Below are 72,089 nucleotides of genomic sequence, written 5' to 3'. Positions count from 1 at the left end.
TGGCCGCCGGACAGTCCCATACACTACAATATGTCATATCTCCTGTTGTGAAAGGAGTAGAGATGTATTTCTGGTGTCTACTCATATGTTTTCATGGTCAGGGAATCCATTTCTGCATTGTATAATGAGATTATTTGCACATTTGTTTGCAAAATACATTTTTGCACATTATTTTTTCCAAAAAACGTATCAAAAATTCATAATGGCACCCAAACCTGTAGAACTGGTCTTATACTTTCCATAAAGTTGATGTGGCAATGACATAATGGTCCATGTTCATGGCATAGGGGATTCAGATGAATAGTGTGACTTTTTTCATGTTCATTGAGATGTTAATTTCCAATACCTTTGCATTAGATTGGCGGAATAGCTGTGACTCTGACAGAATTGTTATTTTGTATATTTACCACACTAAAATCATATAAATATTGAAAAACACCAAGTCAACATATTTAAACATTGATTTTATGCACTGAAAAACTAATTTAGTTGACATTTGGTCTCTATCCTGATATAAATCTCTTTGGGTTGGTTTGGACCCGAATACCACAAATGCCACTCTTGATGATATTTTTTAATATTAGAGAAAAACTAATTAAATAAATTTGGGGATTGTTGTACTCTCATATCAGCTGTAATACATGGACAACATAATCACTAATTGTATCACTTTGGGAGGTATTAATAGTGAATTTATGCAGATTTTGATAGTTTTGGTCATAAAAAACGATTTGCAGAAGTAAGGGATAACGGCCGACGAGGTGACAGGTTATACGAAATTAATGGCGAGGCGGCGGCTCCGAAGTTTGGCGACGCGCGCAGCGCGGAGACAAAGTTGCCTCCGCCAAGCCATTAATTTCTATAACCGGTCGACCTCGAAGGCCGTTATCCCGCTTATCTGCCGTTATGGTGGGGTACTTTCTAATCTATTATTGTCTGTAAAGTTGTAGGAACCATGTTCTATCAAGATAGAATTTTGCTGTGCGGGCGTCCAACTTGACGCGCCTAGAATCTTCGTTTGGTAGCCTGCCGACGCTGTGATTATTTAATTTTCCCTTGGCCATATACAAAAACTTGCGAAGCATTTCTACATGCTGATTGCTGAATCGACACATGTTGCATCACGCCTCTATTTCCCCCTGCTGATCATCACAGGCTACCTGTGAACTTCGTGCGTGAGAGAGAGAGAGAGAGAGAGAGAGAGAGAGAGAGAGAGAGAGAGAGATTCCCCACGCTAGGGTCATTTTTGATAACTCTCCCTTCCCCTTTCACACGTGTTCCTTCCCCACAAGAGGAGAGTAGCCTAATTTTTAAAAAAGGATGTTTTCATATCAATACCAAAGGGAAGGCAGCGGGAAATAGCCTACATTTTAAAAACCATGGGAGTGGAGCAGATGACGAGGTCAGTCGTTTCGATACAATTGATGGCGAGACAGGTGCTTAGAATTTCGGTACAGGGTATTTTTGTCATCTATTGCTAGGCCTATCTGTAAATTTGTAACCAATGAATTATGCCAACCGCAGAATATTTAGTGCGCACGTAATCGGACACGCCTCTATCAGATGCATGTAGTAGAACTTTTAGGGCGACAGACTTGACAACCAAATGCGATAGAACTGACGACTGGCTCTTGGCTTGACAACCAAATGCGATAGAATTAACGACTGACTCTCGACTTGATAAACAAATGCGATAGAACTAACGACTGGCTTTTGGCCATAGCAACCTGCAGTTTAGAATTAGTAACCTAACTTAGGCGCACGTTTGACGCCTGACAGGTTATAGGGAATTAGTTGCAAGCCCATCAGCCAATCAGAAACGAGGATGCAGTTGCGTAGGCAGATAATGTAAGATAAAAGATCTTTAAAGTCAAAAAGATGAATACATTAAGTAATATTTCCATGGATATGAATACATACCAAGTTAGCCATGAGATGAAAAACAATATTTGATGATAACTAGTGTTTTTAGGTATTTTACAGCTGAGTTTTGTTATCACGGGTCAAAAATGACCCGAACACCACAGGTGTATGCAGCTTATGAACACAACACAAGGGTTTAAAGTGGGTTTGTGCACAAACGCTCATTTTGCCTGCACAATCGTGCACAAACGATGCACAATCGAACCAAAATGCTTTTAATCAGATTTTCAACAAATGGGGTGCCAACTTCACACAGGTCAGTATCTTTGGATATCTTAGAACAACCATTTGTTGAAAAATGTACGCTAAATTATAAAACTGGTCTCATAATAACTTCAGTAAAAGTGAACAGTCACTCTACCTGCACTGGTTCAGCTTTAATGTCTGCAGATGAGGAAGTGATCTGTTCTGGGGCAGAGTCAGTTTCTACAGGACAAATCAAAAACAGATCAACAACAATTAAAAGCACAAATTGTCTTGTTTGGCAGAACAGTTCAGTTAACAGTCCCTCCAGTTTTTCGCGATTCAGCGATCGCGTGGATTCATGCAAATTCAATGATATTCCGCATAATTTCGCGATGCCACGTAATTCCTGTAAAGCCGCATTTTTCCCGCAAAATTTCCCCTTTGTCCCCTTCAACATTCTGTGGAGTTTATAGGCAGCTGGCATCCAGCATGTTGCATTGCTGCCACCTAGGCCTACTGTTCAAACTTCAGTGACACTAAATGTGTGCAGTAGAGGTGCGCGGTTGACGTATTATTTAATCCGCAACCGCTTCTCAGAATTTCTAATCCACCCGCCCTAATGTTTTTTCTCCAATTTCCAAAACCGAATCCGCCCGCCATCCGCCTATTAGTTTTTAGTATGTAAGATGCCTGAGTCACATAGTCGATCGTCTTTTTCAAGCAGTGGTCATTTAGGCCTACATCTTGCCAGCCTATGTTTTAAATAAATCTCTAATTTATAGCGATTACCAAGTTGTCTCCACCCGTCGCACAACGTGAACGTTGAAACGTGTGGTTGCTTTAATGCAGCCTACATTTTAACAGTTAAATACCTCCAGTCCAAGCAGCACAATCGAAACTATTGGCTATCTAGCTTACAAGTTTGGCTGGTATCCAATAAGACGAGTCAAGTGACAGTATGGTCTTGCGAAGAGTGCAGAGAATTACGTCGCGCGCGTGTGTGTGTGAGCGAGAGAGGGGGAGAGAGGGAGCGATTCCAAACTTGTCTCCATCCATCGCACAACGTGAAAGTTAACGTGTATGCTTTAATGCAGCCTAAATTTGTAGGCCTACCAGTTTTGCCTCCTCTACAAGCAGCACAATCGAAACTATTGGCTATCTGGCTTGCAAGTTTGGCTGGTCTATCCAACAAGATCAGTCAAGTGACATAGGTCTTGCGAAGAGTGCAAGCGTCGCTTGTGTGTGTGTGAGCGAGAGAACTAGAGAGAGCGAGAGAGGCGCTTCTCAAAAGCACTCTGCAGAAAGGGCAAGGCGAGGTCTCCAAATATATGACAAAATGCAGCTTATTTTAGTTAAGAAGACATCAGGAAAGTATTTTGTTTAATAGCAAAGCCGGTTCATATTGCTCTGAAAGACGCTGAAGTCTATATATTTTAATGGGTTTACGCGCGCGAGGTCACCTAACTGTAGTGACGCCCGGTGATATTACGAGAGGAAAACGATAGCACTTGGGCAAACAGTAAAGTCAGTTGTTTAGCCATGCATACCTGCCTATGATGAACCAGTTTTGTTGTTTGAAAAAACACTCTTCCCGGCGCTAAAGCAAACTGCCATTTCTGACTGACCCAGATGAAATCGCATGCACGGAACTCCACGATTGATATGACATCGCATAGGCTATATTTCCCACCGCTCATCACAGTAGCCGACAGTGAAACATTGTTCTTATGAAGCTGGCGGGAGACGTGCACATCTTAAGCCTGCTTAGACTGATTGTGGTTTTCAGTTACCAAAAAAAAAACCCAGAAAGGGGTGCAAAATCTTTGCAAAAAATGAGAAAATCCCGCAAAATCTTTGCAAAAAATGAGAAAATGCCGCCACAAAATCAGACATTTTGACCGCAAAAATCACAAAATCCCAGTGCAAAATCCTGGAGGGACTGAGTTAAGTGCACAGGATTGTAACAAACGTCCATTGGTCAGAAAGCATTTGTTTTCCAACCAGCAAAATCAAAGGGGAACAAAAGAAGATGAACTCTTATCTCAGTTTCTATTGAACCCAGACCTCTGGAGTATCCACCACCATGGGCTCTGACTACGACACTAAGGGTGCATCCCAATATGTGTCCTTGCCTCCTCCACTTGTGCTTCTCTCCTCGTCCCGCCTCCTGGCCCCTCCTCCGTGGAGAAAACGATAAAGTTTCCCAGCTGTCAGCCTCGCCACAACAACTTTTGAGTAGGGATGCAAATTATCGACTAATTCATTAATCATTAGTTGATAGTCTTATCGATCGACTTACGATTAATTGATAAGCTGCGTTTTCCCCTGAAATCTCAATGTTTCTCGGAAAAAAAACACTAAACCTAAAAAAAAAAACATTTAAAATTGAGATAAAATACTGCACTTAAATTACTTCTATTTCAATTCTTTAATCCAAAGGCGATTTAAATGTTCCCACTATTCACACCCCTCTTCACACACACTTTTCACATGCCCATTTCACCTGGGTCTCTTGTCAGTTGAATTGTCGATTAATTGCGATTAATGTTTTTTAATCGATTAATGCATTGATCGATTAAAGTCGATTAATCGATTAATCGTTTGCATCCCTACTTTTGAGGGACTGCTTTTCATTCACCATCCCAATTGCAAATGAGAAAAAGACTTTACAATTGAGCTTTTGCAAGATATTGAAATATAATGCTGTTGTCAGTGATGTCATCATGACGAAAAGCAAGTGGAGGAGGCAAGTGGAGGAGGCAAGGTCACATATTGGGATGCACCCTAAGGCCGCTTTCACACCAAAGCGCTGGAAGCGTTGCGGAACCGAAGCGATTTTTACATGGAAACATATCTGTCCTTCCACACCAACTGGCGGTAGTCAGGCGTCAGCGGCGCAGGAGCCGGCTCCGCTCCGTGATGCATTTGGAAAACACAACTTGAGCAGATTTTGGGCGGCAGTGGTCGGCGCTGTACCATTCGAATGAATGGCAGAATAGCACGCTAGCTTTGACTGTGGGGGGATTTTGAACTGGACTGGCAGCGCATGTCGACACTGTCTGTGTGGAAGGCTGAGTAGAACACACTGGCCGAAACTAAGCAGAAAGACCTCAATCGTCTCACTGCCGTTCTGCCATGCTGTAGTGTGGAGCTGACCTCAGGTGACATGAGAGTCTAACACAACCTTAGTGATGATCCAAAAATCACATGTCAGATCTGGACTTGGCAAACTGTTCAGCAAGAAGATGTGTAGTGGTAGACACTGTGTGTGTTTGTGTGTGTGGTGTGTGTAATACCAGATTGAGTACACTGGTATCCATCAGCAACAGCTGCGTCATCTTCCTCTTTAATGCAGATGTCTACATTCTGCAGTGGACCGTCCTCCTCTTTCTGCAAAACACATGGAGAGAGAGAGAGAGAGAGAGAGAGAGAGAGAGAGAGAGAGAGTGAGAGTGAGAGAGAGAAACAAAGAGAGAGAGAAAGGGAGCGAGAGAGAGAGAGAAAGGAGGCGAGAGAAGGAGAAAGGAAGCGAGAGAGTGAGAGAGAGAAAGAAAGAAAGAGAGAGAAAGAAAAAGAGAGAGAGAGAGAAAGAGCAAGAGCGAGAAAAAGAGAAAGTAAAAGAGAGAAATAGAGAGAGATGGAGAGAGAGAGAAAGTGGGTTTACATACCACCACATCGGCCTGGCTCTCTCCTTCCTGCAGTCCTTCAGTCACTTCCTGAATCGTCCTGCAGGAAACACAGATCTCAGAGGTCAAAGTTCAAATGTTATTTGACAGTTGATGTCAGCGTTCAATGGGGTGCCAAAGTCACACCCTTCTACTTACGGATCATGGGTCACAACTCGCAAAAAATTAAATGGAAGTAAATTGAGCGAATCAAGCTCAACCCTGATTGTGTGTAAGATGTGTCCTGGATTTCACATATGGCAGAAGAGCAGTGCATTTTAAACATTTGTGTTGGCACCGGAAGACCAGGGGCCTCATTTATAAAACTTTGCGGAAGAAATGCGCCAAAAGATGGCGCACGCACGAAACTCAGGATGTGCGTGCGCAAGAAAATATTCAGATTTATAAAGCATGGCGCACGCACGTTCCACGTCGATTTCCCTTTATAAATCCCAACTGACTCTGAAGTTGCGGCAAATGTGCGCACCTGTGGACACACCCATAATTATCTATGAATATTCAGTGAAACGCCCAAAATGAATATTTATATCTGTGGACGGCGTGTGGAAAGCAGACGAGATAGCCCATTTACCACATGTGGAGCAAACAGTTTTATTAGATAGGCCTAGAGAACGTTGGGCAAAGTGGAGCGGTTAAGTTTGGGAAGTTGTAGACTACAAAAATAAAACCTTGAATTGCAGCATGTGGATGGTTATGTTGACAAAAATCACGCTATACCAGAAGTAAAAAAATAAAATAAAATAAGGATGGCATAGACATGAACCTGCCAAGTCATGGACATGTAGGCTAGTATTAATTGAGTTGTGAACAAAGGGAAAAATAGCTGCGTCAAGGAAACATCTCACATGGCATGTCCCCATGTGAAATTCACCGGTAGAAAATCTATTCGCTGTCTCATCGCACCTCATATGCACCGGGTTTAAACTTTTTTTCAACAATTGCCGTTGGTCACTGCGCGCAGCTGTCTGCTTTCGGTTCAAAGCGACGCCCCAACTGTCAATCGATATATCCACAGACAGCATGACATATGGGCATTTTCTCGTCTGTATTTATTAAAGGTGTGTATTATAAACGTACATTATCAGTGTATAAGGCCAGCTGTCAAATGCACACCTCTGCTTTGATGACGAATAACCGCATGGAAAAGAAATGACATGCAACAAGAGAAACGAAGCTGTCCATTAGTATGGCACTTGCGCTTGCCTGTATGGCTGAGAAAATCAACCATTACAGATGCACTTGGTACTCGAGCAGATGATTCTGCAACTGGCTTAAATGTTGACGTAATTCCTTGCAGACTCGGAACACTTTATAGCCTACCGATACGATTATAGCCCGATACTGGAAAGGTCCGTGGTTATTGTTAATATAATGTAGGGTATTTCCAAATGTAACGTAGGCCTATACGTACAATTTCAAGCGTCTATTACATGCATGTGGCTATATGGATAGGCCAGGTAGGCCTACTTATTATTTTCCACCATTACCAAACAACAAACAACCGCGTTTTCGTTGCGAACTGGATTAACTAATGTTAAAGTAGCTATCGTGACACGTGACCTTTGATTTTTTTCTTCAACCAATTTCGGGTCGTTCTTCCACCTACCTCCCGAGGTCGCGTTTTCCGCGTTTGGTCTTTTGTTTAGTGCCTACGCATGGGTCAAACTTTGCGTGGAGCTGCGCATGTTTACCGCCAAGTTCTTTTTCTATAAATACCAAACCTTGCGGTGAACTTGGCGTGCGCAGTCTTTTGTGCGTACGCACCCGTTATAAATGAGGCCCCAGGTATTTTTGGCCGGCTTGAAGTATTCAGCATGTGTGTGTGTGTGTGTGTGTGTGTGTGTGTGTGTGTGTGTGTGTGTGTGTGTGTGTGTGTGTGTGTGTGTGTGTGTGTGTGTGTGTGTGTGTGTGTGTGTGTGTACCTGCAACTACTCTGGTGGCCCTGCAGCTGCAGATTTGTCAGTTCATTCGTCAGGATTGCAATACTCTGCAGAAAATAAGCAAACACACTCAGTCAGTGTACATCCATCAAATCATACATAATGACTGCAGGTAAGATGACAGTTCCTGTGGTGGGTCAAAGTAGCTAGTACGTTGGTCTTTTCTACCAGCCAAACTGAATTGTCACCAGCATTTGGCTGGTTGGCAGCTGTTCATTTAGAGCCCTGCATATATCCACTAATTCCATACATCTTACAAAATGGGAAAGGAAAATGTTGCAGTTGCTTTGAAGTAAAATGGACCCATTTTTAGGGGCCACGGTGGCAGTTATCATATATCATTATATCATTCACACTCACATTCACATTCACACACACACACACACACACACACACACACACACACACACACACACACACACACACACACACACACACACACACACACACACACACACACACCTGTTTGGCTTGTGTTAAGGAGTCGTCTTTCTCCTCCAGTTGTTTCTGTAGTTCATCCACCTGGAGCTTCAGCTGCCGGTTTGACTCCACCTGCTCTGATTGGCTCCTTCCATTCTCAGCTGCCCTCTCTTCCAGACGGTGGATTAACCTGCACAGAGTTGTGTTCCTCTGGACCTCATTCTGATTAAAGCGCACGCGCACGCGCACGCGCACACACACACACACACACACACACACACACACACACACACACACACACACACAGTTGCTTGTTACACAGCACAACCAGTAATCAAATGAAAGTGAAAAGTGTTGGGGTTTGAAAGTGTTTTTTTGTGCAAGATGTGTGGATTACCTTGCCAACTATTTAGTTTCTGATGCCACACAGGGTTTCCTACCTTCAATGCTTCTGTGATGAATTGGCTGGCCTTCTCAAGGTCACTACAGGCTTGTTTGTGACTGGCATCAACATGGTGGAAAATGGCATTTATCTACAAGCAAATGCATATAGGCAGAGATTGGGGTTGGTGGTCACATTTATTCATTTAAGGATTTTTTCTTGTTTATTTCCAGAATCCATGCTACCCATTCCCCAATGTTACCCTTTTCATGAATATTTACCACCACCATCAAATTCAAAGTGTTCATTATGACTGGAAAAATTGCACTTTTCATACACGAAAAGGGGGGATCTTTTCCATGGATCTTCTCCATTTTGAATTTCCAGAAATAAGCTTAGCCATTTTTAGCTGTAAAACTGTACTTCGTCCATAGTAGAAAATATTAGTTTATTACTTAGTAAACTTTCATGAAAAGATTAAATTTGGCAATAGGCAACCCAGTTTCAATGAGCAGCATAGTTGGAGTACCCTTTTTGACCATTTCCAGCACAGTGTCCCTTTAAATCTAATATTGCAGGAAAACCATTTCTATACCAATCCAATGTTTCATGCGTCAGGTACATTTGTAGGTCTATAGATGAGGTGGAACAATTGCACACAGGGCCCCTGGGCAAGACACTTATAGGCCCCCCTATACAGCTTGCCAAGCCCACAATAAGTCCCCCACCACCAATACGGGAGGGCCTGGGCCCAGGGGCAGGTGCCCTGCTCGCCCTCCCTATAGCTCTGCCCCTGGTCATAGATGATCCCATATAATTCCTCAATTCATGGTTTTGTGGAGCTGGTGGAAGGTCAAAATGTGTAAAATTAATAAATAAATAAACACATGACATGAATGATTGGAATAATTCAAAATGCAATCTATAAGCCATAAAAAGTAATCATTATTGATGGAAATCAACTTTTTCATGATAGGCCTATGCTGCCGGGACCTGTAGAATGGCCTGTCAAAAACGTGACTACAATTGCTGTGTTAATTTTGAGGTTAATTATTCTTTCTCAGGAGCCAGCTGACCTCCATTCACACGACAAGGGGTGGGATAAGAATTCATCTCCACTCACCTCATACTCCATTGGTGTATACTTTAAAGGAATGCGTCTTGGGCTGGACTTCAAGACATCGAGTCAGGGCGCTAGAAAAGATGTTTATGTTTAGAATAGATAATCTTTGAGTGGACCACCAGATCACACACGGCGGATTTCACACTCGTGTCTTTTCAGCCATTGATGTGCGCAGCTATTCTGGACTTTACGGTCCCATTCACTTCAATTCATTTTTTTGGCGTTTTACATATTTCGGACCGTGCGGACGCCGCTGTACTCGTGCGAGGAAAACAACAATTGTCTCGGGTGCTAAACATGGTCATGGAACGGCTTGCTTAACCAGAATGGTGTGTGTTGTGTCATTTCGAAGATAATTAAAGAAAATCTTATTACAATGGGATTTCTCATAGGCATGGTTTTGCATGTGTCTTATCTCTTTTCATGTTGACTGAGCTATCACCGTTACAAGTTTACAAGGTGCACAGCGCACATATGTATGCATACAAAAAGGAAGAATACATTTCACAGTGTAATTCTGCAAATAATTCACTTCAAAGTTAAGTGTTATTACATAGGCACCATGGTCATCAATATGTGTGTAAGAACAAGTGAAAAAACAAATCGGTCAGTTTGTCAAAGAGGAGACGGTAGATATGCACCATAATACACAGTATTCATCGAAATATGCTCATGAGTTATATGCTGAAGAAATACTGTACGCACAAATATCTGTTTACTGAATTAGACTAATCATGGCCTATCAGAGTGAGGTAACATACACGAGTGTAAAACTGTCCTTTGATGGGCCTTGAACCCACAACCTGTGGAATGGTAGGCCTGACTCCATCCACTAAGCTACCACAGTTTCAGTAAAAATTGTTTGACCAGAACACTTCTTGTTGTGCACATTATCACAGCACTAAAAAAATCATATAGGCCTACAATCATTTCTTCATCATACTTCAGACAATGAGGTAATTGTGCAGGGAAAATATATTTTATATGCTTTATTGTGTTAAAATGCACAACGACGACATATCTTTCTGGTCTTAACATTTCTTATGAAACTGTGGTAGCTTAGTGGATGAAGCCATGCTGTCCATACCATAAGTTGTGGGTACAAGGCCACTCAGCATTCAACTTTTACTCACGTGTATGTAACCTCACTCCTGATATAGGCCTACATTATAAGGCTTATTGGGAAAATAAATATTTGTGCCTTCAGTATGTCTTCAGCATATCTTTCAGGAGCATATAGCGACACATACTGAGTGCATCTTAATATGGGACCTTGCCTCCTCCACTTGCCTCCTCCACTCGCTTCTCGTCATGATGACATCACTGACAACAACATTATATTTCAATATCTTGCAAAAGCTCAATTGTAGAGTCTTTTTCTCGTTTGCAATTGTTATGGTGAATGAAAAACAGTCCCTCAAAAGTTGTTGTGGCTAGGCTGACAGCTGGGAAACTTTATCGTTTTGTCCACGGAGGAGGGGCCAGGAGGCGGGGCGAGGAGACAAGCGCAAGTGGAGGAGGCAAGGTCACATATTGGGATGCACCCACTGTGTATTATGCTACATATCATCCACAGTGTCTGCTTTGAGAAATTAATCATTCTCAATTTGCACTACTTATTACATATGTGGTATGATCTGTTAACTTCAGAGTTACTTATTTTCAGAATTACAGAAAGTTCTGATCATTCTGCACATTGTAAGATGAAATGGTGATGACGCAGTGAACATGCTAAGAGATATGAAACCTGTCCAATCATGCAAATGACATCCCACTATAATAAGATTTTATTCAATTTTCTTCAAAACAACACAACACATTGCAGAAATTCTTGTAGCCATCATATGTAGGCCTATAGGATGTAATGGAAGCATTTTCACATTGTCAGCAGCGCAAGCACCCTTTTCTCACAGACCCTTGATGTGCCCTACAGACAGACTTGAAGTACTTTGTACATGGGCCCATCTAAAACATGCAGTACAATGTTAAGATTTTGTTTGTTAATTCTTAACCTACAAACATGGAAAAGACAGAGGAGATGGAAGACATTGGAAACTTCTTGAATGTAGCAATCTCGGTACAATAGAAACAACATGAATTGTTTGCCAATTAATGACTATATGTAGTAGCCTAGCCTATAATGCAACCTTTGTTATATAGCCTAATAGTGAGTTAAATTGAATCCGAATGTCTCAGCGTGCCCTACAATATCGCCCCCCTGTGGCCACATTAGCTAATGAAGATAATGTTGCTTGAGTGATAGGCTATGTGGCATGTGCATTATTGAGGAAAGAGACGTAGGCTATATGCCGTCAGTATTTTTCCTTCATATCATTCAGAAGCATGGTGTGATGCATACTTTGTACTATGGTGCGCATATCTACCATCTCCTCTTTGACAAACTGACCGATTTGTTTTTTCACTTGTTCTTACACACATATTGATGACCATGGTGCCTATGTAATAACACTTAACTTTGAAGTGAATTATTTGCAGAATTACACTGTGAAATGTATTCTTCCTTTTTGTATGCATACATATGTGCGCTGTGCACCTTGTAAACTTGTAACGGTGATAGCTCAGTCAACATGAAAAGAGATAAGACACATGCAAAACCATGCCTATGAGAAATCCCATTGTAATAAGATTTTCTTTAATTATCTTCGAAATGACACAACACACACCATTCTGGTTAAGCAAGCCGTTCCATGACCATGTTTAGCACCCGAGACAATTGTTGTTTTCCTCGCACGAGTACAGCGGCGTCCGCACGGTCCGAAATATGTAAAACGCCAAAAAAATGAATTGAAGTGAATGGGACCGTAAAGTCCAGAATAGCTGCGCACATCAATGGCTGAAAAGACACGAGTGGATTTCACCCACCTTTCATCCGAGTATGTTGCAGCTGGGACTGAAGACACGAAGCTAAGGAAAGGGGTTTATCAAAACGGTAAACTATCATGAAAGTGAGTATAACGTGGGGAAACACAGTGTACCGTTTGTAATTGTTTTACCTCCTTTTGCAGGGCCGTGTGTTACAGGATTTGCTTGTATTGTAAAATTTCCTATGTCTGCGAGTTTGCTTCTTCTACGAATAAATCCACAATAAACGCTACTCCGGGATACGTTTTCCCAGTGTTTAGCGCCTCCTGCTGGAAACTCCAAGGACCGCTCCACTCCAAATGAATAATAATAATACGGCTGTATAATCAGGTCTCTAAATTAAAACTCGCCAACTAGCCAAATGTTGGCGATATTTCACTTTGACTAGTAGAATAGATTTGACACATTCGTGAGACTGTATTTGGCTAGTAATGAAAGTGAAAAAGCTAAAGTTAGTAATACTAACACTATTGGCTGTTGATGAAGAAAGTTGATTTCACTGATAATAATAACAATAATAACAATAATAATAATAATAATAATAATAATAATAATAATAATAATAATAATAATAATAAAAAAACACAAAGTACTGGAAGAAAAGTTTTGAAAAAAATAATAAAAAAATACTGTAGGCCTACAGCATTATGAAAACGCACAATATAGCCTAATTATTAGAGGTGAAGTGAAATGAATTAGTAGTCTCTGCAACACAAAAAGACAACCATAACCTCAGTTTCCATAGCAATCCTACCAGGGCCGCAGGTATAAATAGTTTCTCTCCCAGTCCTTTTCATTCCAGACATTGACCTGAAAAACTTTTAATAATATCAACCCTCAGACCTCAAACCTCACACACACTGCAATGAATCCACTGTGTCAGAATGTCATCAAAATTACATTTCAGTATATTCTAGCTCTGTAATAAGGAACCAAATTAGTGAAGGGGGCATGTCTGTGCAAAAGCATCTACTGGATTGCATTCCAATATGCGACCTTGTGTCCTCCACTTTGGCTTTTGGCCTCACGTTTTGCTGATCCCCCGCCTTCGAGAAAACAATTGATTTTCCCACTGTCAGCCTTTCCAAAACAATTTTTGGTTGACTTTTCTTCATTTACCATCCTGTTTGAAAAGGTGAAAATGACTTAATTGTTGAGAATTTGCAAGATATTGAAATATAATGCTGTTGTCAGTGATGTACCAGGAAGTAATATGCCTTAATGACGAGGCCACAAGCACAAGTGGAGGACGCAAGGTTGCATATTGGAACGCAACCCTGTAGTAGGCCTATACGCCCCTCCTTTTGATGTAATCACCTGACACCAGTTTGTGTCAGGAGGTGTTGCAGAGCCACTGGCCATTACCACCACAGCTACCGTTGGACGCCCTGGGTGAACTACTATGAGGAGTACTTCAACTGGTATGTGGCCTAAGTGAACTAGTATGAGGAGTATAGTACTTCAACTGGTATGTGCCCTAAGTGAACTAGTATGAGGAGTATAGTACTTCAACTGGTATGTGCCCTAAGTGAACTAGTATGAGGAGTATAGTACTTCAACTGGTATGTGCCCTAAGTGAACTAGTATGAGGAGTATAGTACTTCAACTGGTATGTGGCCTAAGTGAACTAGTATGAGGAGTATAGTACTTCAACTGGTATGTACCCTAAGTGAACTAGTATGAGGAGTATAGTTGTTAGGTTTAAACAACCAACATTAATCTCTAACAACCTGTACAGAAGAGACACAGATAACTTGAGTTACCTTTAAAACTTGCAAGGAGGGTGGCCAGGAGACTGCAATCAGTTACAATGTCCTAGCTCACTCTGAAAACAGTCTCCTTCTCCTCGCGTCTTTATTGAAGGAAAACCCTGGTTACATTAGTGGTTTCAACTGCTAAGGGGAGGGGATGGTTAGCTAAGCCAGTTGAAACCAGTTTACACAGTAGCATATTTCTTAGCAGTCATATCTTGTTATTGAGTTGAAACAGACTGAATGTGACCTTGTCTTCCTCTCCTCCCTAATCAGGGAACGTTTGCTACTGTTGAAGAACATCCTGCTCTCTCTCTCTCTCTCTGGCCCGCGGGCACAGAGGAAGACAAATGACACATTCACAATGTAAGTACACATATATGCCCTGACTTAAAGCCTGGGCCAATAATTAGTCAAAGTGGATAATTTATGTACAATTACTCCAACAATAGTACTTCAACTGGTATGTGCCCTAAGTGAACTAGTATGAGGAGTATAGTACTTCAACTGGTATGTGCCCTAAGTGAACTAGTATGAGGAATATAGTACTTCAACTGGTATGTGCCCTAAGTGAACTGCTATGAGGAGTAAAGTACTTCAACTGGTATGTGCCCTGGTACACGAGGTAACTGGAAAACAATGTTTCTGAAAGGGGCGTTTGTGTCTCGACTCATGATACTGTGTTCTCTGTCCTTTGCATGTCATGTCTTACTTTATTTCTAATTTACTGTGTTTCTCTACTGTTGGGAGTTTTAGTCAGCAATATTCCTCATTCCTTCCCAATGTTTTTCATACCATGAGTGTCAACCTGAAGAATGTTGAAAATAAGTTTTTGCCTAAATAAATGGCTCTGAACATAAACACAGATTGTCTGCTTACATCTTTACTCTTTATGAACAATTTACCGGTACAAGAGAGAATCTACACATGGAAAAATGTATTTAAAAAAAAAAAAACGTGAAAATATACTTTTGCGCATAATTCCAATAATAGATTTGAAAATGAAGGGTTTCAGTGCCACGGACAGCAGCAGGTGTCCCCTGAACATTCACCAGGTACGGGGTACAGTACAGTACACGCTGGAGGTGGTCAATAACAACAGGGAACAACATTATCATTACTGAGTAACATGATCAACTTTGAATCAAAGAAAAGAAACCGCCTGCCTGCCTGTATTGTTGTGCTCAGAGACACGCACATATACATTGTACTGTAGGTACAAGGGGGGTGTGCTGTTTAATTCAATACCTGTTGGAGGACAGACAAAGACATTGGAGGAGTCTAGTCTATGTTTAGCCACGTTTATCACCCACCCACCACCTCTTGCTCTGGCTTTCCTTGTCAGCCGTGTGTGTGTGTGTGTGTGTGTGTGTGTGTGTGTGTGTGTATGTGTGTGTGTGTGTGTGTGTGTGTGTGTGTGTTAACGCTATGAGAAGGTTCTAGACCTTGAGCATCTTAGAAACACCCAATACTCTCCACCAGAGGGAGCCCTTAGACAGGGCAGAATGCAAGTGCACGTCTACTCTATGTTTAGTGTGTGTGTGTGTGTGTGCGTACTATAGGCCAGATCAGTGCCATATACACGTGGTCTATGTGTACTGTACATGTACGGTATGCATCTGTTTGCATGTGTGTGTGTGTACTGTATCTGTGTGTGTGTGTGTAAAGTGTGTATTCTATCTGCATGTGTGTGTCTGTGTGTACAGTATGTCTATTTGCATGTCTGCGTCTATACTGTGTACTGTACATGTACGGTATGCATCTGTTTGCATGTGTGTACTGTGTGTGTGTGTGTGTGTGTGTGTAAAGTGTGTCTGTGTATTCTATCTGCATGTGTGTGTCTGCGTGTACAGTATGTCTATTTGCATGTCTGTGTCTGTGTACTGTACATGTACGGTATGCATCTGTTTACATGCGTGGGTGTTGTGTAGTCCAGATCAAATCCCATACACACTAGGGTTGTCACCTGCCCCATTGCTCCCTGATTGTCACGGTTGTAAATGGTTTATCCAGGGTGAAAAATAAGAGCTTTCTTGGACTTTTTTTTGTTGTTGCCTTCTTCTAGGTCAAGATTCCATGTTCAACGCGTAATATTACGATTGGGAATGTGCCGTGTCTACCAGCTGTTTTTGTTCACAAAAGAGCGATTAGTAGACTACAAGTAATACACAATAGATTGAAACAGGACCTCGTAATGTTTGCTATTGTCATTGATAACTTTCTGCCCCGTGTTGGTGTGTGCAGGCGCACTGTAAACATGAAACCCATCTATAGATGAAAGAAAAACAATGCAAGAACCAGAATAAAAACAAAAAAGATCTTAAACTTTTAGCTGTGTGCAGGGCGTAGTTGCGTTGATCATGTTATGACGAGAGGTAATCATAGCTGTATCAATGTGAACATTGCTACAAAATCAGAAACAAGAATCCAAGAACAGGAACGAAGGCAGCTATTGCTATTGTTGACATCGATGGGCTTCCTCTCTTGTGTACTTAAGCTGGTGTTGTTGGAGTAAGTCTGGGAGCAGAGCTCGTCATATGCTGTTTGCACTGACGGGGAGGGGGGTTCTCATGTATGTGCAGTGGTAGGTAAGAGCTTTCTTGGACTTTTTTGCTGTTGCCTTTTTCATGATCAACGCGTAATATTACGATTGGGAACGTGCTGTGTCTACCAGCTGCTTTTATTCACAAAAGAGCTATTAGTAGACTACACGTAATACAGAATAGATTGAAACAGGGCTTCGTAATGTTTTCTATCGTGATAGATAACTTTCTGCCCCGTGTTGGTGTGTGCAGGCAGACTGTGAATATGAAACCCATCTATATGTTTCCTGATGTCCTGTACTTCTCTGTGCACACGGGTACTTTTGAAAGAAGCTCACATACACCCAATTGCGCATCCGCTCAGCTGACGGCCATCAAGTAGGGGACAGAGTAGCGCGCCTAAAGGCGCAAGCACTCAACATGCTACATATAGATGAAAGAAAAACAATGCAAGAACCAGAATAAAAACAACATGTACTGTACTATCTCTTATGTACTGTGTGTAATGGTATGGTTTCTCTCATGTATGTGTAAGCTGGTGTCGTCTAAGTGCTTCTGGGCACCGAAAACTCCTCTCACAGTGTTTGCACTGATGGGGTTTCTGTCCAGTGTGAATGAGCTGGTGTGCTTTGAGATTATCTGCCCGGGTGAAACATTTCCCACACTGTCCACATGGATGAGCTTTCTGTCCGGTGTGAATGAGCTGGTGTTTTTTGAGACTCCCCAATTCTGTAAAACATTTACCACACTGGCCACAGCTGTATGGCTTCTCTCCAGAGTGAATACGCTGGTGTGCTTTGAGACTCCCTGTCTGGGTAAAACATTTACCACACTGTTCACAGCTGTATGGCCTCTCTCCTGTGTGAGTGCGCTGGTGTACTCTGAGACTACTTGCGTATGTAAACCTTTTCCCGCACTGTCTACATTGATGGGCTTTCTGTCCAGTGTGAATGAGCTGGTGTGCTTTGAGGTGCCCCGCGTGTGTAAATCTTTTCCCGCACTGTCTACATTGATGGAGTTTCTGTCCGGTGTGAATGAGCTGGTGTTTTTTGAGACTCCCTGATTCTGTAAAACATTTACCACACTGTCCACAGCTGTATGGCCTCTCTCCAGAGTGAATACGCTGGTGTGCTTTGAGACTCCCTGCCAGGGTGAAACATTTACCACACTGTTCACAGCTGTATGGCCTCTCTCCTGTGTGAGTGAGCTGGTGTGCTTTGAGGTGCCGCGCCTGTGTAAAACATTTACCACACTGTCCACAGCTGTATGGCCTCTCTCCAGTGTGAGTGAGCTGGTGTGCTTTGAGGTGCACCGCTCGTGTAAACCTTCTACTGCACTGTCCACATTGATGGGCTTTCTGTCCGGTGTGAATGAGCTGGTGTCGTTTGAGATTCCCTGAGTCTGTAAAACATTTACCACACTGTCCACAGCTGTATGGCCTCTCTCCAGAATGAATACGCTGGTGTCGTTTGAGATTCCCTGATTCTGTAAAACATTTACCACACTGTTCACAGCTGTATGGCCTCTCTCCTGTGTGAGTGAGCTGGTGTGCTTTGAGATTAACCGTCTGTGTAAAACATTTACCACACTGTTCACAGCTGTATGGCCTCTCTCCTGTGTGAGTGAGCTGGTGTACTTTGAGGTCCCCAGCTTGAGTAAAATTTTTACCACACTGTTCACATTGATGGGGTTTCTCTCCGGTGTGAGTGAGCTGGTGTGCTTTGAGGTGCGCCGCCTGTGTAAACCTTTTACCACACTGTTCACATTGATGGGGTTTCTCTCCGGTGTGAGTGAGCTGGTGTACTTTGAGGCTCCCTGCCAGTGTAAACCTTTTACCACACTGTTCACATTGATGGGCTTTCTGTCCGTTGTGTGTAAGTTGGTGTCGTTTCAATGATTTTGGGTACCGAAAATGCCTCTTACACTGTTCGCATTGATGGGGTTTCTCTTTTGTATGTGTAAGCTGATGTTTAAGTTGTGATGGTGCACTAAAACTTTTCCCACACTGTCTGCACTGATTGGGGTCGTCTCCATCTTCAATGCTCTGGTGCTTCTTCAAACACCTCTTTGTAGCGAAAGGTTTTGCGATGACAGAACAATGAGGTGTCTTCCCTTGATGGGTTTGCTTGTGTGCTTTTAGAGTTTTCAGGTTACTGAAGCTCTTGTCAACACCAGAACAGAGATGCTTCTCCAATGTGGTGTCTGGGAGGGCAGCTGACAAAGCAGGTTGGGATTCTCCTCCTGTTCCTGCACCAAAAACACAACACTATTGGAAATCTTCATATTAGGTATCCCTGCACAGATATATACATATATCCCCTGATTAAAAACTGTACATAAATGATAAAGATTTTACTCAAGATTCAAACTGCAGATGCTTAAATAAAAGGTAATCATGGCTGTATGAATGTGGTCATTGCCACCAAATAAGAAACAAGACACAAGACACCTTCCAGGACGTTTCTGTGTGTGAATGAGTGAGAGCGAGTGAATGAGTTCTTACCAGTTTTGGGGTTTTCTACATCTGTGTTATTCTTGTGGTCTTTATTTGTTTGGAGACCTTGTGTTGCACAGCAATCGACCACTTGCACTGATAACCTCCTGCACTTAACCAAGGACAGTGGATCTGGAGGGAACTGGCTCATAGCAGAACTGACGACTGGAGCCACTTCTGAGCTGACGACTGGAGCCAGGTCTGAGCTGACGACTGGAGCCACGTCTGAACTGACGACTGGAGCCGTGTCTGAACTGACGACTGGAGCCACATCTGATTTTTCATCTTCTTCCTAATGCACGACAATGAAGGACAGGAATTGGTCATTTTCAAACAGTTTCAGTAAATAATGCGTTAATATTCTCCTTGTAATCTCGGGTAATTTCATTCACACTATGGCTGTATCTCAAAGTCAAGGATCCTGGCCTCGCTAGGACGTGAAACATTCAGTGATTGGATATTCTTTTGGTGAACTCCACTGAGTATCCAATTACTGGGCGTTTCACATCCTAGACCTTGACTTTGAGATACAGGGTGCGTTCCAATATGCGACTTTGCGTCCTCCACATTTGCTTGGGGTCTCGCCCCGCCTCCAGGCCCCTCCTCTGTGGAGAAAACAATTAAGTGTTTGGGGGACTATTCTTCATTCACCATCCAGTTTGCAAATGAGAAATTTACTTTACAATTGAGCTCTTGCAAGATATTGAAATACAATGCTGTTGTTAGTGATGTCATCATGACATATTATTTCCTGGTATGAGGCCACAAGCACAAATGGAGGACGCAAGGTTGCATATTGGAACGCACCCACAGTTTATGTCTTTTGTCTTTAAATGGAGGACAGGGGGAAAACAGAATCAGTGTACCGTATGGTATCGACATGAGTATGTGTATCGAAGAAGTGTTGGGCTAATAGCAGTAGCAGTATCTTTGGATAACTACAAACAACCCTTTCAAAAATGTCCACTTTATTATGTCCGCCAAGGACGTTATGTTTTTGGTTGCGTTGGTTTGTCCGTTTGTCTATCAGCAGGATAACGAAGAAGGCAGAAAGACTTGGGGAAAAAAATAGGGTGTAACATTGTCAAATGTTCTATCAAACAGCTTCCTTGGCGGAGGTCTGCACTCTCTGAGTGCATTTCTAGTTACATATAAAACTGGTCTCATAATAACTTCAGTACAGGGTTCCCACTCTAATTCAAATATAAAATTCCATGATTTTCCATGACTTTCCAGACCCAAAACACAGAATTTCCATGACCACTTCCGTAAAAAGAAATAACGTTAAGTTTTAAAGAGTGTGTAACTTTACCCCTAGAGCTGACGCCGAGCCATCTCTAGACTGAAGAGGGGTTATAATTGCATCCTAGAATGTTGCACATTACAACGAAAAACCAAACCTTCTCTGGCTAAGCATTGTAATATAACCAGTAAGAAACAATACACGAAACAGAGTGTTTTTGCTTCTACAAAACTGTTCGAAAAATTCCATGATATTTCATGACAGTGCATGCAAAATGGTAAAATTCCATGACTTTCCATGACTGGAAAAACTTTTGTGATATTCCAGAAATTCCATGACCTGTGGGAACCCTGTCAGTAACAGTGAACAGTCACTCTACCTGTACTGGTTCAGCTTTAATGTCTGCAGATGAAGAGGTGATCTGTTCTGGGGCAGAGTCAGTTTCATCTACAAGACAAATCAAAAACAGACAACAATTAAAAGCACAAATGGTCTTGTTTGGCAGAACAGTTCAGTTACGTGCACAGGATTGTATCAAATGTCTATTGGTCAGCAAACATTTTTTTCCAACTAGCAAAATCAAAGGGGAACAAAAGAAGATGAACTCATATCCAGTGTTGGGAATAACGGCGTTTAAAGAAACGGCGTTACTAACGCCGTTACTTTTTTCAGTAACGGATAATCTAACTAATTATTCTTACTGTCAGTATAACGCCGTTACAATTTCATACATTCCGTTACTGCACGTTACTGTTTTAGGGTAGCCTATGCGTCGTCACCGTGCGTTCTATTACCAAAACCTCTCCATACGGACATATGGCCACGTTCGCCGCTGCCATCCACCCAGTAGAAGTCAGAAAGAGGGACAGAATGAGTGTGTGTGTGTGCACAATGTTCAATGTGTGAACAGTGTTTGTCTGATCCCAGGATTATTGCTTTTGCGTCCGGATAGGTGGCTACCCGCACCGGGGCTGAATGGAGGGAGCGCAAGCTAACATTACCAGAACCACTTCTCTCACCCCTAATTCCTCCACCAATAGGCCTACCTGTATGGACACTACGACTGCATTCGCCACTACCGCCGACTTACTTAAGATCGGATAAAGTCACCGAATGAGTTTCAATGTGTGTGTGTGCTTAGAGAACATCCTTGCTTCGCATGTCGGCATCACTGCCTTCGGAAGTTTCGCCGCGGTAAACAAAAAGTGCTCGTCCAATCATTATCCTCCTCGTGAGATAAAAAACTGTCCTTCAGAGTCAGAATAGGCAAATAACATGCTCAGAACTTCATCATGATTCAACTTCTCACTAACCACCATGAAATAGCTCGCTGATAGTTCGCTGATAACAACACAAACTCAACTCGCACGCTTCGAGACAAAGACGCAAAGTGGTTACTTCCGCATTTTGTGGTCGAGTCACAGGTCGCGTCTTTTACTGCTTCACGACTCTGTGAACTACAAAATGACGTAATCGTAGTCTTGTTTGAAAGGGTAGCATTTAGTAATAGCCTAATTAAAATGTAAATACTACATTTAGTAGTAATTTAAAGTTGGATTTAACATGCACATTTTCAGTTGAATTTAAATAAGCCTATTAAAATGTGTTCTTTTCTTTTATATTATATATATATATATATATATATATATATATATATATATATATATATACAGTGCCCTCCATAATTATTGGCACCCCTGGTTGAGATGTGTTAAAAGCCTTAAAATAAATTCAGTGTTTATTGCAGAAGAATACTGTCACACTGAAAAATTTAGGAAAATGTAGCCTTCAACTCAAATGAATTGTAGGAAAATAAAAAAAATCCCTGACTAAAAAATAATTCTTTTTCATTAAATCACCTGTTCCACAATTATTGGCACCCTTAACAATTCCCAGGAAATAAATATAATTGAAGCATTTCTGTCATTCTACAGTAGTTTACAAAGTTTACCAGAGTATGTAGGAACATTTAATTAGTAATTCATCACTTCCTGTTTCCCTGGGGTATAAATATGACGTGACACCGAGGCCATTTCTCTTATCCACTCTTAAACATGGGAAAGACAAAGGAACACAGCATACAAGTAAGGCAGATGTGCGTCGACCTTCACAGGTCAGGCAGAGGCTACAAGAAGATTGCCACTCAACTGCAGCTGCCCATATCCACTGTGAGAGGAATAATTACGAAGTTCAAAACAACTGGAACAGTGGTAAACAAGCCTGGACGAGGACCCAAGTTTATTTTGCCACCACGCACAGTGAGGAGGATGGTAAGAGAAATCAAAAGATCTCCAAAGCTCACTGTTACAGAATTACAACAAATGGTAGCATCCTGGGGTCACAAAGTGTCCAAATCAACCATCAGGCGCTGTCTACACGCCAACAAGCTGTTTGGGAGGCATGCACGGAGAAAACCTTTCCCCACCCACAATCATAAACGCAAACGTCTGGAGTTCGCCAAGCGGTATTGGGGCTTCAACTGGGACCGTGTGCTTTGGTCAGATGAGACCAAGATTGAGCTTTTTGGCAACAAACACTCTAAGTGGGTCTGGCGTGCCACGAAAGATGCGCATGCTGAAAAGCACCTCATACCCACTGTGAAGTATGGGGGTGGGTCAGTGATGCTGTGGGGCTGTTTCGCTTCCAAAGGCCCTGGGAACCTTGTTAGGGTGCATGGCATCATGAATGCTTTGAAATACCAGGACATTTTAAATCAAAATCTGTTGCCCTCTGCCCGAAAGCTGAAGATGGGTCGTCACTGGGTCTTTCAGCAGGACAATGACCCTAAACATATGGCCAAATCTACACAGAAATGGTTCACCAGACACAAAATCAAGCTCCTCCCATGGCCATCTCAGTCCCCAGACCTCAACCCCATTGAGAACCTGTGGGGTGAGCTGAAGAGGAGAGTACAGAGGAGAGATTCTGCAAAGAGGAATGGCTGAAGATCCCTCTTTCTGTCTTTTCCCATCTTGTGAAACATTATAGGAGAAGATTATGTGCTGTTTTGTTGGCAAAAGGGGGTTGTACAAAATATTAACAACAGGGGTGCTAATAATTGTGATACACATTATTTGATGTCAAATAATTATTTCTTTATGTGGGATTTTTTCCCCACTGAATAAATGCACTTGTATTGAAGGTTGGATTTTTCTCTTTTTTTCCATTAAGGTCCCATATTATTTAGAAAAAAATAATAATAATTGGAAGCTAAAAAACACATCTTAACCAGGGGTGCCAATAATAATGGAGGGCACTGTATATATATATATATATATATATACACATATATATATATATGCCTATATATACGCAATAGTTACTTTTACTGGTAACTAGTTACTTTGATACCGGAGTAACTCAGGAAGTAACTCAGTTACTTTTTTGGAGAAGTAACTAGTAACTACCCACACAGCAGAGGACTCCGATGCGGAGCCGCGTTCAAGTCACCACATCCGTGTCACTGTCACATTCCTTTGGGTTCCACTTGGTGGATCAGGGTCGCCACCGTGCGCCGCCCCAAATTCTACCGTCAAAACGCGGACCATAATCGCATCCATATCTGATTCACAAACGCGGACGCGCTGTAAAATCTAACGGACGTTGGTACAGTTTTTGTTGGGGCAGACACGACCGAACAGCGCTCTCCAGTAAGTATTGATTTATTTATATTAGGTGATACACAAAGGTACAAAAAGTATCTGAAGCTTTTATACTATCAATGCGTATTGATATTTCGTAGGACTCTGTTTTTATGACTTTAAAAGTGTATGTTAACCCTAGTTGTTTTCAAAACGAGACAGCTAGTTCATTCATTCAAAGACATGGAGAACTACATTGGCTATTGTAGGCCTAGTATTTCCTAAATGCTGTTAAAATATGATGCCATCCGATACATGGAGGAAGTGCAGTTGAATAAAAATTATCTACATTGTGCCCATTTTAACAGCCTTGTTTACGTTAGCTTGCTAGCCAGCTACTAGCAAACCGGTTGACTGAAGCAAACTTGTGTAAAGTTAAACGTAGGTCTAAGTGTTCAAATACTATGAAACGGCTATATTGGCAGGGGTGCACATAACTGGTACGCAGGTGCGCATGCGCACCAAAAATTAGCAATGCGTACTGCCACCTCGGTCACTACAGCGCACTTGCGTACTGACTATCTCACCAGACTGTTGATGTTGGTGAATGGTCAAACATGTCCAAAAAGCAACAGTAGCCTAATCAGTTTCTTTGGATTTTCGTCAACAGTAAAGAAAATTGAGTCAGAGATTTAAAAAACAAAACTTTCCGAGAAGTGGCTCCAAGTGCCGTGGCTTGAGGCTATGATGAGCGGACAGAAATGTAGTGCCAGTCCCTTGAAATGCGGAATCGTTCCGTATGTGGTAGTGAAAGCATGCGTTCCGTGTTGAACAGGTAAGGGACGCGATGTGTCCCGTTTTCTCATGAATGGCTAAAAATAGACATGTCACTCGCATATCAACTGTAAATCTAACTACAGTCAGCGCGAGCGCGACTGAGTTGAGCTCCTGGCTCTCTCCTCCTCCCTCCTTCATTATGGAATTGTGCCGTCTGTTAACTCCCAGAATGGACGCGCACCCCCGTCATTCTCATTGGCAACTCCGATGCATAGAAGTTAAAAACTGAAAGCATGCATCCATGCGCGTGGCTTCTTAAATGCACGCAGTTCCCGGCTTCCGTCAGCTTCCCACCATATTCCAAACGGACACCGCATACAAGTTTATTGCCCAGGCATGACGGCGAAATCGGCAAAAACAGATGAAATCCAGACAATAATCATTTAACTTGAATATGACCTGTTGACAATTTGTAGGCTAATTAAGATTTAAAGATACCAAACAAATTTGATTAGGTTACTTTGCACCAGTTGCATTAGCCTCCAAACAACATGTGTCAACGTTTGTGGTGATAATGTTTTATCCTTCGAGACTGCAGACAGTAGACTTTTTTTTTTTTTTTTTTACCGCGGATGAGGTGCGTACCAAAACATATTTGCTGGTGCGCATATGAGTAACGGCCTAAAAAAGTTATGTGCACCCCTGTATATTGGTCTGAATTTGGCTCGTGGTACACTTTTACACGGATTGGTGATGCTCTCAACAGGTTTGGCACCAACTGTGTTTTTAACGGTACAAATCCTAAAGCGGTGGCATCATGTTCTCCTCACGTTAACGAAATCCAGGCTAATTTTTTATTAGCAATTAATGGATGGCCATGAACTGCGCCCTCGTCCCATATGCTGTCCATCATTGGTGAATGAATAGCTGAGTAGCTGGGCTTTGATAAAGATGTCCGTGGTTGGGCTACAAATATCTGAATTTGTTCTTAATCTTGTGCAACAGTAAACAGGTGGAATTACCTCTGGGTCGGACAGGGCTAGCCAGCTGTAATCCACCCTGCTACGGTGATGCCCGCCTGCCTCCCGGCTTTTACGACCAAGAGTAAGTAGGACATTGTACATCTTATAATATTCAACATCATTACTGTCACGGGATAGAGATGTGAAAGAGCGTTGTCCATTCCATATGCAATGCAATGTCTGATTGTCATCTTACGAAATAAATGAAAGCTCTAAGTTTAGCTCTGTTGCCTTTTCAGATCGGAGCGCTGATGTGATGTTTCCCCGTCGACTGATGAGGGAAGGAAGAGAAGGCAGCCACCACGACATGCGATTGTTCAACATGACAGTGAGACAGAAAAATAATGTCAAGATAAATAAAAAATCATGATGAGTGAAGTTCTTCGTCAGGTTGTGTTTTTTTCGGGTTCTTATTTAAACGGTGTCTAGGCCAGGTCTGTGTTATCTGTAGAATTAAATCTAAATGCTGTTTGAAACGGTTAACTGGTTTAGTGTTCGTTTATTGGGATTATAGCATAATAAGAAAGTAACTCTATGAGCACGGATCCAAAATGGTCCCGTCCCGGAACATCTATGAGTCCGGAATGGGTCCGTAACTGATAAAAAGTAGTGGAACCGTGACGGATGCAATAAGTGGACACGGAATGAGTCCGCATCGGATGTCGCGCCTCCGAACCGGGCTCACTGCGGAGGTACGCTTCTGCACGCGGATCCGTTGCGGGTGACAAACGGGTCCCTTTTGAGTCCGCACCACGCCTCCGCGTCGGATGATAGGCGGCGTGCAAGTGGACGCCGATACGGCTCCGTTTACCGGATCCGTACCGGAGGATGACCTCCGGATGGTGGACTCCGGGGCGGATCCATTACGGTGTACTTTTGCTGTGTGGGTAGTAACTAGTTACTTTTTCAAAGTAACTTGCCCAACACTGCTCATATCTCAGTTACTATTGAACACAGACCTCTGGAGTATCCACCACCATGGGCTCTGACTACGACACTAAGGTCGTTTTCACACCAAAGCGGTGGAAACATCGTGGGACGGAATCGCTTTTTACCGGCGGTGGTGAAAATACATGGAAACATATCTCTCCTTCCACACCAACAGGCGGTAGTCTAGGTTTCATTTGAAAGAAGGCCTCTGGTGTATCCACCACCATGGGCTCTGAGTATGACACTTAGGTGTCAAGACAGTCTAAGGCCCTCGGTACGCTTGCAGAATCAGGGTTTCTGCACATTTTGGATCACCAAATATAAGACTTTTTAAGACAAATATAAGACCTCTGATGATAAAATATAAGACCACCGCTCGGGGTGAGGCATTGCAATATTGCTAATGTTATTAGTTTGCATTGCTATAATGAAATGTAGGCCTAGTACATAATTATATATAATAAACAATATTATATGACTACTGTGCTTTTATAGTGTAGCCTAGGGTAAACACAGTGTAAGCAGTAGCAAGGTGTAACTGATCTGTAGGCCTACAGACACCATGCATGCATATGGTCAGTTAACTGAGAACTGGCATTTAATTGAGGGTCCCACGCATGTTTTGATGGCCTATGGAAAAATCAGATGAATGTTCATCAAATGCCTTTAAATGTACACATTAAAATGGCTCAACAATTCATCATTTCTGATGGATAAATAGTTGAATGTACTTTGCTATCAGGGGAGAGGACACCTGGTGTCAAAAGGGTTAAATGTACGACTACTCTACGCAGAAGCAAGCGTTCTACTTTGAGCTTAGTCTGTCTGTAGTTTGTGGTTCTCTAGATGGGACCAAGAAACGGCGCACAACTTGGAAGCGATTTCCAGCATGTCCATAACAAACATTTAGCGCGTTAACCGTTGCCCATCTGGTTACCGATTTGGACATTACGCACCTCGCCAGATCATTGGCTTCTTACATATTCTGTTACTCATCCGATTACGTATTGCCTCACGCTCACTTCCTCAAGCTGACATCATGTTAACGAAATCATTTTGCATTTGACAGAGGCCTCAAATAGCCTGTCACGTATCTAGAGGCGATTTTGAAAGTGTAGGCTATTGTATGAAGGAACAATTATTTTCGAATACGGTCATAATGGACTTTATGAAATGAACCCTTTACATTTAGCAAACGCTTCTACCCAAACGCGAGGGCATGGCTAACATGCTTACGATAGACGACATTTAAAACTTACACTCAACGACTGATTAGGCGTCCTCCCGACACAGTTAACATCAAGCTTCATATTCCGACGTTGCTTTGGATAGGAGGGGGGGGGGTGTTGGGTGAAGTGTAGCTGTTCAGTAGAGAAAAGAAAGGAGGGGGGTGGTGGGTGGTGGTTTAGGCAGTCCAGTCACCAATGTGTCTTTCTGTGTGGTGTTGAAGAGCTGGATGGCCCTAGGAACAAATGACTTCCGTAGTCTGTCTGTACGGCAGGGGAAGGCCCGGAGTCTGTAGCTGAACACGCTCCTCTGGTTGGCCAGAAGCGGGTGCAGGGGGTGTCTGTCATTTTCCAGTATGGAGTCCAGTCTGCTCAGTGTCCTTTTTTCGGCTGTTGTAGTGAGGTCCTCCAATTCCATGCCCACCACAGACCTAGCTTTCCTCACCAGCCTGTCAAGTCGCCCCGCGTCCCTCTTCCTAATACTACCTCCCCAACAGGCGATAGCATAGGTAAGGACACTTGCCATGACAGACTGGTAAAACATCAGCAGGAGCCTGTTGCAGACGTTGAAGGATCTGAGCTTCCTTAGGAAGTAAAGCCTGCTCTGTCCTTTCTTGTACAGAGCATCTGAATTAGCAGCCCAGTCCAGTTTGTTGTCCAGGTGTACACCTAGGTACTTGTAGAATACGCGAGCGCAAGCACGATTCGTGCATGAATGTGTTAACATATTTCGTTTCAATTTCACGCGCATCAGATACTGCATCCATACACGTGCGTTTCATGCCAAATCTTCAAAATCTCTGGGGGCGAGCGTAAGGAAGTTCCATGCGAGTGTTTTCCGGCAGTTCTGGACACGTCAGATCTGGACTTGGCAAACTGTTCAGCAAGAAGATGTGCAGTGGTAGACAGTGTGTGTGTGTGTGTGTGTGTGTGTGTCATACCAGATTGAGTACACTGGTATCCATCAGCAACAGCTGCGTCCTCTTCTTCCTCTTTAATGCAGATGTCTACATTCTGCAATGGACCGTCCTCCTCTTTCTGCAAAACACATGGGAAATATTACATTGAGAGAGAGAGAGAGAGAGAGAGAGAGAGAGAGAGAGAGAGAGAGAGAGAGAGAGAGAGAGAGAGAGAGAGAGAGAGAGGGAGAGAGGGTTTACATACCACCACATCGGCCTGGCTCTCTCCTTCCTGCAGTCCTTCAGTCACTTCCTGAATCGTCCTGCAGGAAACCAAAGAAAATGGAATCTTGTACAAGAACGACAACTAGCTGGTGTGGCCAGGAGTGGCACTGCAGCTATTTTATCGCAGCCAAGTAAATAATGAACGGGTGCCAATGGGGCTGTACGCTTCTCATAGAACTATCTGCCCGTGTGATTTTTTCCCTGGAAACAATGAAGTCGCGTTCGATAGATATGAGTAAGTGAAAGCATTTGCCGACACGTTTGCATCTTGTCAAGTGTTAGATTCGTGAAAATGACTCTTATTTCAACTATAGCAATGACATAACACGTGACAATCGACTTTACGGCACTACGCCATTTGTTTTGTAGTTTTAAGTCTGACTTCAGATGTCGATGTGTTTAAAGTTATGTTAGGATTGTTGCGGACACCTGTTATTTATTGCATTTAAGGTGGTGGAAAAGCGGCATGTGTACATGGGTAAAGGAAATGACTGCGCTCATCCTTAAGAATTTGGGCACCTTCAATTAACATGTTGGACGGTGGTGGGGGTTGAGGTGTGTGACCGTAGATGTCTCTGCTAGGAGGATCAGTCAGAGTACGTCTCTCGTCAGCTCTGGTCGTGAATAGTCGCAGAGATTCCTCAGCCAGCAGGTATTAGCCGAATGCTAGCGTGTTGCAGGACAAAACTAACACGTCTTTGGGAGAACAAAGCCATGTCAGGAACCTTTAACTTCACTTCTAATACAACTTCCATGATAAGGTACAGAATGTGCACACATCTTTACAAACCAGAACAGAATCGTCACAAATCCCTGCTGAGCCATTTAGCCCAATAGGCTCCCATTCATCTTTTACTTGGCTGCGTGCGCCAACGGGGCTATACTGGGAGCCAATGACAGACGCCTATCTCATAGCTTAGAACATTTCTGAGGAAACACAGATCTCAGAGGTCAAAGTTCAAATGTTATTTGACAGTTGATGTCAGCGTTCAATGGGGTGCCAAAGTCACACCCTTCTTCTTACTGATCATGGGTCACAACTCTCACTCGATTTACTTTCATTTAAAGTTGTTAATCAAGCTCAACCCTGATTGTGTATCCATCATTTGCATTGACGTCACAATATTACGTAATCGTTTTTGCTGGACGGCAGAAGTACACATTCGTACATTGGAATTATGCAGACGAAGACAACTTTGACCATAAAATACCAAAGAAACATGCAGTTCTTGTATTTTTTTAAACGGGATATGTACCTGGCGTTATCAGGCAGCTAGGTTGGCCACGGTGGATGTGTTCAAATCATAGATTTATTCAAATGTAGGCCTATTCTGCTCCACTAGGTGGCATAACGGGGACGGGCGGTACGGGAAACTGGGAGAAGAAGAGAAAGTTGTTGCTTGCTTCCAGCCATGAACTTACTCTGCCTACAATGTATTTTTTTATCCCGTGTTTATTTTCTTCAGTTAAGTTGTGAACTTAAACCAGACCTCTGCATTGGCAAAATACTAGCACCTTTATGCACCGTTTCTTCATTGGTGGCTGGGCACCGCGGATGGCATCCTCTTCTTCGTGGCATGACACAGGTAAGATAATGCTGCTAACCTAACTTACTACAACGCACGGTACATTTTGTGTCAGGCATTTCGCAAAAGTGGTGTTTTGAATATCATATCCTTTCATCTCAGATGTATCTTGTAGGTTAACTTGGATTCACTCGTTTCGTTTCATCCAAGTGGATTTCATTGTTGTTTCAGCCACGTCTGCACAATGTAGGCTATTGTGAAATATAATTCTATATCTTATCTTCTGTTTACATGTCCAATATGTTCATTTGTAGTGTACTGTATTATCATTGACCACTTATGTTACCAGTCCATCACTGTTACCTGTCCTGTCTTGCACTTTCTGTCTGTCTGTAAATTGTCAGTCCTGTCTATGTCCTTGCATGGTAGAGAGAAAACGTAATTTCGTTTCCCTTGTGTGACCATATGAAGAAAGTGACAATAAAAGCTGACTTGACATATACAAACCCCAACTCCGATGAAGTTGGGACGTTTGGTAAACAGTGAATAAAATCAAAATGCTATCATTTTCAAAACATTCAATCTATTCATTAGATTGAGAATAGTGAAAAGACAACATATTAAGTGTTAAAACTGAGAAAAAATATTGTTTTGGGGGACATATGTACTCATTTCTAATTTGATAAATCCAACACGTCTCAAAAGAGTTGGGACGGGGACAATAAATGGCAGCAAATGTCGAGGAAGACTAAAAACAAAACAAAAGACAACACTTAACAGTTCAATACATTAACCGATGAGATGATTTTATATAAAGAACAGTGTTAATTCCTATCTTGGACATGATTTCACCAGCTTAAATGGTGGGTGTATTCCTTGTCATGTTTTGCAATGTTTTCCTTTCTGTAGTGCTTACAGTGTGACAGGTCTTGACCAAAAACCCACCATTTTATCACCTGCTGGTCCTTATGATGGAGCCAAACTGTTAAAACATAGTAGAGAATGCAATTTGACCTTACTATGTGGCAGTAATCGAAGATCTCCCTTCAAAATATAATGCATGAGTGGCTTTTCATGCTGTTTAAAACCCATTTATACCATTCAGCACTGTATTTAACTCTACAGATGAGTGAGAACATCTTAACCAATGCACTACTGCACCCGCATGCCATCATGGAGGCTGACTTTTGAAGCTAGCACTAACACAAGTTGGATGGTCCATTTTTACTGTAGCACAGGATGTGCAATGCTCTATTATTGTCAAAAAGAATGGACTTCTACAACTTCTGCTGACTTCTGTAAGCAAAGGACAGTTTCCCATGTATTCTGGGTCTATTTCAAGTGAGCTCAGGTGCTTAGGAGAATGTTACACCCCTGTATCATTTTCATGCATTAAGCATTCTTAATATGGTAAATTTTCAATAGCTCTAGCACTCCAGGTATTAGAGTGAGACTACAGCCAATATATATTTCATGATGTCATGAACCTATACAATGATTTTATTAACAAAAATATGTCTTATATACACTCAATCGTGGTAAATCAAAGGGAATTCAAAAATGTATGTAATAACTATGGTAATTATTCCCTTTGCATCTTTAATTCTGAGTGACTCAGCCTCTCTGTGATGATCTTATACCTGGACACCTATATTGTCCGTCAGTACAATTCATTTTGAAATGTTCTTCTTTGTTGTTTTATCTTATTTGGATGTTTACTAAATTTCACTGATCCCCGTCCCAACTCTTTTGAGACGTGTTGGATTTATCAAACTAGAAATGAGTACATATGTCCCCCAAAACAATATTTTTTCTCGGTTTTAACACTTAATATGTTGTTTTTCACTATTCTCCATCTAATGAATAGATTGAATGTTTTGAAAATGATAGCATTTTGATTTTATTCACTGTTTACCAAACGTCCCAACTTCATCGGAGTTGGGGTTTGTACTTCAATGTTTCAAATCGGTGTTGCATTACATTGCACATGTAGAAACACATAGGACAGCATGTCGGTTACATACTTTGATTAAATAAGTTTGATTTGATTAACTAAATCATTTGAAAAGATGACCTTCACAAGAGAAAGAAAAGCACAACAAACCTGTTATTTATCTTTTATTGTTTGTATGGTTTTGTAATTGCAGGTTCATCAGTCAGGTGGTCAGCACCCAAACTAAAACCATGAGTCATGGTGGCCACGATGACGTCCAAGAATTGCATCCCAGCAGCACAGGTAAATACATGACTAGTAAGTTGGGATGAGTGTTATTTTCTGACATTTTACATCACATTTTAATTCAGACAATATTGCCAAGGGAGTTAATTATTCAGTACTGTACCAGTACATTACAATGTATGGCTAGATACATTTAAATAGCATGTTTGTCTTTTCTGTTTTTTTTTATTAGATGGGGGAGCCAACATGAAGAGGTGTCCAGAGAGGCTTCTTTTGCTTGGGCTTTGCAGCAGCACCAGGACCTCACCATCAGCGATGCTGGTCCCCTCATCCATCGGGCCCATCCTTACATTCCTCCCCTGATGCACTCATCACCTGTACCAGTTGTTGGAGTTTTCAGCAGGGCTCCAAGTTAACTTTTTTAATCACTAGTAGCCATAATGGCTAGTATGTTAATCTCCAAACATACCGGTACATTAAATAATGGGTCAAAGTGCCAAGTATGTTTTCTTTTCTACCAGCAAAACTTAATTTTCTCAGCATTTGGCTGGTTGGCTGGTGAGCCCTGGTTGTCATTGATAGTGAGTAGTTGTGATAATAAATAACTGAAATGATGAAGTCCATCCAGACATGTCTTGCTTATTTTATTGTACAAAGTGGATTCCAAAAAAGTTGGGACACTTTGTATTTTGTGTGGTGGCAAGTGCTGGCATTTTCAAAACATCTAATATGTTAATAAGGTAGAGCATTATGTACAGACAGCATATTAGTTGTTAAAGTCGAGCAGAATTATTGTTTTGAGGTCATTATGTGATCGTTTAAAATTTCACCCTTGCAACAAATCCCAAAAAAGTTGGGACAGGGCCAGTAAAATGCTTTTTATATTGGGTACGACTAAAGACAACTCAAGGGATGAGACTGAACAGTCAAATACTTTGATGGCATAATTTTATTCAAAATATTAGATATTTTGATATGCGAGACGTGATTTCAGCAGCTCAACTGATAGGTGTGTTCTTCAACTTGTTTACCTTTTTGTTATGCTTAATATGTGGCATATCCTGACTGCAAGAAAACAATTTTGTGACCCGTTTACTCTTATGATGGAACCACACTGTTGGAACATAGTTGAGATTGAAATTTGCCACCATTATGGGGCAATATCTAAAGGCGATGCTCCAAAATATTATGCCTTGGTAGCTATGTTTGCTAGAGAGAAATTGTTAAAGTGATAATGTGAAATTATTCACATGTTTTGGTCCTTCGATAGCCAACCTCAAATAATTGTCCTCCCTGATATATGGAGACGTAAGGATGCCTGGACACCAAGTTTTCACTGGGATCCTGAAGTAGGTGACTTTGCCTCACTACGCCTTCATATTCAGCGACGACTGACTGAGTAAAGAACCAACTGGGAGCCGCAGGATAGAGGTAGTATGGATTTGGATTTTTTATTTCAAAATTTTTGCCAGGATGGCTCGTTCCTGGGGTGACAGGTCATTGTTGATGCTGAAGAGTGTGCGCACCACGTTAGAGCCGTGGATCTCGAAGGCTGAGCTCTGATCTTTCCTCCAGGACCGGGGCTTGACGGCATTCCGCAGACGTGCGTAAGTAGTTTGAACTACTTAAGTCCTGGCTAGTGGCTGGTTAGGCATCAAGACCTAGGCTTGACGCTGTAAGCCCTGTAGGCTGTAACATACGTGAGTCCTTTTCAGGCTGTAATATACGTGAGTCCTTTTCAGGCAAGCATACCGGTATATAGAGCGTTGACTCCGGGAATTTTTCGATGTTGCATTGGAAATGACCTGTTTATAGAGCTTTGTCTCCGGGAATTTGTCCATGTGGCGTGGGAAATTACCTGTATTTGGTACCTGGGTTTGGAACCTGGGTAGCCTGTCCGAATTCTGTCCTTGTTTTGTTACAAGACAATGAGTTCTCATCATACGAACGGTTTAATTTATTGCATATCAGAGAATGAGCAGTACTTCCCCGCAGTTGGCTGTTAGCTGAATGTGTAAAGCAATAGTTGGATACTGAACAAATTCTGTTTATGGCAATTTTAAACCTCTGCAATTAGAATTTAACTTTTCAAAATTTTGTCATAGTTGAGACAGAGGATGCTTCCCCGAAATGCGGTGCTATTTTACTTCTCTGTGATTAATTTAGGACTGCAGGTCGTACAGTAATAGTTGGACATCTTTCTGTTTTGTTTTGTCAAAATTGATGAAAGTTTTTTTTTCTAAATTATTTTTAGCCACTTGTGTTGCCTCAGCCGGTGACATATGGTGACATTTCAACCTTGGCAGGACACTGAGGTACTCTTTCTTTGTGATATTTTGTTTTGAGAGTCTAACTGGTGGTTTGTCACACCACGTTATATCTCTTGAAGCGAGCTCATTTTATGTCATGGGTACCACAAATCCAAAGCCTGATCATGGTGGTGATATTGAATTTATGGAAAAACGGCATTCTGGCTCCTCAGCTTATGTGAGGCGATGGAATGTAAAATATGGCTTTAATGGAAGCCTTACAATTGAAAATTGTGAGGCCTTATTAGAAAATGTGCTTCTTCGCCACAAAGAAAAAATGGCTGAGTATGAAGAAGAAGCCAGAGTGTGTGAATTGTGGCTTGCTGAAGCAAAACTTAGGAATATGCAAATGAAGCATATGCAAACTGACAAAGTCAGTCCCCCCAGGAAATCGCGATGTTGCGATTGCGACGTTTTTCGCAACTTCCATGAATTCCCGCGAATTCTGCGCGAGAGCGCAACTTTAACCAATCACCGCGATTTCCCGCAACTTTGAACACTTTGAACCAATCCATGTTGCGCTGACTTAACTGACGTCGACAACTTCCTTTCAAAAAGGATAATACAATAAAAAAATACAATACAAAAGTAACCTAGTAATCAGTCCCAGCACTTTACTATGCATGTACAAAGTTGTAGGCCTAGTTGAGGGGGGGCAAAACTAATACATACGAATGTAGGAAACGCATGTTCTCATTGCGCGTCTGCTCGCATGGTCATAGGAGGGAAAATGTATGCCTAGTCTGGCATAACCAATAGGCCTACATTTTTAAAATGTGCTAGGCCTACATAAATATATAATTAACAATTCATGACAGTCATCTACATTACGCCAAGTATAGGGCTCCTATAACAAGATGTGTTTTTTTTCTAAAGCGGTCCACCTGCTGGACCACTTTGGTGTTTGACTTGTGCGCGTACAGAAGGCAACATTTTCTCTCCGAATTGAGATGCGCAAATGTCTTGTCCACAACAAAGGAGTAATTTCCATCCTTCATTGTGAATGCTGCGTGCGTGCCTGGCCAATAGGCCTATAGTAATCTCTTTCGCGCAAATTGGGCTATGGCTGGATACGAGCACTTGGTGACCGTGGTGACCGTGTCGTCAAATCACTTTCGTTTAACCTGGCGCGGTCAAACGGGCAAGGAACACTGAATATGAATAAAACCAGAGCAGACACGTTGGAAAGCTGTGGGAGTAAGTTGGAAAACTACTTTCTGTGTCTCGCTCTCCTCCTCTCTTCCTTGCGCGATTGACTGTATTGATTGACAGCTGAGACCTCCGTTCTGCAGGCGACGTGGTGTTTTATAGACCTAGATAACAATCTCGTCGTCTTTGATATTCACAAGAGCACCAAAATTAATATAATTTCTGAGCATTATTCGGCAAGCACCCTTCACAGCAGGAAGGTGGATGCGCGCAGTGCGCAGTCGTCCCAGGTGTACTAAACTTTGTATTAGTTTATGCTGCTACTAAGTATTGTACCCGAAACACAATTTCGTTGCCTTTTTGACAATGACAATAAACTCTTGATTGATTGATTGATTGAAATCTGTGAAGTCCATCCTCGTTACATTGAATGATCATCAGCCCTAGGCCTATGCCTTATTTCGAAAGCGACCCCTCCCTCTGCTTTTATTTGTGTTGCTTTAGACAAGCTTGAAAATTAAACGCCGACACAGGCAGGCTATGTGTAGCAGACGACTCACATTAACCAGGAATTCAGTCACAAGAATTCCTGTGACGCACCCTCTTCAACTGGATGCAGAGCTCCACAGTTTTTTTCGCTTGGTTTTTTTTTGGTGGGAGGGGGTACGCGGATGGACATGCCTAAAATCCGTCCACCTACTTACAAGTGATAATAGTTAATTAGGCTAAGCTTATGTATCCACTGTTTGAGTCAGGAATGGATATCGACATGATACGAAGTTTGTAGGCCATGCTTACAATTTGAAACGGTAATGACATTTAAAACAGAGTCAAACGGCCATAAACAGCATTGTAATGAAGGGTGTCGTGATGGCAGCATGAAAGAGATGGAACTTTTCACGACGACATTCTGGCTAAAATCTCGCCCTGGCCGCTTCCCTGCTTTGCTTAAGGACCAAAATTATAATATAAAAATGGAAATAATATTAAAACACCAGAGGACTGGAATGTGGCAGTGTCCTTTACTTTCAAGCGTGGGGAAACGCGATTTTTGTTGCGATTTTTAATGCACCTTTCACTTCATGCCGCAACAAAATCGCAACAACGTAGTAAGAAGCCCCTCAACTTTTATCGCGATTATCTGGAAATCCTCGTGCACCATCTGGCAATTCCGACCGCGATTTCTTGAGAAAATGCCCGCGATTTCCTGGTGGGACTGCAAAGTACATGACGATGATACTGTTGTGTATGTGTCTGATGACCATGTGATGACTGTTACAAGGTGTGAGGAAGGAGGTCAATATCAGGACCATCCAGCTCCACTCACAACACCCTGTAGGTCTACTGTAGTTGCTCCCCCTGCTCCGCCTGACGCCTGTCCCATTTCCTCTCTACTCACACAATGTGTTACAGGGGGTGATGACCCTCGAGGTCAATTCTGCCACCCCTGCAATGAGTAGAACAAATACTCGCTCCCAATCCTCAGTAGTGGAAAATTATTCCCAGACTGCAGATCGAGACTTATTGGATGATTTTCGAACACTCTATCATGATTTTCGAGCACTCTCTTTCCCAAAGACTGAGAACCCAGTGCGTGGCAGCCGTGCCCAGAGGAGGGGGAGGGGTAGAGGACGCTTAGGGTGTATGGGTGAGAGACGAAAATATAATTTGTGCTTTGCATGTGGCATGACGGGTCATTGGGCTCGACATTGTTCCCTAGACAAGAAGAACACGAGTGGAGATGACAAATAGGCCTATACCTAGAAGAACTGATTTGTTCAATGTGTGCACACCCAACTTGCTCTTGTCGCAGTGGAAGTTAGCTGGCAATGGCGATAACTTGCGAAATATCCCTTCCACTTCGTAAATGAACAGTGAGTGTGACATAACTTAACACTTTTTCTAAATTGATAGGTTAGGCTACCTGTCTGTATGTCTGTGTTTGTCTCAATGGGCCCATGTTCATGTTTGTGTCCATGTCCATGTCCATGTTTGTTTATGTTTGAATGCCGGCTGTGTGAATGCTGTGTGTGTGGGTGTGTGTCACTCCCCGGGTTGTGTATGTGAGTGGTTTGCCTCACTGAGTGCACGTGGCAGAATGAGTGATTGTGACGTCTAGTGAAGGACGGTCTGATCCGTGTTGGTGTGATCCTCCAGAATGTCAGAGAGACATTTGACTTTCCTGAGTATAAACAGCAAAACAATGGGTATGTGTTTTTATTTACTGCAAAGTTATTTTTGGGGACCATTTTTTGTTCTGTCGCATATGATGGGCTGTGGCGACATGGAGGTTTGTCATCCTGTTCTTTTCATTTTATTTTTATACATTTTGTTTTCACAATGTATTTGTTTTTGTTTGTGAACTTTCATTGTGAACCTGCAACTTTCTAGAAGCCAAGACCATTTGAGTAATTTGAGTAGTCTTTGAAACTTTCATATGTTTCATAAGCCCTAATGAATCTGTTTGTTTTTTGGTTATTTTGGAGTTTTCATACTGGTTTGAACATAGGTCTATGCTTTTCTGAGGGATAATTCTGTTTTCTATCCCCTTTTCTTTTAATCCGTTCAGACATAGTGTCATGAATTCCCTGTTACCTGAATGACACTACTGACTTTGTGATGCATTGATCACGACACTGTGTTATGTCATTATCCTGCAGTACTGTGGTACTTAACTTTTCCATGACTGTTACTGGATGTCTCTGGAGGTCCGGTGTGCATGAAGGCGCTTCCTCACACTGGGGTTGAGTACCTCGACTGTGCCGTGAGTTGGGTTTACCTCACTGGACTCACTTGTCTGGTCATTAAAGCAGTTGGTTTGTTTTGCTATCTCCCAACTGTGATTTATTTCTTTATTTTATTTGTCAGTTTTGTTTGACTCTGTCTGGATTTTCTTTTGCTTTAAGGATGGTTTATGGTTGGTTATGTCTAAATGTACAAGTTGGGTGAGATTTTACCTTACATTTTATATAGGCCTAAGCCTACTTGTTTCAAAATATTATGAGACGCAGTTATGACTTAATTTTATTGCTTTTAAAAGTGGTTATGTGCCACAGGTTTATGTGAGGACAAATCTCATCCTATCTTATAGTGGCGCAACGGATCATCATTGATCCGTGGTCCGTTCGGACCAATCATTTCGGTTCGGCACACACATGGTCCGCGGATTGATTTATGAAATTGTGCGCATGTTCAATCTAGTCGTTTGGGACGTCTACCTCACGCACCGCATGGAACTCAAGCAACAACACAAACTGTTCCCGAAATCTTGCCTGTGCCATAGTTGCAAAACATTCCGTGCGATAGCCTACTGTAAATGCATTTTGAAGACTGACTGTCAAACTCAAACGGTCAATGTCTAGAACTACTCTCGCTAAGTTTGTGTTGCGATCGGTTGAGTTCAGCGCATTTGCGACGCAGTGAGATATGCTCATGTAACGTACCGCGATAGTCGCGTGTGATATAAAACTTTGGCAAACTGAATTAATTTCGTGTTGTGACTCCTGACATTGTCAGGACAGCGAGCAGGTTAAATCATCTGGTTAGACTTTCTGTGCGCTCTGATGTCCCTGCTGAGTCTCCGCCTTCTTAAAGCAGCCGCTGCCCTTTTTAACAGTCAATGTCGATTCTCTCTCTCTCTCTCTCTCTCTCTCTCTCTCTCTCTCTCTCTCTCTCTCTCTCTCTCTCTCTCTCTCTCTCTCTGTCTCTCTCTCTCTCTCTCTCTCTCTCTCTCTCTCTCTCTCTCTCTCTCTCAGAAATGCTGAACCGCTGAGGCAATTGTGTTTCAATAAAAGATTGATACAATTAAGGACATAAGTTCTGGTCTGTCAGTAGGTCACAAGACTTTAAGCCATTATTTTGGTAGTGTGCATATTCTCAATTAGACATTTTGATATAGATTAATCTAGATTAATTTCATAATTGCAATGAGATTAATCTACATTCAAAAAATGATCTATGCCCACCCCTAACAAAGACACAGCTTATGTTTATTTGTGTTATCAATTAAAAAACTAAAATAATAATGATATATATATATATTTTTTTTTTTTTTTTTTGCTGATCCGAAAAATGATCCGATCCGTGGGCTCTGATCCGAGGAACGATCCGAACCGTGAGATTTCTGATCCGTTGCACCCCTACTATCTTATAGTTGTAACGATGTGGACGGCAAGGTGGTTTGTGTTGCCAGTTTGATGTATTGTGTGTTGTGTTTTGATGGCGTGTTCCCGTACTTTGTTTTTTTTTTCTCTCCCTGTTTTAAGTGCGCTGTCCTCACTGACGGGAGTTGGGCTAAGCCCCTACATCTACCATGACCTCATGAACGACCGACAGTGAGAACTGCATGCCAATATGTTTGGTTCTGTTGCGAAGTGTTTAATGCAGACCTAACTACTAGCCAACTGTGTCTGTGGCTGTAGTAATTTTATAATAATAATAATAATAATAATAATAATAATAATAATAACAACTTGGTTTTATATAGCGCCTTTCAAGGAACCCAAGGTCGCTTTACATTTTTTACATTTTATGCTGCAAGCTTGTTGTTTTCCATGTGCCGATTCTGTCCATTTGTGTGTAACGGGTTGAACCGTGCAGTTCACCAGACAATGTGTCCCCCAGTCTTGCCGTAGTGAAAAGTCGTAATGAGACGCTTGGCCACTGAGTGGCTAATTAGTTAGTGGCGACTAGGCCATGTTTTTTTTTTTTAACAAACCCCCGAAATAGAAGGCTTTTAGAGCTCTCCCGGTGTTTGAGTGTCTATGGGGGGTTTAACCTCTGCCTTTGTGGTCTGTGCTGAGGTCCGGTTACGCGCGGACAAGCACCCTGGCCGCGTCCCTTTTGTCTGTGTTTAGGTTGGAGAGACCCTGTTATCCGAACTGTTCTAACTCCTCTCGCCCTGTCATGTTGTAAGGAGAGTGTCGCCGAGGGTCTGATCATTTAAATTCACCATGGGCAGTTGGCCCATCGCTGTTTTGCCCAACCGTATTTTTTTAAATATTCTTTTCTGTTAGTTTGTTTTCTTTGGTTTGTGTCGTGCTGGCCGCCTCCTCCCTTCCCGTCTATTTAGATGGCTGTCCGGAGTGTTTACGCACTCCTGGCAATATTTAGGGCAGACACTCTGGATTTCCCCCTTCCTTTTTATTTAGGCAGCACGGCCAGTTCAGAGTATTTTGTGATTTGTTTTGTATCAGTACATAAAATACTTTTTATGTCAACAAAAGGGAACGTCTCTGTGCATATCTATCCGAATCTGTTGTGCCTTGGTGTACTGGTTATTACCTCTGGGGAGGTTCTCCCAGTGGTGTAGTTATGCAATTGCAGTCCATAGTTGATAATTAATTTCTTGAATAATTGACGTCAGGTCCACTCTGCTATGCATGGAGTATTTTCAGGGCTTTCCTGGATGTAGTAAAGTTGTTTTTCATCATTTTGTTGTACTTTTGATAAATGTTGTCCTCATGTAATAGTGCTGTCTATTTTATTTCAAGTATTGGTTATGCAACAATGTTTTGGGTTTTGTTTTGTCAGCACTGGTGACATGGGTTTTTGTTTGTTTTTATTTTACAGCTCTCTACTCTGTTCCAGCTGCACACTTCTCCTTGTTATTGTCTGTGTGTGGTTAAGTTGACTGCTGAGGGCTTCTTTCTGTGCGGCAAATTGCTGACTGTGTTTGCCTTTTCCTGTATTGATGTATGCACCTCTGTGATGGAGGGTGCAGGGGTTTTGGAAGTGTTTGTGTTTTACTTTTTTTTATAATTTTATTTGGTTTATAACTTTCTGGGTTATGCTGTATTTTGTTTTTATTTTCTCTCCGAATTGGTTTGATTTTCTTTTGTGGACTTTTGTTTTTGTGTTAACAATTATCCTCCTCGTTTACTGTGCTCAAAGCCTGTTTAGGTATGACTTCAGTGTTATTGAGTCATGTGGATGACACATGCCTCAAACAGGAGAGACATTTTAGGATATTTACAGATGTTTTATGCATCATGTTTTATTTTGTTTGGTAATTCTTTAAAGCACATGGAATAATGACTGTTTTTGAAATGTGCTACTCCTCAAATTAATGAATAGTGCATCAAACAAATGCATGTTAAATGAGATCTTGTTCTGAAACTTCACCCCTAACCAAAACTAACACATTTACTTACAACAATGTTGATTTCACTAACCATATTTAGAAACACATTGAGAATGATAAATGTTTAGAGTAGAATACTTTTCGCTGTTCTTCATTTTCAGCAGGAAAAGTCCCGAGTTGCACGCAGGGCCGCTGACAGATTTGGCTGGGCCCCGGACAAAGTCATCTGAAAGGGCCCCCTCACCCAATACATGCAATGTAGTGAGGACCCAATTCTGCCCCCCCCTTCTCCCAGGGCCCGGGGCAACTGTTCCCTTTGTCCCCCTTGTCAGTTTCCCTGGTTGCACGTTAAGACTGGAGAGAGAGCTGCCCGGTTGCATCAAAAGGGACCGAATGTTTACATACCGTCCGTCACAGTACTGGTGGGGTGAGCAAGGAGCCAATGGAGAATGCAAGTGTGAGACTGTGTTTTTCCTTACAAGTTGGACATTTTCTATGAACATGGACTTTGAGAGTGGATACAAATCCCAAGATGATTGATAGACGCGGATGGCGAAGTGAATATTACGTGTACCTGTACCTGTTATACATGGCTTATGTGTGTTTAAGACTTCATTGAGAGAACAAGAAATAATGATTTTGTTTTAACATTGTGTATATTCGAAACATAGGTATGATTTTTTCCTAATTTTATGCGATTAGAATGACACCATAGATGTTTTGACTACGCTATACCAATTTAAAATCTTTAAGGAATGCCTTAGTTGCTCCCTATGCTCATGTGAAAGCTGCTGGTCCATTACCTAAATATTTATGCTGACCGGATGCCTTGGTAGGAAATAGACACTGCTCTCTCTCTCTCTCTCTCAGCAGCAAGGAATCTATTGGTCGGACACAAGTTGAAACCTTTGCACACAACGAGGTTGGGGAGGTATTCATGCTCCTGTCTGAATGACAGATCTTTATAGTGTCTGATTCAAAGTGACGCTCTGCGTTGTCTATGCAGATGCACGTGTGCCATCAGAATGATTCCAATGGATGAAAAAAAGAAAACTGCTGATTTTGAGAAAGACGTTTCCTGGACAAGCATGGGTACAGCCTTGTTTAAGAACTGAGACAATTTGGAACTGTTAATAACTAATATGGATCAGACTAACGCAGTGTAATGGTTCTGAATAACTGAATAACTCTGACCGTTATATTTGAATATTTTCATTCTACACACCATGCGTAAAAGCCATGGTGATTGTTTAGTGATAATGATTATATTTTCAAGAGGAGGGAATTATGTTAATAAATTTATACATGTATTATTGAAAATATACAATGTGATAAAAGTGTAACCTTTCGTTAGGAGTTTATTGGTTATACTTTGGTATCCTGTTATTCTTTCTCTCTCTCTCTCTCTCTCTCTCTCTCTCTCTCTCTCTCTCCCTTGCTCATTGATTTATGTGACGTCTCAGAGACATCTCTCCCCTCCCAGTCTGTCCCAGACCACTTTGCTGAACTTTGTTTAGGCTATGGAAGCTATCCATCACAGACCAGACGCCACTAAGTGCCCACGGAGACAGGGGGAGACGAGACCATATATGTCACTATTCTATAGTTTTACATATTCATGATAGGAAAGATGACGTCATGGACTGGGGGGACTGGAACTGTTTTAAATAAGTTTGTTTCTGTATACACTTCAGGACTTGCTGGGTGTCTCCCCACGCAGTAACTCCTCCGGTCGTTAAACAATAAAATCTGCTCGCAGATTTTAAATGCTACCTCTGTTTCCTGTGTGTTCTTTCAGGTCAATTTGATAAGGTAATATGTGTCCTGGATTTCACATATGTCAGCAGTGAATTTTAAACATTTGAGTTGCCGTCGGAAGACCAGTTGCTTTCGGCAGACTAGAAAATATATTTTTGTTTTTTGAGCAAGAGAAGAGAAGATAGACTACATGCGCCACACATATTTGAAGTGAACCATAGCTGAAGGCGAGCAGTGTGCGCGAGCATGTGCGCGTGTGTGTACCTGCAACTACTCTGGTGGCTCTGCAGCTGCTGTTGCAGGTTTGTCAGTTCATTCGTCAGGATTGCAATACTCTGCAGAAAATAAGCAAACACACTCAGTCAATGTACATCCATCAAATCATACATAATAACTGTATGATAACACAGTTCCTCCCATTCTCTCTTATTTTTTTTTATTTTTTTTACCTGTGTTTAAAGAGACACTATGCAACTTTTTCATAGTCATGAAATGGCTTGGTACTCAAGATTTTGCTTGACTGACCCGTAATGGGGAAAATGGCAATATTTCCATCACCGCCTAGTGCTCCTGCTCCGAAACAGCACTTGCCGTTTTGCCTGGCGGCGCCGCGCCTTTTGTTGTTGTGCAATTTGTGGCCCCTAGGGGCGTCTAGAATTCTATGCTGTATGCGCGGAGCGAGACCTATTCGTTTGCTAACTAAGCAGCGGCCAAGGAGGTCTAACATAAGGCAGCAGCTTGCTGAAAGCTGGCTACTGGCTACTGGCTAGCTGATTGTAAAATATCACGCTGGCATGCAGTGAAAACAACGAATGGGACTGCAAATAAATCACGAGATAATTGAGATGAAAGGTTTGGACAGGCAAATAAATCGCTTGTGTGAACATTGGAAAAGGGCTTCAAACCGGAGAGAGCCGAACGCCAAAAGATGGGGATTTTATCATTCATTCACTACACTGGGATGTAGGCCTATGCATTAGCATTCTCAAAACCCACGCCACCTCGTTTAGTTTACAAAGATACACAAATGTATACGAGTTGAAATCTGATGTCGCACATTTTATTTGATGTCAAAGGACACAATCAGTCGAGCGAGGCTAAAAATAGGCCTATATGTTGTTGCCGATCAAGAGGAGACGAAACGTGATCTCTAGTCGGCATATGGATGTCCACTTTCACTTTCAACACCACAGGAGATAAAACCGCGTCACCTCGACTTCGAAATCGTTATTATGACAACAAAATAGCCGTTTGTTTCCTCGTTCTTCTAATGTAGGCTACAGGTACTATATAGTTACTGGAAATGTGAAATAAAGACGGGGATATCTGCCGAGAACAAGTGGATCAAATAATATCCATCTGAGGGAAGTGCAAACATGATTGCAGTTGTGTGAAGTGAATTACGAAGCAGCCAACTCATAAGCAAGGGGGGGGGGGGGAATCTCACATATGATAAAGCCCCTTAGAAGTGGAGAGAACTGAATGCAAGGAAGGGAATCTGGTTAATTACAGAAGACGACGAAATTTAATACGCACATAATCTCGAATGTCTGTCTAATTTAGTTCAATGCACATTTTCGGCAGAACCACTAGAGGCCGCTATAAAGTTGTTTATATCTATGTGTTTATGTCAAAGTTGCATAGGATCGCTTTAACCCAGTCTAGCCTAAGCCCTTTTTGGGAAAGGGTGCCCTCTGCCTATTAAATCCTACATATCTCAGCCTCCGAAGCACATACAAACACGAAATAAGTTACATTTAAAAGCTAGGTCCTCATTTTGCATTGGAATATATTCATTCAGCTCTAACATACCCACATTCTTTATTTAAAAACCTAAAATGGGTTAAATGAGGGGAAATGTGTTGTGTTTCAACTGGGACAACACACTAGCAGCTCATTTCTACATTCCATATATATCCATTCATTCCATATCTTACGAAATGGAAAAGGACAATGTTGCAGTTGGTTTGAAGTAAAATGAACCCATTTTAGGGCCCACGGTGGCAGTTATCATATTTATCTTCATATCATTCTCACACACGCACACGCACACGCGCGCGCGCGCGCACACACACACACACACACACACACACACACACACACACACACACACACACACACACACACACACACACACACACACACACACACACACACACACACCTGTTTGGCTTGTGTTAAAAAGTCGTCTTTCTTCTCCAGTTGTTTCTGTAGTTCATCCACCTGGAGCTTCAGCTGCCGGTTTGACTCCACCTGCTCTGATTGGCTCCTTCCATTCTCAGCTGCCCTCTCTCCCAGACGATGGATTAACATGTGCAGGGTTGTGTTCCTCTGGACCTCACTCTGATTGAAACACACACACACACACGCACGCAGTTGCTTGTTACACAGCACAACCAGTAATCAAATGAAAGTGAAAAGTGTTGGGGTTTGAAAGTGTTTTTTTGTGTGCAAGATGTGTGGATTACCTTGCCAACTATTTAGTTTCTGATGACACACAGGATTTCCTACCTTCAATGCTTCTGTGATGAATTGGCTGGCCTTCTCAAGGTCACTACAGGCTTGTTTGTGACTGGCATCAACATGGTGGAAAATGGCATTTATCTACAAGCAAATGCAAATAGGCAGAGATTGGGGTTGGTCGTCACATTTATTCTTTTACTTAAACCTTATATTGCAGGAAAACCATTTCTATACCAATCCAATGTTTCATGCGTCAGGTATATTTGTAGGTAGACCTAGTCATAGATATATCGGAACAATTATTGATAATAAGCTCACTTTTGAGGCAAATTGTAAAATAAAAATAAACACATGACATGAATTATTGGAATAGTTCAAAATGTGGGCAATTCATCTACAAGCCATAAAAAATCATCATTATTGATGGGGTTATGGAAATCAACCTTTTCATGATACCGGTAGGCCTATGCCGGGACCTGTAGAAAGGGCCGTCAAAGACGTGACTACAATCGCGGTGTTAATTCTGGGAGCCAGCTGACTTCAGTCACACGACAAGGGGTGGGATAAGAATTCATCTCCACTCACCTCATACTCCATTTGTGTATACTTTAAAGTAATGCGTCTTGGGCTGGGACTTCAAGAAAGGGCTGTCAAAGACGTGACTACAATTGCGGTGTTAATTCGGGGGTTAATTATTCTTTCTCTGGGAGCCAGCTGACTTCCAAAGACGTGACTACAATCGCGGTGTTAATTTTGGGAGCCAGCTGACTTCCAGTCACACGACAAGGGGTGGGATAAGAATTCATCTCCTCTCACCTCATACTCCATTGGTGAATACTTTAAATGAATGCGTCTTGGGCTTGGACTTCCAGACATCGAGTCAGGGCGCTAAAAAAAGATGGTTATGGTTGAATACCTTGGAAATTAGGCTACCTGAGTGAGCATTGCATTAGCACAGTATCGTAGCACCAAATTGACGTTTCCATTTACTGTTCGGAAAACATTTAGCCCGCTCTCTCAATTACATCACAATTTAATTTCATACCAGAACGTGGACGTGGACCACCAGACTAGGCTACACAAGGCGGATTTAACCCACGTTTCATCGGAGTATGTTGCAGCTGGGACCAAGGAGGTCTACATAAGTTACTTACTTTACTGTAGGCTATCATTGGCTGGGGCTGAAGACACAAAACGGTAGCCTATCAAGAAAGTGAGCATAACGTGGGGAAACACAATGTACCGTTTGTAATTACTTTACCTGTAGGTCTCGTGTGTTCCAGGACTTTGTGAAGTTTCCTCTGCCTGCGCGTTTGCTTCTTCTACGAATCAATCCACAAACCATAGAGGTAGAAAATAACACTAGAGAGGACACAGCAATTTGCGACAGCACTGGGAAATGGCAGCTGGAGCTTCCTAACTTCCGTAGTAGTGTAGGTACCTTCAGGCAATGCAAGTCAATGGAGAACACGCCCACCCCTGTCAAAAATTTGACTATAACTGTGTGAATATGAAGTAACACATTAATAAAACACCAGATTTGAAATGGCAGGCTAAATATTAACTTAAATCATATGAGTCGATAAAATACATTTGAAAATCAAATAATATATTTTATGAACATAGTTGGCAACACACTTGTGACATACACAACTATTGTCCTTGTATAGTGTATTGATGGACATTTTCACATGATTAAGCCATTTTTGACAGAGGCGAGCCTCGCTCTCCGTTAGTTTCCATTGCTCTGATCTACCTACAGATAATGGCTGCATCCCAATATGTGACCTTGCCTCCTCCACTTGCCTCATCCACTTGCTTCTCGTCATGATGACATCACTGACAACAGCATTATATTTCAATATCTTGCAAAAGCTCAATTGTAAAGTCTTTTTCTCATTTGCAATTGGGATGGTGAATGAAAAATTGTCCCTCAAAAGTTGTTGTGGCGAGGCTGACAGCTGGGAAACTTCATCGTGTTCTCCACGGAGGAGGGGCCAGGAGGTGGGACGAGGAGACAAGCGCAAGTGGAGGAGGCAAGAACACATATTGGGATGCACCCAATGGCTGCTAGGTCTGTGGGCTGCTACAGATTGCCGTAAAAAGGGGGCGGGGTCCTCTCTAGTGTTATTTTCTACCTCTATGCCACAAACGCTGGTCCAGGATAAGTTTTCCAAGTGTTTAGCGCCTCCTGCTGGAAACTCCAAGGACCGCTCCACTCCAAATGAATAATAATAATAATGCTGCCAACTAGCCAAATGTTGGTGATATTTCACTTTCACTAGTAGAAAATATTTGGCATATTCGTGAGACTGTATTTGGCTAGTAATGAAAGTAAAAAAAGCTAAAGTTAGTAGGCCTAATACTAACATCCACTATTGGCTGGTGATGAAGAAAGTTGATTTCACTGATAATAATAATAATAATAATAATAATAATAATAATAATAATAATAATAATAACAACAACACTAAGTACTGGAAAAAAAGTATTGGGAAAAAAATCACTAAAATACTGTAGGCCTACAGCATTATGAAAACACACAATAGAATAATTAGAGGTGAAGTGAAGTGTATTAGTATAGTCTCTGCAACACAAAAAGACAACCATAACCTTTGTTACCATAGCAATCCTACCAGGGCCGCAGAAGAAAACCGTTTTTCTCCCAGTCCTTTTTCAGTCCAGACATTGACCTGAAACACTTTTAATAATATCAACCATCAGACCTCAAACCTCACACACAGTTAGTGAATTCACTTTGCCAGAATGTTATCTGTATTTATTTACTCTCTCAAAATTACATTTCAGCATATTCTAGCTCTGTAATAAGGAACCAAATTACTAAAGGAGGTATAACCCTTATCAAAAAATCCTTAAGGAATCCAGTAAGGTAAATCCTGTAGGATCTCTATCAGATTTTGGAACCAAAATCCTACAGGAATCCTATTGGAATCCAGAAGGCAGAATCCTACAGGATTCCTTTAGGATTTCAATGTTCCTATAGGATTATTTGTTCCAAAATCTGATAGAAATCCAATGGATTTTGATGGGATAATTCCTATAGGATTTATATTCCTATAGGATTTATATTCCTATAGGATTTATTCTTACAGGATTTCTATTCCTATAGGATTTGTATTCTATGGGATTTATTATAATAGGATTTTAAAACATAGTTCACATAAACATAATGCAAAAAAACAACACAGCAAATGAAATGGTCATATGCGAAATATATTTATTATTTCATTATTTGATCATTGTGTGGGTGTCATTTTTGCCTCATCTGAACAGTCCTGTGCCATTGCTTGCTTGATCATTGAAGTGTCCACATCAAATTTGTTTGTGAAGTAGTCTGAAAAAACAAACAAACAAACATACAGAGCAGACCAACACATGGAAAATTAAGACATGAGAAAATACATAGGCCTACTGAACAGACTTTAAAACCCTATTGAGAATCTGTGGCATGTGCGGGAGAGGGTTTTTTGTGTTGTTGAAAACAATGAGTGTAGCATGGATGGAAATCTTGTGACATTGTCAGACATTTACAGTGCATCCCGTAGGCTAAGTAATTCACATGTTTTGAGTGTCATGGGAAAAGCTACCTGTTTGTACTTTCGCACATACATTTTTTTTTTGTCATAATGGGGTGTTGTGTGTACAATTTTGAGTAAAAGAAAGGCAAGCTGAGAAAGGAATTGAATCCATTGTGGAATAAGGCTGTAACATAACAATGCGTGGAAAAAGTGAAGTGCTGACAGTACTTGCTGGATGTACTGTATAAAAAATATTCCTTGTCTGAGAACTTTGCTGTTTATGTAAGCGAGGTATTGTAGTGAAAAGGTACTCACTTATGAGGTTTTTTTTGTTGAATTTTACTGGTGGTTTTCCGGTATACGATTGCGTGGCTAGGACCTGCCTTCCAAAAACTGCCAACATATGGTCTGTTGCCCTCCTGGGGTCACTTCTTGTGGTTGTCTGTGATCTCTGTTGTCGGGCCTACTTGAACCTAAAACAAAACCAAAGCACAGGAAGAGAATAGTTACACTAATTTTAATGAACACCAAAACAGACTCTTGGCAGAGTTGTGATTACCTCATTCACTCTTTTTTTTCTTTCTTAAAGCCCATAGACTCTTACGTTTTAACTCCAAGATGTATTCTAGATGATGAGTGACAGTATAGCAATCATTTCTGAATGTTAAGCAGTCATGCAATAATGCCACCAGGTCACATTTAACTTAATTATGATCTTATGTGTAGTTTTAGACTTACCGTTTTTCTTGCTATTCTCAAGTATTTCCATCTGGCACCAAGAAGGCTGATGTTCCTGTCTGTTTATCTGATTTTGACTTGTAGTGAATTCACTGTGAAAACAAGAGGGACCCATTCAGTGAAGGCAATATGAACTCAGGAGTTGCACTTATATTAAAAGTGATATAACTTACATTATAAAATGATAATGGCGTGGCATCTGGGGTCAGCGGTCCCAGAGCTTATTCTTGCTGCTCCCATTTCCCCTCATTGTAAAGAAAGTATTCAAATATGTCCTATGTTCAACAACTTCATGTAGCCACATTTCAGAGTAAACTAAGAGAACATGCCCTTCCTCCCGCCATGGGACATAGGGCCTAAATTTGAATAAATTCTTAGAAATGTGGGAACATGGGCCAGCAGGTATAAGCTGCGGGACCAATGGGCTGTGAGACCAATGGGCCTAAAAATGAATGTTAAGTCTTAGTGGGGACCATTGGGCTGTGGGAACATATAGACATGCACCCGTGGCATAGCACTTATAAGTTGAGGGCTACTATGGATGCCAGTGTAACGGAGGCTAACTAGCACAGAGTTGGCGTATAACGTTGGTAAACCTCCCTCCGATAGCTTCATACAGTCTCGTGCCGTTGGGCCGAGAGACTAGTCTCTTGGCCCAGCGGTATCATACTGTGTCTCCCATTGCCGAACCGTTGTAGTTGACGAGGTCGCACATTGGATCTCCGAGGGGGGTGAACAGGTGCAAGATGACCTCCGTCACACCAGGCCATTATCATTTTATCTTACTTCCAGTGTTGGGCAAGTTACTCAAAACAGTAATGCATTACTGATTACATGTTACTGTCTTTTCAAAATAATCCCTTACACTTCACTATTACCATATTTGACATGTAAGGCATTACACTACTTTTGCATTACTTTAGTTACTTTCGCCAAAAGAACTGTAGGCCTAAATATGGATCTGGCAATTTATCACAGTGTAAATCAAGCTCATGAGTCATGACTTTTTCACCTCCCATCCAGGAGGTGTTTTTGGCAGCATTTAGACTAAACTACCAGGTTCAGGAATTGACTCTTTCTGACCCACCACACTAGATAAATCCCACTAAAATCCAGGACATTGCAATGTATTGTAACTTCAGTTATTTAGCATGGTAACTAAGTAAAATGTCAGCTTTTGCCCTGAAGTGCCTTACATTGCTGTCTGCATTTCAGCGAAAAGTAATGCATTACAATAATTAATTACTTTTGTAATGCATTACTGCCCAACACTGCTCACTTCAAATGTCTAGTGGGAAAATGGAGAGAAAACACTTAGGTGGTAAAGGCTGTGATGTGTGCTTGCAGTGGTGCATAGCAAGTTTGACAAAGAATAGATTATCATGATAAACTTACCATAATGTCCTTTCAGTCAGTCATCATGGGCCACTTGAATGGTTTGACAGCCCCAACTCCAGCAGGAAACTTGAGGACGTTACTGCAGAAATAGACCTACATTTTACACTGCGTCAGACTATAAACACACGACCAACATACAATGTGATATTGCAAACCATACAATATAAAACTAAATAAAAACTCACCTGCTTGCTGGGTAGGCTACGTTTCACACGTTAGCAAACTTGCTAACGGTAAAGTTACGGCAGCACTTCAGAAGTCGGATATCGATTAGTAAACGCGTTGAAGAGGTCCTTGAAGTGACAGTATTACAGGCAAACATTTCGGCAAGTTAATTGAACGTTTTTTTTTATTTTTTTAAATCAAGCCCGAGTTAGCCTACATCTCTAGTCCAATAGCTACCTGAAAACGGTTGATATGCGACTGCAACGTCCAGTTTGTTTCCCTTGACAACCAAAATCATTTCAAACTTAGCTGCGCTCGCAGCTGTCTCTGGAATCTTGTAAATCCTATAGGATTAAAATCCTATTGGAATGTATATAAATCCTATAGGATTTTCGTAGACCTATCCATGATTTGCATGTGACGTCAAACGTTCTAGTGGACGGCTACTGGACGGCAAGAGTGCCGCATTAATGAATGGATTCCTATGGGACTCGCAACGTTTAGTAACTCATAACGTAACTTATATCGCCGATAAACTAAACACCGTGAACACCCATTGTGCTGTTTGTTACAAAACCAGATAGGGTTACAAACCAGGCGTGACTTTTCACTGGATCTCAAAATAAAACGAGAAAGCTGAGGTGAATCGCGGCAACCAACTGGAAAACCATCAAACTAGCCTACTCAAGTAGCTGGATGAGCACCACGGTAAGTTTCTCATTTGCCATCCTTTATATCATCATTTGTCTCTTAATTCGTGAACGCTAGTTAATTTAAGTCTAATGTGCAATTTCAGTGGCTTTTTCTGTGAGGTCAATGTAAGATGCTTTCCATGATTAACGTTAATTATCAGCATTACGCTATGATGGACGTATGCTAAGATATTGCAGGCTGTAACATAAACACGGAATTCATAAAGCTCTTGGTGAAATAGCAAGGCTATGACGTTCATACTGTTAAGGTTCAAATGTAAAAATAAACCATGTGTACATCTCTAGCGCTGATTTCCCAAGTAGTAGGCCTACTCTCCAGCATGATGCTGTCATGAAATGCCAATCACCTTATCCATGCTGGCCCATTTATAATGACATGCATAGGCCCACCAGTGTCGATGTTGTTGTCAATAATATGAAGTCCACCACTTTGTTGTGTTGTCATCCAAATTGTCTGCCCTCTGAAATCAGTCACACACATCAGAGGCTTAATGGTTTGGGAAGTGGTATTAAGATTGGAGGGTTGCAGGTTCAAATCCCATCCTACACCTCTCCCTTCACCTCCCATCCAGGCTGAAGTAGGCCTACCCTTGAGCTAGGCACCAAGCCCCATGCTGCAGGGACAGTTAACAATTCACTGTGAGTAACGAAGTTGCTTTGGATAAGTGTCAGCTAAGTGTTATCTTTCTGTTTCTCCAGATGAGAAGAGCGATGATCTGATGTCATGACACATTGGATGTATGGAAGAGCCAGAGGTCCAGCACACCAAGTTTAGCCGATTTCAACCTCTTAATCACACCAACTCAATGTAGTAATCAGTTCATTCAATGGCTCAAATACTTTATTTTTAGACACAAAGTACAAATACATTTCAAGGTTTTGTAGGTGATGGGAGGGGATATCTATTGTGGGGTGGACATGTACAATAGACATGCAAGTACTTATTTATATTAATAAATGGTTATCTGAACTAGGCCTGTAATAGTCAACCCATTGATGCTGGATGCTGTGTACTCGTTGTATTGACCTAGGTGCTGGAGCAACACAGCATTTAGGCATGACATATTAGATTTTTTTAGATTAAAAATGTGGGCATGTTAGAGCTGAATTAACATGTTCTAATGCAAGAGGATGGTCTTAGCTTTTAAAACTCATATCATGTCTGTATGTGCTTCAGAGACTTATTTAGTTATTTGGGGGTTTTTTTTATAGCATGAGGACACCTTTCTTAAAAAGGGCATAGGCAATTAGCTGGCATTTTGGTGCCGGCTGAAATGGGTTAATATTATTTACATACAGCACTATCCCCATACCAGTATACCCATGTCACCTGAGATATACATTTAGTGGAGACAATATAATTAGTTAGACTAGACTGAAGATTGACAGGCGGTCATGGGTAAGTGGTTAGAGTGTCAGCCTTGTATCCCAAAGGTTGCCGGTTGGACTCCCGACCCACCAGGTTGGTGGGAGGAGTTAAGTAATCAGTGCTCTCCCCCATCCTCCTCCATGACTGAGATACCCTGAGCATGGTACCGCCACACTGCTCCCTTGGGGCGCCATTGGGGGCTGCCCCCTTGCACGGGTGAAGCATAAATGCAATTTCGTGCAGTGAACACTTGTGTGCTGTGTCACAATGTCAATGGGAGTTGGAGTTTCCCAGTTGGGCTTTCACAGAAAATGTTCTACGTTGTTGTATTAGTACAATAAAATAAGCAAGACATGTCTGGATGGACTTCATCATTTAAGTTATTTATTATCATAACTACTCACCATCAATGACAACCAGGGCTCACCAGCCAACCAGCCAAATGCTGGGAAAATTAAGTTTTGCTGGTAGAAAAGAAAACATACTTGGCACTTTGACCCATTATTTAATGTACCGGTATGTTTGGAGATTAACATACTAGCCATTTTGGCTACTAGTGAATAAAAAAAGTTAATTTAGAGCCCTTCTGAAAACTCCAACAACTGGTACAGGTGATCAGTGCATCAGGGGAGGAATGTAAGGGTAGGCCCGATGGATGAGGGGAACAGCATCACTGATGGTGAGGTCCTGGTGCTGCTGCAAAGCCAAAGCGAAAGAAGCCTCTCTGGACACCTCTTCATGTTGGCTCCCCCATCTAATTAGAAAAAAAGAAAAGACAAACATGCTATTTAAATGAATCTAGCCATGCATTGTAATGTACTGGTACAGTACTGAATAATTAACTCCCTTGGCAATATTGTCTGAATTAAAATGTGATGTAAAATGTCAGAAAATAACACTCATCCCAACTTACTAGTATTTACCTGTGCTGCTGGGATGCCATTCTTGGACGTCATCCTGGCCACCATGACTCATGGTTTTAGTTTGGGTGCTGACCACCTGACTGATGAACCTGCAATTACTAAACAATAAAAACAACAACAGATAAATAACAGGTTTCTTGTGCTTTTCTTTCTCTTGTGAAGGTCATCTTTTCAAATGATTTATTTAATCAAATCAAATCAAAATTATTTAATCAAAGTATGTAACCGACATTCTGTCCTATGTGTTTCTACATGTGCAATGTAATGCAACACCGATTTGAAACATTGAAGTATGTCAAGTCAGCTTTTATTGTCACTTTATTTATGGTCATACAAGGGAAACGACGTTTTCTCTCTACCATGCCAGGACATAGACAGGACTGACACAGACAGACAGAAAGTGCAAGACAGGACAGGTAGCAGTGATGGACTGGTAACATAAGTGGTCAATAATAATACAGTACAAATGAACATATTGGACATGTAAACAGAAGATAAGATATAGAATTATATTTCACAATAGCCTACATTGTGCAGACGTGGCTGAAACAACAATGAAATCCACTTGGATGAAACGAAGCGAGAGAATTCAAGTTAACCTACAAGATACATCTGAGATGAAAAGATATGCTATTCAAAACACCACTTTGCGAAATGCCTGACACAAAATGTACCGTGCGTCTTGTAGCCTAGTAAGTTAGGTTACCTTACCTGTGCCATGCCACGAAAAAGAGGATGCAGCCGCGGTGCCCAGCCACCAATGAAGAAACGGTGCATAAATGTGCTTATTTTGCCAATGCAGAGGTTTGGTTTAAGTTCACAACTTTACTGAAGAAAATAAACACGGGATAAAAAAAAAATACATCGCAGGCAGAGTAAGTTCATGGCTGGAAGCAAGCAACAACTTTCTCTTCTTCTCCCAGTTTCTCGTACCGCCCGTCCCCGTTATGCCATCTAGTGGAGCAGAATACATTTGAATAAATCTATGATTTGAACACATCCACCGTGGCCAACCTAGCCTGATAACGCCAGGTACATATCCCGTTTAAAAAAAATACAAGAACTACGTGTTTCTTTGGTATTTTATGGTCAAAGTTGTCTTCGTCTGCATAATTCCTATGTACGAATGTGTACTTCTGCCGTCCAGCAAAATCGATTACGTAATATTGTGACGTCAATGCAAATGATGGATAGAATCTTATGGGTAAAAACACAAATCCTATTAGATTTTAGATGAATCCTATTGGATTTTCAGAATCCTATAGCCTAGGAAAAACAGAAAATCCTAAAGGATTTTTTGATGATCAGTTAGAACCTGACATTGAAAAATGTCTGTGCAGAAGCATATACATAGTGTAGAGGCGCATGGCTCCAACTAAACTGTATACATACGCCACATCTTCTGATGTAATCACCTGTCCTCCATTTTGTTTTGTGTCAGGAGGTGTTGCTGAGCCCTTGGCCATTACCACCACAGCTGCCGTTGGACCCCCTGGGTGAACTACTATGAGGAGTACTTCAACTGGTATGTGCCTTAAGTGAACTACTATGAGGAGTATAGTACTTCAGCTGGTATGTGCCCTAAGTGAACTAGTATGAGGAGTATAGTACCTCAACTGGTATGTGCCCTGGTACGCAAGGTAACTGGAAAACAATGTTTCTGAAAGGGGCGTTTGTGTCTCGACTCATGATACTGTGTCCTTTGTCCTTTGCATGTCATGTCCTATTTTATTTCTAATTTACTGCGTTTCTCTACTGTTGAAGTTGGGAGCTTTAGTCAGCAATATTCCTCATTCCTTCCCAATGTTTTTCATACCATGGGTGTCAAGCTGAAAAAGAATGTTGAAAATAAGTTTTTGCCTAAATTAATAGCTCTGAATATAAACACAGATTGCCAGCTTACATATTTACTCTTTATGAACAATTTACCTGTACAAGAGAGAATCTACACATGGAAAAATGTATTTAAAAAAAAAAACGTGAAAATATACTTTTGCGCATAATTCCAATAATAGATTTGAAAATGAAGGGTTTCAGTGCCACGGACAGCAGCATGTGTCCCCTGAACATTCACCAGGTACGGGGTACAGTACAGTACACGCTGGAGGTGGTCAATAACAACAGGGAACAACATTATCAATACTGAGTAACATTATCAACTTTGAAACAAAGGAAAGAAACCGCCTGCCTGCCTGTATTGTTGTGCTTAGAGACAAGCACATATACATGGTACTGTAGGTACAAGGGGGGTGTGCTGTTTAATTCAATATCTGTTGGAGGACAGACAAAGACATTGGAGGAGTCTAGTCTATGTTTAGCCACGTTTATCACCCACCACCTCTTGCTCTGGCTTTCCTTGTCAGCCGCGTGTGTGTGAGTGTGTGTATGTGTGTTAACGCTATGAGAAGGTTCTAGACCTGGAGCATCTGAGAAACACCCAAAACTCTCCACCAGAGGGAGCCCTCAGACAGGGCAGAGCAGAGCCATACATTAAGATTCATATACGGCTCTGGGGCAGAATGCAAGTGCATGTCGGTGTGCACTTTGTGTATATTTTGTGTGCGGGTGGTTGACGTTTAAGGGCGTTACGCAAAAAAACAACAAAAAAAGTTTTTCCAATTCATGAAAAAAATGATGGAAAAAATATATATAAAAAATAAAGCACTTAATGGTCCGTGGAATTTCGACTTATTTTTGGGAAAATGTGTCGTGCATCAACACATTGCATAGGTATGTCACACCGCAGGGAAATTAAGTCACACCACAGGAAATTCCCTGCATTATCGCCATTTTAATCCTTTTGTATACATGACTGACATCTGAGCTCATGCTAACCTGTAATATGTGTTTTAATTTATAAAAAAAAAAAAACTTTTTTCCTTCTAGAAGAGCAATCACACCAGAGGACACCATAAAATGAACCTAAGCATTGCGTGACAGAGACATTGCAATATGAAGACATATTAAGAGGTTAATAGTCACCTTAAACTTCCACAGCACTCTCCAATAACTGAGGTACTGACTGGTTAGGAGCCAGTCTTTAAGACCCTTATAGTTGGCCTTGCAGCTGCCCATTCACAAACATTGACATACATGTCACCCCACAGGACGCAATTTGTGTTACGAAATTGAACTTGTAGTTAATATTGCTGTCTTGAGTTTTTTTCCACATGCACATATCTTAATATAAAGTTAATATTTATGCAATCATGCCAAATGCTTCATACATTATTCAAAATGTTGTTGGTGAATTTTTGTGTATATATATTATATTCCAGGTTTCATTAATGTTACAGTCACACCGCAGGATATTTGACATAAACCTTTACATAAATCTTAAGAAAAAAATTTCTTCTCATTTAAGACAAATATGAAACATAACGTACCACATCTTCTTTCATTAACATCTGCTGTCTGTGTACTGTACGTGTCTGTGTGTACTGTATCTATCTTGTTTGCATGTGTGTGTACAGTATGTGTGTTAAGTGTGTCTGTATGTATCGGTTTGCATGTGTGCGTGTACTGTGTGTGTTTGTATACTTTATCCGTGTGTGTGTGTGTGTGTGTGTGCGTACAGTATGTCTATTTGCATGTCTGTGTCTATGTGTGCTGTACATGTACGGTATGCATCTGTTTGCATGTGTGTTTGGAAAAAAAAATCTTAAACCTTTAACCGTGTGCAGACACTTGAACAGGGCGTAGGTGCGTTGATCATGTCAGGACAAAAGGTAATCATGGCTGTATCAATGTGAACAGTGCAGCAAAATTAGAAACAAGACTCCAAGAACAGGAACGAAGGGAGCTATTGCTATTGTTGACATCGATGGGCTTTCTCTCTCGTGTGCTTAAGATGGTGTCGTTGGAGTGAGTCTGGGAGCAGAGCTCGTCGTATGCTGTTTGCACTGACGGGGGGGTTTCTCTCATGTATGTGCAGTGGTAGGGTTTCACTCATGTATGTGCAGTGGTAGGGTTCCTCTCATGTGTGAGTAAGCTGGTATTGCCTAAGTGCTTATGGGTGCTGAAAACTCCTCTCACAGTGTGTGCACTGATGAGGCCTCTCTCCTTTGTGAATGAGCAGGTGTTGTTTGAGATGTGCAGGAAGCAGAAACCTTTTCCTGAACTGTCCACATTGATGGGCTTTCTGTCCGGTGTGAATGAGCTGGTGCTCTTAGACTACCCGCCTGTGTAAAACATTAACCACACTGTCCACAGCTGTATGGCCTCTCTCCTGTGTGAGTGAGCTGGTGTACTTTGAGATTATCTGGCCGTGTAAAACATTTACCACACTGTCCACATTGATGGGGTTTCTGTCCGGTGTGAGTGAGCTGGTGTTGTTTGAGATGCCCTGATTCTGTAAAACATTTACCACATTGACCACAGCTGTATGGCTTCTCTCCAGAGTGAATACGCTGGTGTGCTTTGAGATTCCCTGCCAGGGTGAAACATTTACCACACTGTTCACAGCTGTATGGCCTCTCTCCTGTGTGAGTGAGCTGGTGTACTTTGAGGTGCGCCGCCTGTGTAAACCTTTTCCTGCACTGTCCACATTCATGGCTTTTCTGTCCGGTGTGAATGAGCTGGTGTACTCTGAGGCTCCCTGCGTGTGTAAACCTTTTACCACACTGTCCACATTGATGGGGTGTCTGTCCGGTGTGAGTGAGCTGGTGTTGTTTGAGACTCCCTGATACTGTAAAACATTTACCACACTGTCCACAGCTGTATGGCCTCTCTCCAGTGTGAGTGAGCTGGTGTGCTTTGAGGTGCGCCGCCTGTGTAAACCTTTTACCACAATGTCCACATTGATGGGGCTTCTGTCCGGTGTGAATGAGCTGGTGCAGTTTGAGAGTATCTGCCCGTGAAAAACATTTCCCACACTGTTTGCATTGATGGGGTTTCTCTGCTGTATGTGTAAGCTGATGTCGTTTAAGTTGTGTTGATGTGCTAAAACCTTTCCCACACTGTCTGCACTGATCGGGGTCGCCTCCATCTTCAATGCGCTGGCGCTTCTTCAAACTCCTCTTTGTAGCAGAAGGGTTTGCGATGACAGAGCAATGAGGTGGCTTCCCTTGATTGGTTTGCTTGTGTGCTTTTAGAGTTTTCATGTTACTGAAGCTCTTGTCAACACCAGAACAGAGATGCTTCTCCAATGTGGTCTCTGGGAGGGCAGCTGACAAAGCAGGTTGGGATTCTCCTCCTGTTCCTGCACCAAAAACACAACACAATTGGAAACCTTCATATTAGGTATCCCTGCACAGATATATACATACATCCCATGATTAAAAACTGTACATGAATGATATTAAGATTTTACTCAAGATTCAAACTACAGATGCTTAAATAAAAGGTAACTTAATCATGGCTGTATCAATGTGGTCATTGCCACCAAATAAGACACAAGACACCTTCCAGGATGTTTCTGTGTGTGAATGAGTGAGAGCGAGTGAATGAGTTCTTACCAGTTTTGGGGTTTTCTCCATCTGTGTCATTCTTGTGGTCTTTATTTTTTTTGAGACCTTGTGTTGCACAGCAATCGACCACTTGCAATGATAACCTCCTGCACTTAACCAAGGACAGTGGATCTGGAGGGAACTGGCTCATAGCAGAACTGACGACTGGAGCCACTTCTGAGCTGACGACTGGAGCCAGGTCTGAACTGACGACTGGAGCTGTGTCTGAACTGACGACTGGAGCCACATCTGATTTTTCATCTTCTTCCTAATGCACGACAATGAAGGACAGGAATTGGTCATTTTCAAACAGTTTCAGTAAATAATGCGTTAATATTCTCCTTGTAATCTCAGGTCATTTCATTCACACTATGGCTATATCTCAAAGTCAAGGATCCTGGCCTTGCTAGGACGTGAAACGTTCAGTGATTGGATATTTTTTTGGTGAACTCCACTGATTATCCAATTACTGGGCGTTTCACGTCCTAGACCTTGACTTTGAGATACAGGTTGCGTTCCAATATGCGACTTTGCGTCCTCCACATTTGCTTGGGGTCTCGCCCCGCCTCCAGGCCCCTCCTCTGTGGAGAAAACAATTAAGTGTTTGGGGGACTATTCTTCATTCACCATCCAGTTTGCAAATGAGAAATTTACTTTACAATTGAGCTCTCAACCTGATCTCCAAAAATTCCGTGCTCCTAGACACGGATGTTAATGGCACAAAAGCCGTGTCCAGGAGCACGGATTTTGCCAAAATTCCGTGCTCCTCGGCACGGAAATGTTTTCCGTGCTCCTGGACACGGAATTGTTTTCCGTGATGGACACAGAGAAGTGCTCTCTCTATAGGCTACTCCCACAGCTCTATGTTTCCACAGTCTTGCGTTTTCTCAGGATTTTTCTAATTTCAAATATTTTTTCTCAAAACATTTTTTTTCCTACTGACAGGTTAGGGTTAGGGATTGTTTTGGTCTGGGCACAGCTAGTTTTCTTTCATTCATTATATGATTTTGATAGCCTAGCAACCAACTGGAAAAGGTATTTCTCAAAAATATGTCTTTAATGACAGGCTAAGGTTAGGGAATGTTTTGGTCAGGGCACAACTTAAATTGCTATAGCATTATTTTGTTTAGGATTAGCATTTGGCATGTATTTTCTAATGATAAAAGTTACACAGTGCTGTGGTAATAGCCTATAGAAAGCACTTCCGTGTGCCCATCACGGAAAATAATTCCGTGTCCAGGAGCACGGAAAACAATTCTGTGTCCAGGAGCACGGAATTTTGGCAAAATCTGTGCTCCTGGACACGGATTTCGTGTCCTTAACATCCGTGTCCAGGAGCACGGAATTTTTGGAGATCAGGCTGGAGCTCTTGCAAGATATTGAAATACAATGCTGTTGTTAGTGATGTCATCATGACATATTATTTCCTGGTATGAGGCCACAAGCACAAATGGAGGACGCAAGGTTGCATACTGGAACGCACCCACAGTTTATGTCTTTTGTCTTTAAATGGAGGACAGGGGGAAAACAGAATCAGTGTACCGTATGGTATCGAAATGAGTATGTGTATCGAAGAAGTGTTGGGCTAATAGCAGTAGCAGTATCTTTGGATACCTACAAACAACCATTTCAAAAATGTCCACTTTATTATGTCCGCCAAGGACGTTATGTTTTTGGTTGCGTTGGTTTGTCTGTTTGTCTATCAGCAGGATAACGAAGAAGGCAGAAAGACTTGGGACAGCTTCCTTGACGGAGGTCTGCACTCTCTGAGTGCATTTCTAGTTACATATGAAAGTGGTCTCATAATAACTTCAGTACAGGGTTCCCACTCTAATTCAGATATAAAATTCCATGATTTTCCATGACTTTCCAGACCCAAAACACAGAATTTCCATGACCACTTCCGTAAAAAGAAATAACGTTAAGTTTTAAAGAGTGTGTAACTTTACCCCTAGAGCTGACGCCGAGCCATCTCTAGACTGAAGAGGGGTTATAATTGCATCCTAGAATGTTGCACATTACAGCGAAAAACAAAACCCTCTCTGGATAAGCATTGTAATATAACCAGTAAGAAACAATAAACGAAACAGAACGTTTTTGCTTCTACAAAACTGTTCGAAAAATTCCATGATGATATTTCATGACAGTGCATGCAAAATGGTAAAATTCCATGACTTTCCATGACTGGAAAAACTTTTGTGAAATTCCATGATATTCCAGAAATTCCATGACATGTGGGAACCCTGTCAGTAACAGTGAACAGTCACTCTACCTGTACTGGTTCAGCTTTAATGTCTGCAGATGAGGAGGTGATCTGTTCTGGGGCAGAGTCAGTTTCATCTACAAGACAAATCAAAAACAGATCAACAACAATTAAAAGCACAAATGGTCTTGTTTGGCAGAACAGTTCAGCTACGTGCACAGGATTGTATCAAATGTCTATTGGTCAGCAAACATTTTTTTCCAACTAGCAAAATCAAAGGGGAACAAAAGAAGATGAACTCATATCTCAGTTACTATTGAACACAGACCTCTGGAGTATCCACCACCATGGGCTCTGACTACGACACTAAGGTCACTTTCAAAGCAAAGCGGTGGAAGCGTCGCGGGACGGAAGCGATTTTTACCAGCGGTGGCCGAAATACATGGAAACATATCTCTCCTTCCACACCAACCGGCGGTAGTCTAGGTTTCATTTGAAAGAAGGCCTCTGGTGTATCCACCACCATGGGCTCTGAGTATGACACTTAGGTGTCATGACAGTCTAAAGCTGGGCTTACACTGTGCGAGTTTTGCCCCGATTTTGCCCCGATTTGGCACTCGCACGACTTTTTGAAAGTCGGGCCGATTTCTTGCTCAATCGCAGGTCAATCGTGAGTCTCGCATCGTGCAGTGTACATGGGGTAACGACAAGCGATGTCGCCTCACGATCGTGCAATCGCAGGGTCGCCAGAAAATCAAAACGGTTTGAAATTCTGGTCGTGGCTCGTGCGTAAATCGCACAGTTAAAGCAGTGCTACGACCCGATTTGACACTTCACATGCACAAATTAATAGGGCCGTGCGATTCGCTGTTGAGCGCGACCTCATCTCCACCTCAGGTGCGCACGTTCCCTCCTCTGCAGACCGGGGAAACATGCCTGTCGCGTCGTACGGTGGAAGCATTTCGGTCGCATCCGACTGTCGGCTCGTGTAGTGTGAGGACGTGAGTCGTGAGCTGTGAACTTTTAAACAGTGAAATTCCATCGTGCAGTGTGAGCAGAAGCTTGAGACCCACGAGTGAAAATATCGCACAGTGTATGCCCGGCTTAAGGCCCTCGGCACGCTTGCTGCAGAATACGCGAGCGCAAGCACGATTCATGCTTGAACGTGTTAACATATTTCGTTTCAATTTCACGCGCATCAGATACTACATCCATACACGTGCGCTTCATGCCAAATCTTCAAAATCTCTGGGGACGAGCGCAAGGAAGTTCCACGCGAGTGTTTTCCGGCAGTTCTGGACACGTCAGATCTGGACTTGGCAAACTGTTCAGCAAGAAGATGTGCAGTGGTAGACAGTGTGTGTGTGTGTCATACCAAATTGAGTACACTGGTATCCATCAGCAACAGCTGCGTCCTCTTCTTCCTCTTTAATGCAGATGTCTACATTCTGCAGTGGACCGTCCTCCTCTTTCTGCAAAACACATGGGAAAAATTACATTGTGAGAGAGAGAGAGAGAGGGAGAGAGAGAGAGAGAGAGAGAGAGAGAGAGAGAGAGAGAGAGAGAGAGAGAGAGAGAGAGAGAGAGAGAGAGATGGAGAGAGAGAGCAAGTGGGTTTACATACCACCACATCGGCCTGGCTCTCTCCTTCCTGCAGTCCATCAGTCACTTCCTGAATCGTCCTGCAGGAAACACAGATCTCAGAGGTCAAAGTTCAAATGTTATTTGACAGTTGATGTCAGCGTTCAATGGGGTGCCAAAGTCACACCCTTCTTCTTACTGATCATGGGTCACAACTCTAACAACTTTAAATGGAAGTAGATTGAGTGAATCAAGCTCAACCCTGATTGTGTATATTGATGTGTCCTGGATTTCACATATGGCAGCAGTGAATTTTAAATATTTAGGTTGCCGTCGGAAGACCAGTCGCTTTCGGCAGACTAGAAAATATATTTTTGTTTTTTGAGCAAGAGAAGAGAAGATAGACTACATGCGCCTCACATATTTGAAGTGAACCGTAGCTGAAGGCGAGCAGTGTGCGCGAGCATGTGCGCGTGTGTGTACCTGAAACTACTCTGGTGGCTCTGCAGCTGCTGTTGCAGGTCCGTCAGTTCATTCGTCAGGATTGCAATACTCTGCACGAAATAAGCAAACACACTCAGTCAATATACATCCATCAAATCATACATAATAACTGTTATAATAACATAGTTCCTCCCATTCTCTTATTTTTTTTACCTGTGTTTAACCCATTCTAGCCTAAGCTCTTTTTGGGAAAGGGTGCCCTCTGCCTATTAAATCCTAAATATCTCAGCCTCCGAAGCACATACAAACATGAAATAAGTTACATTTAAAAGCTAGGTCCTCATTTTGCATTGGAATATATTCATACCCACATTTTTATTTAAAAACCTAAAATGGGTTAAATGAGGGGAAATGTGTTGTTTTTCAATTGGGACAACACACTAGCAGCTCATTTCTACATTCCATATATATCCATTCATTCCATATCTTACGAAATGGAAAAGGACAATGTTGCAGTTGGTTTGAAGTAAAATGAACCCATTTTAGGGCCCACGGTGGCAGTTATCATATTTATCTTCATATCATTCTCACACACGCACACGCACACGCGCGCGCGCACACACACACACACACAGACACAGACCTGTTTGGCTTGTGTTAAGGAGTCGTCTTTCTCCTCCAGTTGTTTCTGTAGTTCATCCACCTGGAGCTTCAGCTGCCGGTTTGACTCCACTTGCTCTGATTGGCTCCTTCCATTCTCAGCTGCCCTCTCTTCCAGACGATGGATTAACCTGCACAGAGTTGTGTTCCTCTGGACCTCACTCTGATTGAAACACACACACAAACACGCACGCACGCACGCACACACAGAGTTGCTTGTTACACAGCACAACCAGTAATCAAATGAAAGTGAAAAGTGTTGGGGTTTGAAAGTGTTTTTTTGTGTGCAAGATGTGTGGATTACCTTGCCAACTATTTAGTTTCTGATGCCACACAGGGTTTCCTACCTTCAATGCTTCTGTGATGAATTGGCTGGCCTTCTCAAGGTCACTACAGGCTTGTTTGTGACTGGCATCAACATGGTGGAAAATGGCATTTATCTACAAGCAAATGCATATAGGCAGAGATTGGGGTTGGTTGTCACATTTATTAATTTACTTAAACCTTATATTGCAGGAAAACCATTTCTATACCAATCCAATGTTTCATGTGTCAGGTATATTTGTAGGCCTATAGATGAGGCGGAAAAAATGCACACAGGGCCCCTGGGACACTTATAGGCCCCCCTACACAGTTTTCTAAGCCCACAATAAGCCCCCCACCACCAATACGAGAGGGCCCTGCTCGCCCTCTCTATAGCTCTGCCCCTGGTCACAGATGATCCCATATAATTCCTCAATTCATAGTTTTGTGGCACTGCTGGAAGCCAAAATGTGTACAATTAATAAATAAATAAACACATGAGATGAATGATTGGAATAGTTCAAAATGTGGGCAATTCATCTATAAGCCATGAAAACTAATCATTATTGATGGAATTATGGAAATCAACTTTTCCATGATACCGGTATTCTAATTGGCTGCCAGGGCCTGTAGAATGGGCTGTCAAAGACATGACTACAATGGGGCACCTAAGTCACGCCCTCTACTTCCTGGTTCATGGGGCAGGGGGAGTCAAAAAATAATTACTGGGCTTGAAAATGAGTGCTTTTTTGACACCAATCCAAACCTTGGACCTCCACCTATGCACCACAAATCCAAAAATCACTCATTTTCAAGCCCAGTAATCATTTTTTGACTCCCTCTGCCCCATGAACCAGGAAGTAGAGGGCGTGACTTAGGTGCCCCATTGCAGTGTTAATTCTGGGGGTTAATTATTCTTTCTCAGGGAGCCAGCTGACTTCCAGTCACACGACAACAACGGGTGGGATAAGATTAAGAATTCATCTCCACTCACCTCATACTCCATTGGTGCAAACTTTAAAGTAATGCGTCTTGGGCTGGGACTTCAAGACATCGAGTTAGGGCGCTAAAAAAAGATGGTTGTGTTGAATACCTTGTAAATTAGGCTACCTGAACATAGCATTAGCAAAGTATCGTCAGAGAGAGTAGAGAGAAAATCTCTGATATCGTTGCACCAAATTGCCGTTTCCATTAACTGTTCGCAACACATTTAGCCCGCTCTGTCAATTACAGCACAATAATTTTAATCTCAGAACGTGGACCGTGACAGTGGACCACCAGACTTGGCTACACACGGCGGATTTCACCCACGTTTCATCGGAGTATGTTGCAGCTGGGACTGAAGACACAAAGCTGCAAGGAAAGGGGTTTATCAAAACGGTAGCCTATCATGAAAGTGGGCATAACGTGGGAAAAACAATGTACCGTTTGTAATTGTTTTACCTGTAGGTCTCGTGTGTTACAGGACTTGCTTGTGTTCCTCTGTCTGTGCGTTTGCTTCTTCAACGAATCAATCCACAAAGGCTGCTCCGGGATAAAGTTTTCTTCCCAGTGTTTATCGCCTCCTGCTGGAAACTCCAAGGACCGCTTCACTCCAAATGAATAATAATAATAATAATCCTGTATAAATCAGGCCTCTTATGGTGCATTCCCCAGAGGTAGGAGCTTCCTAGTAGGCAACAAGAAGGTAGCTAACTCCCACTTGAAAGCGTTCCAACCAGCAAGTCAAACAAATTACAAACATGGAGGGACAAAAACTACATATCCACTTATCAAAGATGTCAGCAATGTAAACAACATCATGCGTTATTTTCATTTAGCTGCATTTCATCTTTCAAAATACGCAATGTCAATATAACTACACCTTAGAAAAGTTAATAGGTTGTTTTGCAACCGTTAACCTGTCTGAATCAACTTTATTTGTCCATAGAATGGTGATGTGCAACATTATCTATTCCTAATACTGTGCGGTGCCATTGCTGTGATGACATCACGATAGTCAATGGGGCGAAGTCGGTTTGCTTCGCTTTTGCCCCAGCTCGCGACTTGAACATTCCACTTCAACAGGCGTTCCAATGCATTTCAGCAAGTAGGAGGTCAGAAACATCCCATCTCCCAACCCTGGGGAACGCACCATTAATAGAGTTCTTCAGGGAAGCATGTAGTAGATTGTAGTCTTTCATGTTAGCATTTAAGGACTTCCTGGTTCGTACCGGCTTCCGGCTTCCATAGGGAATGAATAGGGGTAAATTTCAAATAAGCTCCGAGTGCAAGCACGCGCTTAGCGAACCCCCGCAAACTGTCGAGGGTGTTAAAAATAGGCTGTAGGTATGACATGGTTGATCATTTTGTGTCAAACTTCGACATAAATACGATGTTGCGTCCATATGCTAAACCCGGAAGCTTTTGGCAACTACAGAAGCGGCGCCTGTATCTAACGGCATGTACGTGCGGAAGGTTGAACCATAGCCTTTCTACCTATAGCCGTCCCACAGGCTATTCGCCCCATTATACAAAATTTGGCCGCAGTTCAATGGATTTGCATTAGGGGCGCTGTTCAGACAGAGCAGATTGGGGTTCCCCTATTGGGCTGGGGCTAATGGCCCACAATAAGTCCTCCCTAGCAACTGAAACCTGGACATATTACGGTCGTCTCTGACTGCAAATTAAACATTAAAATTTAAAACACAGTAACCTAGGAGTTATATCCGTCTAGTTTCTTACAGCTTCGACATTTGTGAGTCAGTCTTCACTAGCTTCTAGCTAAGGAAATGACGACATCCAATTGGTGAATGGGGAACTAAACCGGATGCTAACGTCGGCGAGACGTAGCCTAGCCACAAGCTAACTGACAAACGTGAGGCCAACAACTCGGCCGATCGTGATGTACGCCACAAATAGACCAATCGACCTCATATTTAGACACTACAATGTTGATTTCTGCCTTCGATTTTCATCAGTTAAGAAATCTAGCGTCGGATTAACACATTTTTAAGGTAGTAAAAGCGAGTTGCCGCCATGTTTGTTTTCCGGAATCGCCCGGGTAGAGAGCTCACGTGCAGCATTCTGGGTAATTGAGTTTCACGTTATTCATGCACAAAATGCGTGTTTTTAAAAAAATGCAATTACTTTAAAAAATCAAACCAAATGCCATTTGGAAGGGCAATTTACACTTCCTTTAGGAAAAATAAAATGAAAACCGGTGACCTTCCATATCGGACACATCAGTTGCGTCTATTGTGGAGCTTCATAGGACCCCCATTCATTCTGACGGCTCTCCTCTGCTTGAACATCGCCGCCCCGTGGACAGTACCACCCGGAAGAAGCTGCCAGTTTGGCCTCTCCTCTATAAATCCTCTCTGGTTGTACCCATGGCAACCAAAGGAAAGTATGTAGTTCGGAAGTTTTAATGATCGTCATGATTTAACATGTGAATACACCAACATGATGATACGATCCGTTCCACTAATGAGAAAGGGATGCGGGGACACACTAATGTTCGTTGTTGCCGTGCAACTTATATTTTTGCCAAACCTGAATCTCTATGGCGTTTTGCAATGTAAAAAATCGCCATCGAACCGGTAGTCCAAACGCCGCATACAAGTTGACGTCAACGCTGAAGAGCTCTATACCTGCCAACTAGACAATGTTGGTGATATTTCACTTTGACTAGTAGAAAAGATTCGACACATTCGTGAGACTGTATTTGGCTAGTATTGAAAGTAAAAAAGCTAAAGTTAGTAGGCCTAATACTAACATCCACTATTGGCTGGTGATGAAGAAAGTTGATTTTACTGGTGATAATAGGCCTAATAATAATAATAATAATAATAATAATAATAATAATAGTAAAAACACTAAGTACTGGAAAAAAGTATTGGAAAAAAATCACAAAAATACTGTAGAACTAGGCCTACAGCATTATGAAAAAGTGTATAAGTAGGCCTGCAACACAAAAAGACAACCATAACCTTTGTTACCATAGCAATGCCTACCAGGGCCGCAGGTAAAAAAAAAAAAAAAAAAAAAGTTTTTCTCCCAGTCCTTTTCAGTCCAGACATTGACCTGAAACACTTTTAATAATATCAACCATCAGACATCAAACCTCACACACAGTTAGTGAATCCACTTTGCCAGAATGTCATCTCTATTTATTAACTCTCTCAAAATTACATTTCAGCATACTCTAGCTCTGTAATAAGGAACCAAATTAGTAAAGATGGTATAGGATCAGTTAGAACCTGACACTGAAAAATGTCTGTGCAGAAGCATATAGTGTAGCAGTGCATGGCTCCAACTAGACTGTATACAGTATACGCCCCTCCTTCTGATGTCATCACCTACCTACTACAACTACCTAGCTGGATCCGACTCCATTCACAACTCTCCCCAGTAAGGGTCCCAGACTCTTCATTGGTGAAATTTTATATTTCCACAATTGCCCGATGAAGGTCTAGTACCGAAACGTCGTTTATTAAAGAAAGAACAGCGAACTGGTCAGTGTGCGGGAGTTTCTTTAAGTTATACTTCCACAAAAGAAATGATTGCATTTTGAATGTGAACATTGCTACAAAATTAGAAACCATGGGCAGAAACTTGAACAGGGCGTAGGTGTTAATCATGTTACGAAAAAAGTAGGGGTGGGCATAGATTATTTTTTTAAAATCTAGATTAATCTAACTGTAATTATGAAATTAATTTAGATTAATCTAGATTAATATATATCAAAATGGCTCATTCAGAATAGGCACGCTAGTGAAATAATGATGAAAAAAACCTTGGGGATTTCTTAAGACAGATGGCGCATTACACCAGAGCTCATCTCTTTTTTCCAAAATGCATCTCAGCTTCAAAAAAACGGTCATGTTGATATTTGATGATGAAAAAAAAAATCACTGTAATATTTGTAAAAAGTGTTGAATATGTTAGGAAGCATTTACAGTCATGCTGAAATTTCAAAATGAACAGTGATATAAATTGTAGAGGCAAATACAGATAAATCTATCAAACATTTAGGCTATTTGAACAAAATGACCTCAACAATTCAGCATTTCTAATGGGGATGGGGAGAGAGAGAGAGAGAGAGAGAGAGAGAGAGAGAGAGAGAGAGAGAGAGAATCTGCCACTGACTGTTGAAAAGGGAGGAGCTAGGCTACTACGCTCTAGATATCTAGAACCTACAGCTCTGGCCCACAGTGATTTCACAGATGTTCTCAAAGTTAGAATGCCAGAGGAGTCACAACTTGAAATGAAGTCAGTTTGCAAAAAAAAGAAAGAAATATCAAGCGCGACGACCGTGCTACACGTTTATTACCGTCTGACATGAGAATATCTCACTGAGTCGCAAATGCGCGATTGTAACACAAACATTTAGCGAGAGTAGATATTGACAGTTTCAGTTTGACAATCTTCAAAATGCATATCACACGGAATGTTTTGCAATTATGGCACAGGCAAGATTTCTGGAACAGGACTGTTGTTTGTGTTCCATGCAATGCGCGAGGCAATAGCGGTCGGGCTGGTCACACACAATAATGTCTCTCGCTTCACCTCAAACAATAACTCTCTATACTATACACTATCAATTATGAAAATAAAAACACTCAAACAACGCCTACCACGGTAGAGAGATTAATATTTACAGCATGCAAACACTGTTCATATTTAGTAGGTCTGCTGAAGCAGCAGGTGGAGAGGAGAAGCGACTGGAGCGCTGAAAGCGCCTATCAAAAATGCTATGGTGACGTGCAGCTATACCCAAACTCCAAACCCAATTTTGAGAATAGATTAACGTGCGATATTTTCTTTATCGCCCGATAAGAGTCTCACATTATCGCAGCACGTTA

General features: G+C 41.9%; 2 protein-coding genes and 5 long non-coding RNA genes across 13 annotated transcripts in view; 3 read left to right on the top strand and 4 right to left on the bottom strand.

The window, feature by feature from the left end:
• Positions 1 to 14,185: 14,185 nt before the first annotated feature.
• Positions 14,186 to 67,311, bottom strand: LOC134464108 (zinc finger protein 431-like). Of its 4 annotated transcripts, XM_063217559.1 has the most exons (10): positions 48,022 to 48,160; positions 47,577 to 47,648; positions 46,809 to 46,901; positions 46,461 to 46,640; positions 44,562 to 44,632; positions 29,275 to 29,332; positions 29,052 to 29,148; positions 20,954 to 21,021; positions 19,341 to 19,623; positions 14,186 to 19,084 (listed from the first exon to the last, which is right to left on the bottom strand). In XM_063217559.1, the coding sequence occupies exons 1-10, from the start codon at positions 48,103 to 48,105 to the stop codon at positions 17,358 to 17,360; spliced, it is 2,733 nt and encodes a 910-aa protein (XP_063073629.1). In that variant the 5' UTR covers positions 48,106 to 48,160; the 3' UTR covers positions 14,186 to 17,357. The 4 variants fall into 4 exon arrangements, with proteins under 4 accessions (XP_063073629.1, XP_063073631.1, XP_063073630.1 ...); XM_063217561.1 differs by lacking the exons at positions 44,562 to 44,632; positions 46,461 to 46,640; positions 46,809 to 46,901; positions 47,577 to 47,648; positions 48,022 to 48,160 and adding exons at positions 65,320 to 65,390; positions 65,924 to 66,103; positions 66,288 to 66,380; positions 67,238 to 67,311; XM_063217560.1 differs by lacking the exons at positions 47,577 to 47,648; positions 48,022 to 48,160 and adding an exon at positions 47,346 to 47,396.
• Positions 23,985 to 26,913, top strand: LOC134464697 (uncharacterized). Its single transcript, XR_010038029.1, has 3 exons — positions 23,985 to 24,224; positions 25,938 to 26,036; positions 26,194 to 26,913. It is a non-coding gene; the product is annotated as an uncharacterized LOC134464697 (long non-coding RNA).
• Positions 49,391 to 61,215, top strand: LOC134464111 (uncharacterized). Its single transcript, XR_010037840.1, has 3 exons — positions 49,391 to 49,503; positions 57,047 to 57,130; positions 61,117 to 61,215. It is a non-coding gene; the product is annotated as an uncharacterized LOC134464111 (long non-coding RNA).
• LOC134464695 (uncharacterized) lies at positions 49,974 to 52,893 on the bottom strand. Of its 3 annotated transcripts, XR_010038028.1 has the most exons (6): positions 52,838 to 52,877; positions 52,621 to 52,728; positions 52,433 to 52,514; positions 51,038 to 51,129; positions 50,615 to 50,772; positions 49,974 to 50,115 (listed from the first exon to the last, which is right to left on the bottom strand). It is a non-coding gene; the product is annotated as an uncharacterized LOC134464695 (long non-coding RNA). The 3 variants fall into 3 exon arrangements; XR_010038026.1 differs by having other exon boundaries at positions 52,621 to 52,893; XR_010038027.1 differs by lacking the exon at positions 51,038 to 51,129 and having other exon boundaries at positions 52,621 to 52,893.
• LOC134464693 (uncharacterized) lies at positions 53,001 to 55,036 on the top strand. Its single transcript, XR_010038024.1, has 2 exons — positions 53,001 to 53,308; positions 54,013 to 55,036. It is a non-coding gene; the product is annotated as an uncharacterized LOC134464693 (long non-coding RNA).
• Positions 55,111 to 56,770, bottom strand: LOC134464694 (uncharacterized). The gene is made up of 3 exons (XR_010038025.1): positions 56,317 to 56,770; positions 55,606 to 55,703; positions 55,111 to 55,436 (listed from the first exon to the last, which is right to left on the bottom strand). It is a non-coding gene; the product is annotated as an uncharacterized LOC134464694 (long non-coding RNA).
• Positions 67,312 to 71,535: 4,224 nt separating the features above from the next.
• LOC134464692 (zinc finger protein 664-like) overlaps positions 71,536 to 72,089 on the bottom strand; it is a 12,807-nt gene continuing 12,253 nt past the window's right edge. For both annotated transcript variants that reach the window (XM_063218060.1, XM_063218059.1), the window contains exon 9: positions 71,536 to 72,089. This exon is cut by the window's right edge and continues 1,041 nt beyond it. The gene's annotated coding sequence lies outside the window, so the exon portion shown is untranslated.

This window comes from Engraulis encrasicolus, chromosome 15 (assembly GCF_034702125.1).
Source record: "Engraulis encrasicolus isolate BLACKSEA-1 chromosome 15, IST_EnEncr_1.0, whole genome shotgun sequence".
In the NCBI taxonomy this organism is placed as follows: domain Eukaryota; kingdom Metazoa; phylum Chordata; class Actinopteri; order Clupeiformes; family Engraulidae; genus Engraulis; species Engraulis encrasicolus.
Note: the sequence above shows the minus strand (reverse complement) of the source record. Positions and strands in the feature narration are given on the sequence as shown.

Bases quoted from the DNA above. Each gene is read 5' to 3' on its own strand.
- LOC134464108 (XM_063217559.1), bottom strand. From the start codon at position 48,105: ATGGTTTGTGGATTGATTCGTAGAAGAAGCAAACGCGCAGGCAGAGGA. The intron at 46,641-46,808 runs GTAGGAAATCCT...TGTTTCAATCAG, and splicing joins TCATCACAGAAGCATTGAAG to AGTGAGGTCCAGAGGAACAC. The intron at 29,149-29,274 runs GTATGTAAACCC...TGTGTTTTGCAG, and splicing joins AGAGCCAGGCCGATGTGGTG to AAAGAGGAGGACGGTCCATT.